This window comes from Cervus elaphus, chromosome 28 (genome assembly GCF_910594005.1).
Source record: "Cervus elaphus chromosome 28, mCerEla1.1, whole genome shotgun sequence".
In the NCBI taxonomy this organism is placed as follows: domain Eukaryota; kingdom Metazoa; phylum Chordata; class Mammalia; order Artiodactyla; family Cervidae; genus Cervus; species Cervus elaphus.
The window spans coordinates 64,175,415-64,247,503 of NC_057842.1; the positions used below are offsets into that span (position 1 = coordinate 64,175,415).

At 41.0% G+C, this 72,089-nt stretch overlaps 1 non-coding gene and 1 pseudogene across 1 annotated transcript; both read right to left on the reverse strand.

Annotated features, from left to right (window-relative positions):
• Nucleotides 1-7,675: 7,675 nt before the first annotated feature.
• Nucleotides 7,676-50,630, reverse strand: LOC122685392 (annotated as a pseudogene).
• Nucleotides 41,968-42,068, reverse strand: LOC122685668. The gene has a single exon (XR_006338517.1). It is a non-coding gene; the product is annotated as a U6 spliceosomal RNA (small nuclear RNA).
• Nucleotides 50,631-72,089: the final 21,459 nt, after the last annotated feature.

A 72,089-nucleotide genomic window follows, 5' to 3' on the forward strand; every position in this document is an offset into this window, starting at 1 on the left:
TGTGAAATTTCATGTGCATCCTTTTAAGAGTGGAGTTGCTGTTCCCTTCTGCTCTCTGGCTTTCCCGGCCTTCAGAGTCAAACGTTCTGGGAGCTCATCTTCCCTGTGTGGGACCCCGGATTGGGAAGCCTAGTTTGGGGCTTGAAGTCTTTGTTCCTTGGGGAGAACCTTTGCAGTTGTGATTTTCCTCCTTTTCTCAGGTTTCCTGTGTGTGTGGGTCTTGACTACACTGGATCTCTGTCCTTCCTACCTGTCTCATTCTTCCTTCTTTATATCTTTAGTTGTGGAAAAGCTTTTCTTCTAGTCTAGTCAACCAGTCATAAATCGTTAACTCTGGAAATAATCGTGATTTTGGTGTGCCTGTGGGGGAGGTGAGCTCAGTGTCTGCCAACCCCACCATCTTGGCCACCCAAAGATGGTTTTGGACTGGTGTTGGGGTGGGGGCAAGGCTATTCCACTGAGAATGTGCTGGGTTAGGTCAAATAAAAACCAGTTCTGTGAGTGGGGGTTTCTAGGGAGCTACCAGATAAGTTATAGAAATACAGTTCTTTGGGAATGGAGATTTCAGGGGAGTGTCAGATCTGTTCTGCCTCCCTCAGTGATTTCTAGGTTGCTGCTGATAGCAAGATTGTTACATTTCAAGATTACTGTGGGAATGGGAATAGGGCAAGTTAAAATTGCACATGATTTTCTTTTCCTACAGAGATTGAGTCATTTTTCTTGAGGAGACAAGAAAAATTGTATTGTTACAAGCCTTTGCTTAATGTCCAGAATAATGAAAAAGTTAATTTTGACTCTTTTTGCCAATACTTACTGTTTTTATAAAGAAATGAGTTTGAGAGGGTTTTTTTTTTTTTTTCCCTTTTGGGAGTGCTTTTCCTGATTTTTTTAAAATTTATTTTTTAAAAGCAATTATATTGAAACCTGTCCAGGAGAAAAACAGAAATTTTCCACTTCACTGTGCCTTTCCTCACCCTCAAGCCTATTGTTCAATTTTAATCATAATAGCTATCTGAAAAAAGTCACATGATTTTCTGATCCTTCATCCAATCCCCTAACTCAAAAAAGAAAGGGGTTTGAAGTGTTAATGTCCCCTTAGGTTTGATAGTTAAGGGTTTTAATTATCTTTCCATGACTTCAATTTGGATTTTAGGGAATTATTATGTATTATATGTCTTAAAAAATTTTAAATGTAACTGCCTCTCCTTGATTTTACTAATATGTAACCATTGCACAGAGCAAGTTAATACACTTATCACTTCCTTTGATGGATGGGTGTCTTATAGCCAAAGCTGAACAAGGAAAAAATCTTCTGAGTAATGAGTTCTTATTCACTTCTTTTTAACCATTTGAGTTATTTTTTAATGAAAAAAAAAAAAATTGAGTTGAAAGCTCATGGAAAAGGAGCAGTCAATGTTAGACCAAACACTGGAGTACTGTAAATTCTTTTATGGCTCTTACTTACTAAGTAAGCATTTTTCAGCTCTGAGTCTTCCTCTGAGTTTATTCCTCTTACTCTTTTTTCCAGCCTCCTAGACTATAGAGATTGCCCTCAATCACACATCCATAGTGAGGAGTTTTATAGGAATGGTTCAGAGAGGGTGTGATCAGCTCGTGGACATTCTTCTGATGGGTTGGAGGTGAGATAAGTAGAAGTCAGCATCATCAGCCTACAGTTTCCAGACAGTTTGGGGTCTACGTGCTTGTCGGCAGCTTACCATTGTTAGTCCTTAACTTCTCCCACCTGGAGGGTGTTTCAGTATCAGCAAAACAGCTCAGAAATATTGTTTTCTGTACTGATGGGAAACCAGGACCTTGCCTGAAGGCTGCACTATTATTTCTCTTGACTGTTTATCCTTGGTCTCCCATACTCTTCCTTCCCTACTTGAATCTCCTATAATCAAAGAATTGGGGAACTCAGAATAGTTTTGTGTCCAGGAGCTCCCCAGTATCTTGCTTGGTATCAAGTTACATTTTTGACTTAATGTACCCTGATCATTTTTCCATATGAATACACAGAGATTTTACCTTAAAAAAAAAAACAAAACACAAACAGCTGTTTAGTATTCCATACTATAAAAATATCCTTAAAAAAAACCCAAACAAACAAAAAAATCTTAATTTATTTACTTCTCTTAATAGATCCTTGGATGGTTTACAGTTTTTCAGTATTGCAGACAATGTTTCTATCAACCTTAACAACCTATACATTACTATCCATGCATCTGGGTGAGAAAAGATTTTGGTTTTTAGTTAATTCAAAGTGCCACCCCTCAACATGTTGTATCAATTTTCACTTTTACCAACAATGTGGCGAGAACCATATACTCCCCTGTCTTAATCAAAAGCTGAGTATTTCAGAAAATATTTTTCAGTTTTTTAATAAGAAAATAGTGTCTAATTATTATTGTGGTTTAGTTTATATTTCTTTTTTTTGGTCAGTTTTTTCCATTTGTGAATAATGTAGTGTTTCTTCTAATTGTTAGGGAGATTGGGCATCTAGAAATTCATTGATATTTTGTGTGTTGTCTGAATGGACTTTGTACTTTATCTAGTATTGTTTATTAAGTACCAGATTGAAAATATTTTTTTCACATATTGGTTCTTGTCCTTGACTTCTGTTTCTGGTGTTTTTAGGCATGTAAAATTTTTACATTTTAATACAGTCTATCTGTTTTTCCATTTGGTTCTGGGTTTCATGTTATAAGTCAAGTTTTCTTGTAGTTTCTTCCAGAGTCTTAATAGTTTCATTTTTAATAATTGCTCCAACTAGAATTTATTAGTCTAAGGAGTGAGGTAGGGATTCACTTTTGCTGTTTTCCCAAATGATTTTCCAGGTGACTCAATTCTATCATGAATAGTTTTACCTTTCCCCAATTTATAGATAATGCAACTTTTCTCAAAAGAAATTTCTATATGTGCTTTAGTCTTGATTATGTTTTATTGTTAAGTCTTGACAAAGTTATCAATTATTATTGCTACTAAAATGTAGTAGAACTACTAGTTCATTACCAAGTTGATACAGGTTTTGTGTGACCTGAAGTTTTAACAAAAAGGATACAAAGTTATGGAAATAAAATCAGTACAAAAAAGAAAAATTGAAAAAAAAATCACAAATTACAGAGTTTTAAATGATCATAAATGCTACAAACATCATAAAGTCTGGAAAAAGCAATATTTCTATTCATTGCCTCTGATCTTTCTATATTTCCCCTACTTTTTTTGGCAGTGTCCTCTGATTATCTCTTCATGTCAAATGATTTTATAATTTTCTATAGGAAAAAATCATTTTTTCCTATCATATTTAGATGAAATTTATTTTTTATGATTGAAACATTTTTATAATTGAAGTTTATAATTTTTTAACTTATTTAAAATTTATTTTATTGAGGTAACGCTGATTCATACTGTTACATTATTTAGGTTTCACATTTACAATGTTGTATTTCTAGTTCTATATACACTACAACATGCTCATCACCAAAAATTTACTTTCATCGACATACATTTTACCTCATTTTTACCTTCACCTCCCCACTTTGGTAACCACTATATGTTCTTTTTGTCTATCTGTTTTCTTTATTGTTTATTTATTAGTTTTTTATATTCCACATTTGAGTGAAATCATACAGTATTTGTCTTTTACCATCTGACTTATTTCAGTTAGCATAATAACCTCAAGGTCCATATATGTTGCAAATGGCAAGATTGCACCTTTTTATGGCTGAGTAGTATTCCACTGTATTTATTACCACATCTTCTTTACCCATTTATCCATTGATAGGTACTTATGTTGTTTCCATATCTTGGCTACTGTAAATAATGTTGCAATGAGCATAGGGCTGCATATATATTTTTTGGACTAGTGTTTCTGTATTCTCTGGATAAATGTCCAGAAGTGGGTTAGCTGGATCAAATGGGGGTAGTTCTATTCTTATCTTTCTGAGGCATCTGCATAGTTCTGAAGTTTATAAATTTTTATAATTGAAATAAAATTTCTTTCAGCTTCATAGCTTGTCGCTGGTAATGTCATGTAAATTGGAGGAAACTTCAAGTTTGACTCTCAATGTCCATCAACCTCTAGAAAGTTTCTAGACCTGCAAGAGCTCAGGGCATGTTAAGTTGTTTCATTTCAGTGACTAATCTTGTATCTTCTTCAAAATGGTGGCCCTAATCAATAAACTGATTGTTGATGTTGTCATAGTCACGTTGTACCTTTATGTCCTGAATCTGAGGGAGCTGGTGTAACAGACAGCAGAAATATTCTTAGCAGCCATACCTATACAAAGATGGCAACAATGAGTTTAACTATATACAAAATGACTGGATATCACATAAATATATCCATTAAACCTAAACTCAGTGAATCTTCAAGTCAACATTCCCTTATCTGGTTTCCATTATGGCCCCTCTGGTACCATCCATCATAAGAGAAAGTATTATATAGAGGAAGTTGGAGTGAAAAGAGATAGAGATCTTAACCAAAGTTGGTTAAAATACATTACATTCCAAGTTTTTATAAACACATATAACCATATGGGGGCTTCCCAGATATTTCTAGTGGTAAAGAATTCGCCTGCCAGTCCAAGAGATGTAAGAGACGTGGATTTGATCCCTGGGTTGGGAAGGTCCCCTGGAGGAGGGCACAGCAACCCACTCCAGTATTCTTGCCTGGAGAATCAAAGGGACAGAGGAGCCTGGGAACCTATTGGGAAGTCTATTGGGTTGCAAAGAGTCGGAAATGACTGAAGTCACTCAGCACGCATATCGATATGGATACATTGCTCGATTCTTCCCAGGGCCTTCAAAGTGGACCAGGCAGGTGTGGGACCCTGAAGTTTACCAGCTTCATTGCAAATCTATCTCTGCACGTTATTCTCATTTTCCATAAAGCTTCAAGCTATTCTCAGTTGTTTATTTCTTCATAAAAGCTTTAGAATAATTGTATCCAGTTCACAAGAATCTTATTTGGTATTTTGGTTAGTGTATCAGTCAAAGGAGAGAAACCACACAATAAGGTGAACAGGGAATTTTTCATATAAATACCTGTTAACTACAACAGAGGATTGGAGTAAGAAGGAATTGGCTAGTAAGAAGTGAACAGAACTCTTAGGAACATAGAAATAGCAGATATAAGGAGCAGCCCCTCCTCCTGCAGCTGAGAGAGCTGCCCAAGGAAAAGGCCCCAGGCTGAAATCCAGAATGTTAGTCTTATGCAGAATGTTGGGTTTTTGTTTTGATTCCTACTTTTTAAATTAAAAAACAGTTGATATTGGATTTTACAAATGTCTTTGCAACATATATTCAGGCAAAGAAATTGTATTTCTCCTTTGACCTTTAACCATGATGATTTGCTGATACTGAACTAATTTTGCATTGCTAATTGCATTGCATTGACCTGTCCTTGGTCATGGGGTTATGGTCTTTTAAAATATTGTTTGATTTTATTTTGTAATACTTTATTTAGGGTTTTTGTGTCAATATTTATAAGATAAAAATTGGGATATATATTTTTCAGTTATATTTTAGAATCAGTGTTACATGGTTTTGTACAAATAATTAGAGTTTTACACTTTTCCCCCTGGAAATGTTAACAAACATTTAAATATTTATTCCTTGAAGACTGGAAAGACTTCATCTGTAAAACTCTTTAGTCTCTGTGTCTTGGAGGATGTCTTCAGTTCAGTTCAGTTCAGTTCAGTCGCTCAGTCATGTCCTACTCTTTGCGACCCCATGAATCGCAGCATGCCAGGCCTCCCTGTCCATCACCAACTCCCAGAGTTTACTCAAACTCATGTCCATCGAGTCGGTGATGCCATCCAGCCATCTCATCTTCTGTTGTCCCCTTCTCCTCCTGCCCCCAATCCCTCCCAGCATCAGGGTCTTTTCCAGTGAGTCAACTCTTCGCATGAGGTGTCCAAAGTATTGGAGTTTCAGCTTCAGCATCAGTCAGTCCTTCCAATGAACACCCAGGACTGATCTCCTTTAGGATGGACTGGTTGGATCTCCTTGCAGTCCAAGGGACTCTCAAAAGTCTTCTCCAACACCACAGTTCAAAAGCATCAATTCTTCAGTGCTCACCTTTCTTCACAGTCCAACTCTCACATCCATACATGACCACTGGAAAAACGATAGCCTTGACTAGATGGACCTTTGTTGGCAAAGTAATGTCTCTGCTTTTTAATATGCTGTCTAGGTTGGTCATAACTTTCCTCCCAAGGAGTAAGCGTCTTTTAATTTCATGGCTGCAATCACCATCTGCAGTGATTTTGGAGCCCCCCAAAATAAAGTCAGCCACTGTTTCCACTGTTTCCCCATCTATTTGCCATGAAGTGATGGGACCTGATGCCATGATCTTAGATACCATGATCTTAGTCTTCTGAATGTTGAGCTTTAAGCCAACTTTTTCACTCTCCTCTTTCACTTTCATCAAGAGGCTACATTTTTTTCCATAGTCTTTTCCATTATAGTTTGTCACGGGATATTGAGTATAGCTCCTGGAGGGCTACAGTCCAAAGGGTTGCAGAGAGTTGGTCATGCCTGAGCGACTAAGCACAGACACACACACACAATCCGTGTGCTAGATAGTACTTTCTCATTCTTTTTCTTTTTTCTAGGATTTCTTTTTCTTTCTTTTATTTTTTGGCTGTGGTGGGTCATCATTGCTGCTCGTGGGCTTTCTCCAGTTGCAGTTAAGCAGGGGTTGCTCTTTGTTATAGTGTGAGCTTTTCACTGCGGTGGCTTCTTCTGTCCTGAGCACAGGCTCTGGGGCATGCAAAGCCCAGTAGTTGTAGCAGCTGGGCTCAGTAGTCCTGTCTCACAAGCTTAGTTACTCCGAGGCATGTCTTTCTCATTCTTAATTTTGTGTATTTGTACATTTATTTTTTTGAGAATTTATTTTATTACATAGTTATACCCAAAATTGTGCTTCATTTTTTCACTATATAATTTAACTTGAGAACATCTGTAAAATCAGTACATTGCAGAAATCCTGAAAGAAATTCCACTAGCTATAAGCTATTTAAGTATTACTTATATACAAAGTATTTAAAGGGCGGATAAAAGCTTATTTACAAAACAGAAGTAGTCACCAATATAGAAAACTTATAGTTACTAGGGGACTTGAGGGAGAGGGATATGTTGGGAGTCTGAGGCTGACATATATACACTGTGTGTGTGTGTGTGTGTGTATGTGTGTGTATATGTGTGTATGTGTGTGTGTATGTGTGTGTATGTATGTGTATGTGTGTGTGTGTATGTGTGTGTATGTGTGTGTGTGTGTGTGTGTGTGTGTGTGTGTGTGCACGCGCGCTGTGTGCTTACTTGCTCAGTCATGTCCTACTGTTTGTGACCCCATGGATTGTTCCCTGCCAGGCTCCTCTGTCCATGGGGATTCTCCAGGCAAGAATACTGGAGTGGGTTGCCATGCCCTCCTCTAGGGGATCTTCCCATCCCAGGCTGCTGCTGATGCTGCTAAGTTGTTTCAGTTGTGTCCGACTCTGTGTGACCCCATAGACGGCAGCCCACCAGGCTCCCCTGTCCCTGGGATTCTCCAGGCAAGAACACTGGAGTGGGTTGCCGTTTCCTTCTCCAGTGCATGAAAATGAAGAGTGAAAGTGAAGTCTCAGTCGTGCCCAGCTCTTTGCAACCCCATGTACTGCAGCCTACCAGGCTCCTCCATCCATGGGATTCTCCAGGCAAGAGTACTGGAGTGGGTTGCCATTGCCTTCTCCTCCCATCCCAGCGATTGAATGTATAACTCATTCACTTTGCTATACACCCGAAAGTAACACAACATAGTAAGTTAACTATACTCCAATAAAAATTTAAAAGGGAAAAGTGTTTAAGGAAAGCCAGCACCATATAAACAGCATACACTTAAATAAAAGAGATGAATGCTTAGCATACAGGGTAATGTTTTTTATTCCCTGATAAACTAAAGGTCCATTTCAAGATGTTTCTTTATTTTGTATGCTTCATTTGTTTTATTAGCAAGTGAAGCCCTATAAAGGATGGCTTCATCTAGTCCTCAGACTCAGATTCATCTCCATCTTGACTAATCTGGCAGTAACAAAGCTCATATTGTCAGATGCAACCACATGAAGCCAATCACAAAGATTGTTCTTTTTAAGCTGTTTCTTGGTAAGGTATTTCAAATACCTTTTAGAGAACTGTTTCTCAGAAACAACTGTGATTTTGTTCTTGAAGTGTTCAATGTGAATGACTTTCCCAAGATTTTCAGTCTTTCTATTCACTTTAATCTTCTCCAGTAGAAACTGTTCAAAATTTCCAGAATCAAAATTCCATCTTCTACTGGATGAGTAAGATCCAAAGTAAACTTCCAGGTTGACTTCTTAACTTTCTTATCTTTCTTTGGCGCTATCTTGAAGGCTTGCTCTATGATCAGAGAGCTGTATTTGTACTTTTAATTTATAATTTTATTGTATTGATATCAGAGAATGTTATCTGTACTGTTTCTACTTTTGGAATTTATATACTTTTTCTCTATGGTAGGATTGATTTTTTGTATTAATAAATATTTCAGGGGCAAATGATTTAAACTCTTTGCTATAGGATGTTCCTCTTTTGTCATTAAATCAGATCAAATCTGATTTGAAAATCAAGTGTAAGAATGATGTTTTTGTTTGTATGTTTTTCTGGGAAGTTCAGACTTGAGCTCAAGCCACCAGGCAGCACGGCCAGACCAAGTGCCAAGTGCTGAGCAGCAACAGAAACAAACAGGAAGCACATTTTTATCTTCCCTGCAGCCCAGCAACCCCAGGAAACCTTAGAAAGTAGGGGGCAAAGAATAGCCAGCAACTTGGGAGCCACAGAAGAGCTTAAAGGGTTGGGACTCGATCCAAGTCAAACCAGAAGTACCAGGCATCTCAGGAATTGGGGCCTGTCAGATACAATTCATCAGAATATTACATCTGCATCATGCCAGGCCTCAGGGACTTTCCTTAAGGGGACTGTCTAACGTCTAAAAACAGGGCAAGTGTTCTAGCCCTCCTAGGCTATGGCATTTAATTTTTGTCAACCAGTAACTCTAGGGATATCTCTGGCAGGGGAGAATTTCAAATGAAGCCAGGAGGGCATGGAGCACAGCAACCCAGTTTTACAGGGACTGTCCAGTTACCCAATCAGGTAGTGTCATTGTATACAGATCAGCAGCACTTCAGCAAAGGTGTAACTCTTGTTTATCTCCCTCCCCAAAAAATGTTGATTCTTGGTCTAATCAATAGCCTGGAGGAGGCTGAATTCTCATATGAAATTATCTTGGCATGAAAAGTCTACTCAACTGACGTGTTTGAGAAATCGTCAGTGTCTTGTTCCACAGACATCAGAAATGTTCTGAGAGCAGGTTTTGATTAATTTCACTCCTTTAAGTTCTTATCAACCAGACAGGTGCTTCTCAGGTTGTTTTATAGCCACACCTTTCTGGAATCAGGGGATTGCCTTGGACTGAGTTAGGCCTGCTGTGTCATTGAGGTCACTAAGAGGACTCCTGTAACAGTGTTCCAGATTCTAGATCAGGTCCTCCACATGTGGCTTTCTTCCTTCTCTGTCCCATTCCCCTTCCTCATTCCCCTTCTTGTCTTATACTCTTTTCTCTACTTCCCATTGTTCTCTGGACTCTATCTGGGGCCCCCAGTAGCACTAATCAATCGGTTACCCAATAGACATCTACCATGCACCAGGCATGGTGCTGGGTAGTGGAGGATACAGAGATGACCACAGCAGATGTTTGTCCTTGATGAATTTATAACCTTATACCTCTGTTATAGGATGTTCATTTTTAGCATTCAATCAGATCCATGCTTTTGGGATCAGCCCACATTCTTTCAATTTCTTAACCAATGTAGTCAAGAGTGCTTAAAAGTATGGTCCCAAGACCATCAGCACCAACTTGGCCAGGGAGCTTGTCAGAAATGCAGTATCTCAAACCCCATCCCAGACTTAATGAATCAGTGAGTGAATGAGTGAGTATTAGTTACTCAGTTGTGTCTGACTCTTTGCTGCCCCATGAACTGTAACCCTCCAGGCTCTTCTATCCATGGAATTCTCCAGGCAAGAATACTAGAGTGGGTTGCTATTTCCTTCTTCAGGGAATCTTCCTGATCCAGGGATCAAACCCAGGTCTCCCGCATTGCAGACAGATTCTTTACTGTCTGAGCCACCAGGGAAGCCCTTAATAAAGGAAGCACATGCTTAATAAGTGTGTGTGCATGCATGTTAAGTCGCTGCAGTGGTGTCTGGCTGTTTGTGACCCTATGGCCTGTAGCCCACCAGGCTCCTCTGTCCATGGGATTCTCCAGGCAAGAATACTGGAGTGAGTTGCCATGTCCTCCTCCAGGGGATTTGCCTGACCCAGGGATCAAACTCTTAATAAGCATATTCACACATAAGGGTGTGAAGAGTTTACACATTGGAGAAGACCCTGGTGCTGGGAAAGATTGAAGGAAAAAGGAGAAAGGGCAGCAGAAGATGAGATGGTTAGATAACATCACTGACTCAGTGGCCATGAATTTGAGCAAACTCCAGAGGATAGTAAAGGTCAGAAGAGCCTGGTGTGCTGAAGTCCATGGGGTCAAAAAGAATCAGACACGACTCAGCTACTGAACAACAGCAAGACAAAAACGTGACTTCACATAGTGCATACTGGGCTATGAGTATAAGAATCATAGGATAAATTCAGGACAGGGTGAGGTCTTCATTGTCTCAGGTGGTCAGAGGGGAAAAGATATTCCAGGGCAGTTGGAGCTTGTAGAATAATCAGGAATCAATAGCTGAGGTAGTCTTATTTGTTTCTTAAAAAAAAAAAAAAAACAAATATTGTTGAGACCTGGACTAGTTCTTTCTGGATCTATACCTTTTAAAAAGTATGTTTATTTATTTACTTGGCTGAGTTGGGTCTTAGTTGTGTCATGGAGGACTTTTGATGCCTCAGGTAGGACCTTCATTGCCATGCGCCCGTTCTCCACGTGTGGCTCCTGGGCTTAGTTGCCCCATGGATGTGGGATCTTAATTCCCTGACCAGGGATCAATCCCACATTCCCTGCAATGCAAGGTGGATTCTTAACCACTGGGCCACCAGGGAAGTCCCTAAACTTATACTTTTTAAAGTTCTTTATTGTCCAAAGTGAAATATTGAGTTTCTGGAACAGATTTTGATTATGTTTAGAATTTTACTCAATATGTAGTTAAAAAATACATCTTTCTGAAAGTACTATCTGCAGGTATAATAGTATAATACTATAATTGTACAATATTATACTATGTACTATACTAGTATATATTATAGTATATATTATATTATTAGTATATATTATACTATATACTAAGCTATAATACTCTGAGTAGTATTTTTCATGGCAAATTGAGTATCTAAGGTTGAAATTCCTAGCACATTTTAATGAACTTGACCTTCTTCATATTGACCCACCTAGGAAGCATCCTCCTTGAAGTCCAAGTTAGTTGATTGTAATATTTCCTCTTATCTAAACAGACTATGCTTCTCAGGTGGCTCAGCAGTAAAGAATCTGTGAGGCTGCCAGGGCTAACACTATGACAGCCGGCCCGGACCTAAGTTTTGGTTTTCCCTGAAATGGTAATATTCCCTACCCCTATCAGGCCGCCTGGAGCCAGCCAATCAACAGGCGCCCAAAAGGGAACATATCGAGGGAAAGCTGAAAAGCCCGTGAACGCCTAAGTTTGAACAAAAGCTTGCGAAAGTTTGGACCAATAAAATTGCTTTGCAAACATGTAACCAATCCGCTTAAGCCAGCTACCAACTGCTTATGTTCACCCTATAAATTGGTGTAACAGCTGGGGCTCGGGGCTCTCTGACCCTGCACCACTGCGTTGGATGCGGCAGGAGCCCTGGCTCGAGTCAGAAATAAACTTCCCTTTTTGCGAGTTGCCTTGTCTTGGAAGCCTTCTCTCTTCCCGCTCGGGGATTTGGACATTGGGCATAACATTTGGGGGGCTCGTCCGGGATCCCTTGACCGGGAGAAAAGAACGCTTGCAAGACAGAGGGGAAAGATAAATAATAGCACTGGTGCTCAGGCAGGACAGGAAAGTCCAGTGTAAATCCAAGGCCCTGCTGTGAAGCAGGAAGGTATCTGGCACAGAAGAAAGCTTTCTATAAAGGGGGGAACGGATTAAACATTCCAGCCAGCATAAGGCCAAGACCAGCCGACGCGCTGGAAGGCAGCCGGCTCTGCGGGAAGGAAAGTTCCTCTCCCGACCCCAAGTCTGGTGAACAGTGGACGCCATTCAGTAAGGTGAACCTGCTACTGGGAGGCAAGAGAATTCAGGGGGCCCAAAAACCCAGCGCTATGTTATCGGCTGACGTTTGTCTGTCCATGTGTTTGTCTTCAGCTCTCTGTGTTTGTGTGTGTGCCGGCATTGTCTCTGGTCCTCCTCCTTCTTTCAACCTGGCTTCCTTTCCTCCTTTTGAAATCTTTGAAAACATCTGAAGTTGTGTGTCTCTATAGAAGGTTTTCTGAGAGACTGTATTCTTGTATTTAAGAGAGTGTCTGATGAGGACTGCCAGGTTTATATGTGTTTTAACTCTCTTCTGTGTTGTGATTTGTGATGGCTATTTTGCTTTGTCTGGCCACCATTTAGACCTGCCGCCATTTTGTTAAAACTTGATTTTCTTTCCCTGTGCCTTGAGACCAGGGCTCTCAAGAACACTCATCTAGACCATCTTTAACTCCTGAGACTGAGAAGAAAAGGAAAACAAGAAGCCTTTAAAAATGTTATTTATTTAAATTTTATATTGTAATATCTAATTCATGACCAAACTTAGAAAATGAAGATAGATCTTACACTGTGTCTGTCTAAATATGTTTTGGTATGTCTTTATCTCTGGAAAATATTTTTAGGTTAATTTGTGAATGAGCTCTATTTAATTGGCTTAAAAAAGGGTAAGAGCTTACAAATCAAATAAGTCTAAATTAAACAATAAATTCCAGGTTTAGGTGAACTGGGAAATATTCAGTATTAAATACCTGATATTAATGTTTGTTTGTTGACCTATCTAATATAGACATGTCTTAGAGTAATTAACACCAAGTGAAATATTTTCATTGTACCTAGGTTTAATATAAGTTAAATATTATACCTGTTACAAGTTTGTTGACAAGGAAATTACCTTGAGTAAAAAAACTTCTAAAAATGTAAATGAGGTATGAGTTTGTATATAAACTCTATTAAGAATAATTATTCTTTAAGAATATCTGTTTAAAATAGTCTCTCCAGATTGGTGTAACTTGAATTTCTAAGGGTTGTGCTAAACTAAGTATTGGAAGTCTATTAAATAATTAGGTCATTTCCAAATGAAATAAGATTTTGAAACATTTACTACTAAACACTGATTTCCTTTTACAGAAAAACTAAAGAGATTTGGGACTATAAATGAATAATGTTTGATGCCATCCTAAAATGTTTTAAGAAAACAAAGGTTTTAAAAATTATCACTGGTATTTATGCTCACCAATCTATAAAATGCTAATATAAGAGTTAGAGTTGGGGTCACCCCCCCCCCCGCCCCCGGCCCTCTAGGAGGGCTATGGGAGAGTTCTACATAATTTTTGGAGGTCTTGTGAGATAAACAAGACCAAAAAGAAAAAAAAAAAAAAAAAAGGAAAAAAAAAAAAGTTAGCTCTTGGTTGCTAAAGAAAAGCAAGAAGTGTGCTTTCATTAAAAAAAAAAAAAGTGTAAAGAAAATACTAAAAAGAGTTATGCATGATCAGGATTTTCTAAAATTAGATTACAATTAGTTAAATAAATGGATTTTGTTAAGAATGACACGGTCATAAGAAAACTGGTTAGAGCCAATTAGGTCCAAGATGGCGGAGCTGACTTTCACTAGACCTTGAGCCTTGGTATTTGCGCCCATTGTGACATATCAACAAGCTAAATGATACACCCATCAACATTGACTAAATCTGACCAAATGTTCTAAAGCTTTTAATTGATCTTTTTGATAAAACTTTCTGAATCAAATTCTTTTGAAGTTCCTTTGACATCTAGCTAACTTTGGGGTGTTTCAGAGGGCCCCTGAAACATCCCAAAGAGAGATATTAAACTGTTTATTTGGTTGGTTAAATTACATGAAAAAGATTATCAAATGAGTAATAAATCCGCTCATGTTATAATGTATGAAAAATTACTAATACAGATATCCTAGAAATTATATGGAGTTCTTAACATTTTGATATGTCTTGGTATTCTGTGAAAAACCGGATGACTTCACAAAAGTTAACAAAGGACTGAATGAACCAGCCAATATGCTTATAACTTTTATGGTTTCTATTTAAGAAATTACAGGTTTAAATTGTGTGTTTTCCGGGAGTAGAGAAAACCTTCCTCTCAAACTAATTATAAAAATAATTTGGTAAAATTACACGTTATAAACAAAACAATTATATTTTCTCTCTATCTGACTCCTCCAGAAATTTGAAACTCTTAAGTTTCCAGTAAGTTTATCAAATGAGCTAAAAAGGTTATCTCACTAACAGGTACAAAAATCTCAAGGAATTTTTGAGACCTTAAAAGAGAAGAGTTCACCTAGATTTGTTAGGCAAAATCTGTGATAAGCCTTTGGTGTGAGTTTCCCAGCCCTGTTTTATATTAAAAGTTCAGTCTGAGATCCTATAAGTGTTTCAGCAAAATAAAAAGTCTATGATCAATTCTGTTATGTGATATTAATGTGAAAGTTTGTTTCTGAAGCTTATCTCAGTAATTTTTCTTTGGATGAAGATCAGATGCCTCATGACCTGCAACCAGGACTAGAAAAAGACATAATTTAAGATACTGTCTCCAACCTGGATGGAAGGACTTTTTATCAGGTACTCTTAACTAGCTCATGCACAATGAAACTGAAAGGAAATTAACTCTTAGATTAATTCCCACTTCCAAAGGCCCCTACACTGGATTGGTCTATAGAGAAGACAGCTGACCTGATCTCACCTTAAAATGATGCTCAAACAAGAGAAACTACAGTACACCAGGATGAGAAGACAACGACTTCAGAGGTAGACAGCTTGTCCAAGATGCTGGACCTGATTCATATGATCGTTTATAGTGTTCTGTTAACTTCTTGGACCTTTGTATATAAATCAAATGCTTTTCTATCATAGGCCTGATTCTATGCCAATTTTAGAAATCAATCCAATTGTTCGGTTTGTGGCCAATTACCTGTATCTAGTTCTGGGTTACCTTGGTAAATTTCTCTACTACAAGACTGTAACTGGTTGGCCCTGAGGAAATTTACTTAAAAAAATTTATAGTCATATTCAGGTCACTATGATACTACCAGACGGGATCCCCTCACTGGGCCAATTAATAATACCTACTCTGACTCTGGCTATAAATTTGAGCCTTTTTCTATTCCTCAAGCTCAATCAGAGCAACAAGAAAAGTTTTAGCAAAAAAAAAAAAAAGAAATCTCCCACAATTATGAGATAGATTTATATAGATAACACCAGGCTATGGTAATTTAGGTTTAAAGTCTCCTCTGTGTTAAAAACAATTAAATCATACTAAAGATAATCAGTCTAGTAACACTAGAAAACTGGGCTGTGTGCCTTATAAATGGTGGTGCCAATGTATAATTTCCCTGAAAGATAAAGATTCGTACAGAGTAGACTAAGTCAGACGACCTGGGATATACTGGGCTACATCTAATGGAAGCTCTTAAGTCTTACTTGTGACTTTACTAGTACTGCTGGCTATGTTCTTTGTATTTCACCTGTTTTACAAAATTACTATTTCTTACAGTGCCAAATGTGTGACTGAGGCCTCTGATAAAATAATATATAGTTCCCTATGAGATCAATGATGATGACAGTGTAACTCTAGATATGAGAAAAAGCAACAAGAGGGAGTGTTTTCCTGGACCAAGAGGCTAGTAAGACAGGTGGTCCAGAGAATTTTAGATACTGTTTTATGGCCTAGTCCAGTAACAGCACATTGAGTGGCCAGTCGACAAAATCTTTGCCAAACCTGAGAATGGACATTCTCAGCACCATGGGATAAAATGGTCCTGAAATGCCCCCCTCAAAGTAGTGGTCAAGTTTATAAACAAAAAGGGGCTCTGCCAACTGAAGATTGACACTTGCCATCTACATCTACAGCGATTATATCATGGCCACTGCAACTGCTGACTTTCAACGGCCCTGAAAGGAGTTCAGGGTGAAGATCAAGAAGGAGGCATTCCGTGCTCTGGGAAAAACTGGCAGAACAGGCCTTCAGATAGTTAGATCTTTTCAGGAGATTTTATGAGTCCCAATTCTTGCATCTTTTCATACCTAGAGAAACACTGACATCATTAATGGTGCCATCTGCTTTGGCTATTAAAGAAAAATTTTACAATTAAAAGTCAAAATAGAGTACTCAGCTATGGTTCAGACATCCTGGGAAATAACCAGGTGTTACTATGGGTGTAATTTCAGATTAGACGTTGTATTGCTAAACACTTGAGTTTTCTGAGTCGTATCAGGCTTAGATGCCACCATTCTCAAAACAATGTCTTTTGAGTTCTTCTACAGAACTGGAGCCCCCACCCAGGTGGAAGATGGTAACTTCAGACTAAACACAAGATTCCTAGAACACAGCTCTGCTGCTTGACCACCAGCCAATCATCCCAGCAGTGCCTCCTGTTTCTGGGGACCAGTGATGACCATCCTGTTAGGTCTCCTGTTTGGCCCCTGTCTATTTTACCTCTGAGAGGCGCCAACAGTTTCAAACTGAGTTGCTGTTATTACAAGAGTAAAAGCTGGTTTCAGATATAAAACACCCCAACTTAGGCCAGGTATAGAGAGACTTCTGCTCTGCTAGGCAGGCCTATGCCCAGGCACAGCAGGAAGAAGTTACAGAAGAAAGAGACCTCCCCCCCAATTCCCAAAAAGCATCTTGAGTATGAAATCTCTCAAGGGGGAGTTGTTAGGGAAAACACACTGCCTGTCTGTCCACCTAATGTTACTCAGATCTCAATATTCAACTGTCCCCACAGATGATATAGAAGACCCATGATTGGGCCTTCCATAGAAACAGAGACAGGGGGGAATGTGAGGCTGCCAGGGCTAACACTGTGACAGGCGGCCCGGACCTAAGTTTTGGTTTTCCCTGAAATGGTGAGATTCCCTACCCCCATCAGGCCGCCTGGAGCCAGCCAATCAACAGGCGCCCAAAAGGGAACATATCGAGGGAAAGCTGAAAAGCCCGTGAACGCCTAAGTTTGAACAAAAGCCTGTGAAAGTTTGGACCAATAAAATTGCTTTGCAAACATGTAACCAATCTGCTTAAGCCAGCTACCAACTGCTTATGTTCACCCTATAAATTGGTGTAACAGCTGGGGCTCGGGGCTCTCTGACCCTGCACCACTGCGTTGGATGTAGCAGGAGCCCTGGCTCGAGTCAGTAATAAACTTCCCTTTTTGCGAGTTGCCTTGTCTTGGAAGCCTTCTCTCTTCCCGCTCGGGGATTCGGACATCGGGCATAACAGAATCCACCTGCCAATGCAGGAGATGTGAGTTTGATCCTTGGGTTGGGAAGATCCCCTGGAGAAGGAAACAGCAACCCACTCCAGTATTCTTGCCTAGAGAATTCCATGGACAGAGGAGCCTGGTGGACTATAGTCCATCAGGTTGCAGAAGAGTTGGACACAACTGAGCAACTAAACAGCAAACAAACTATATTGAAAGTTGTGAGTTCTTGGTTATTTAAATTAAAATACTGAAAATGACTGTGTATTTACTGAGGATCTTCGCGTAGGACATAGTATCACGTCAGAACTTTTATGCTGTTTCACAAGAACCACCTGGAAACAAGGGTGAATATTGTGGTGGGCTCCATCCAGTGCAACTACCTCATTACCAGGAGGGACTGTGAAGAATTTCCCAAAAGTCAATGATCAGCTTTTGCCTTTCTGTGTAAGTCTCAGCACAGCTTCTTTATCTTAGAGGCGAGAGTCAAGTTTGAAAGTCTTGATTCTCCTTGCCCTTTCTTCTATTGACGCTGGTGTCAGTGAGTGGCTCCTTTTTTGTACAAACTCCACTTCACATTCCTGAAAGGAAGAGAAGACTAGAAGGTCAAGCACTCCCACATTTTTTCATAGGTTCATGGCTATTTTTCCTACATTTGTCTGCTCCAGGTTGTCTAATGCCTGACACAGAACCAGTGGCGCGGTTAAATTTGCTTAGGTTATCTATTAGTGCGATCACCCTAAATGCACATTTGACAGCTGCCCCTGGCATTATTCCTGTCTCTGAGGTCATCAAGAAAAAGCAAATGACCTGATGGTCATTTCATTTTTCTTGTTATAATAGCATCATTCTGAAATCAGGAAAATCCTTTCCTGTGACAGTTCTGTTGGAGATAAATCTTAGATCCATGTGAATGTTTGGTGTGATGGAGAGTCACAGAGAAAGAAGTGAACTATGTCACTCATGTGCAGTTTTTGAGCTCTCCTGGTGAGGGTTTACATTCTGTGTTGACTGGATGATTGGAAATCCTCACCTGGAATTTGCACAGGTTTTTACCTCCAGGCCAGATGGATCATTCTTTGTTTAGTTAATCTCTCATTGTGTGTAGATTTTACTTTTAAGGAATTTTTATTGGCGTGTGGGATTTACAGTGTTGTGTTAGTTTCAAGCGTACAGCAAAGTGAATCAGTTACACATATACATTGTTGCTATTCTGTCCGCTCAGTTGTGTCCGACTCTTTGTGACTCCATGGACTGCAGCATGCTTGTATATTCCCCTCTTTTTTAGATTCTTTTCCCATGTAGGTCATTACCGAGTTTTGAGCAGAGATCACAGTAGGTCTTCATTAGTCATCTATTTTATTATAGTAGTGGGTATATGTCAATCCCAATCTCCCAGTTATCCCTCCCTCCATTCCCCCTGGTAACTGTAAGTTTGTTTTTAAACAGTTTATGAGTGAGTGACAACGTGGAACACCTTGTATGCACTTCAGCTGAGAAGCACGATTGAATCCGTCTCTAAAGTCAGCGCTCCTTTTCCTTTCGCCGTCTTGCTCCTGCTTTGTCTACAGCAGCTGTTGACTGAGGAGTAAGACTTCAGTGTCAGTCCTCGTGGACTCTGCTGACCAGGGATGATTCTAGGGTTCAAGGACTGGGAGCATTTTCTAGATAGCCTGGCTGGGAAAACTCTGTTCTCTGGGCCGCTGTGTCCCTCCTGGCTTATCTTGCTCAGGGTAGATTTTTCCCCTTTAGTGTTCTCTTAGATAATATTATTATCTTTAGTGCTCTCCTCCCTGCTTTGACCAGTTTCCACCCTGTTTGATAAATAATGTTTCACATTTTGCAGAGGTCTAGGACTAGTTGGCTGGCCAGGAACCTCAGCAGTACAAAGAACCACAATAGCCTTTCTCTAGAAGGCCTTAAAACACAGCCTGAGGGAACTGAAGTTTTAAAGCTGAGGGCAAACAGATTGACCACAAATTCTTTCTAGTTGCCATGGATGTGGAACTTCACTTGTTTATCTAATTGTGTGTGCATGTGAAGAGAGAGAGGGAGAGAGACTGTAGATGTCTGTGTCTAGGGCTGTCTTTTATGTTTGCATTCATTCATTCTCACCTTCTCTTTTTCATGGTTTCAAAGTATTTGTGTTCTATTTCTCCTGCAGTTAAAACAACCAGAACTGATGTTTGCACACTGCACAGTGATATGGCTGTGGTGACTATCAAATATGGAAATGCTTCTGTACCTGATGACAAATAACTTTTGTCACAAACTCCATCTGAATTCTCCTCTGCTGCCAAGGGGCCTTCACACAGTCCAGCTACCTGCAGGTTCATACCTGCATAGCTTGGGAAGGATCCCCTGGAACCCTAGGGCAGTGTACCCCTCCTTGCATCTACTCTGCTTAGTTCGTACCCTCTGTACACGTTTTGGGCATCACCTCCTGAAAATAGAAGAACTTAACACAGAGAGTAGATGGTTATCAGGTCAGTCTTAGTCCTGGAATTCAGCCCAGATTTGTGAAGGAAGCACAAGAAATAGCTGAACAGTGAGGATAGATTCTTCAAAGTCTAAGCACTAATGACCACACCCTTTCCTCATAAGGAAGAACTTCATGATGACTTAGATGGTCACAATCCAGACTCAGCTGTCCTGCTGAAGTTTGAGCCTCCTGTCACTGAAAGTGGACTGGAATGACCTCCAAGCCCCCTTCCAAGGTTTCTATTTAAAAAAATCATAAACTTGGTAGATTCTTTCAGAAAGTGCATACCTAGCATGTTCCATGAGATTCATAAGCACTAAATAAATGAAGAACCAGGTGTCTTAAGGCCTCTGGTTGCCTGTCCTGGGTTTAGACATCTGGTGGCCTCGCTATTCACATGAACACAGTGTAAGTCTGTAATTATGGGGACTATCTGGGAGCCCTGCTCATCTGTGGCCACCCAGAGAATGTGGGATGAAACGAAAAGCCTGTGTGTGGGATACTAGGATGTGTGGGAAGGAAGTGGTTTGATTTTGGGAATATGCAGTTGAACTTCATAAGTGCAATGGCAACAATGAGACGAGGATTTATTTTCTGGGAAAAAAGCTGAAATGGAAGGAATTCCTAGTCTTCTGAAACTGATGAGGCAGTGGTAGGTCTGGGTCTTGGAGAGACATTGACTCCCTAGCTCTTTGGGCTCTGCGAGTTTGGAGTCTGGATGCAGAGGTTCTGGCAGACCCAGGTTAGTCCTGTGAAGAAGGTGGCAGGTGAGAGCTTTTGGGAGTGAAGGCACACAGAACTGGGCAGAGAGACTCCAGGGTATCCAGGCAGAATATCAACGTGCCTCCCTCAGAGACCTCTCGTGAGGTGGCTGACTTGGGTGTGCTTCGGTTTTCTCCTTGGTAGAGCGGGGTTTATAATGTTTTCCTCCATACCTTTTCTTAGCAATTGTAAGTTATGTATTTGGCTCCAACAGGGGTTAGTATGATTTTTAGTAGGAGTCCAGGAAACAAGCTTGCTCCTGGGAAAAATCTTGGGAGTCTGCAGCCATGAGACTTCCTGGAGCCCTACATGCTCTCTAAATCTGGTTGGGTTGTATACCTGTCTTCAATTAGAAAATCAAAATCTGAGTAAAATTGAAAGGACAAAGTTATTAACACTCTTGTACTGGTCTTCTGGGCTTTCCAGGTGGCTCAGTGGTAAAGAGTGCACCTGCCAATGTAAGAGAACCAGGTTTGATCCCTGGGTTGGGAAGATCCCTTGGAGAAGGAAGTGGCAACCCACTCCAGTATTCTTGCCTGGAAAAGTCCCATGGACAGAGGAGCCTGGCAGACTACAGTCCATGGGGTGCAAAGAGTCAGGCACAACTTAATGACTAAACAACTGGCCTTCTAGTTTCACTGTCTGTTAATGTCCTCACACATGTGCATACACACACTTCTTTTGTAAGCCATTCAAAAGTAGTATACAGGTATCATGACATTTCATTCCTATATGATTCTAAATAATACATTTCTTATAAACAAAGACATTTTCACTTTCCTGGTCAATAATCATAATATTATTTCTACATCTAAGAAAAGGGTAATTCAATAATATCAAATACATAGTCCATTATCAATTTTCCTAAATCATTTCCAGAATGTTAAGTCCAGGTTAATGCCTTGCATTTGCTGCTGTATTTCTTTAGTAGGCATCAGTCTAGAACAGCTGCTGTCTCCCTCTGCTCTTTCATGCTGAGTCTCGGCATTGTCCAGGCCAGGTGGCCTGCAGAGTGCTCCATGGGTCCCTGCCGCTGCTTCATGTTGGCTGTATTTCTGAGCCAGTCCTTCTAGCCCTGGTCTTATGAGTCATGAGGTTGTCTTTGATGTTTTAGCCCAATAACCTTACTGGATGTTTAGGGTAAGCACTTAAGGCAACTGAGTTTATTTTTCCTTATTTCTTTTTTTTTTTTTTGAGTTTATTTTTCTACACATTCGAAGACCCAGCTTTGTTAATATGCCCCCCAAAGGACTCCACGTTCACTCAGCACCTAATCATCACCACCTTAACCTGTGTTTCCACAAAATCGGTCATATTCAACATACTGCCACCACTGGAATCATTTCTAAAATGTGAAACAGAAAGTGAACACGGGTGTTTGATTCATTTTTCCTCTGCAGTGATGATGTGGGCTCTCAAGCCACCAGAAGTAAAGTAGAGGTTGAATACAGCGTTGGAAGAAGAGGATTGTTGTTTTTATCTTGGGTATTTGCCTGTAACAGACTGACATACTGCAGGTTATAAACTGGGCTCAGGCTTTGAGCTGTGAACTGTCAGGTGAGTGGAGTGGACAGAAGAATGGGTTATAACTGCCACCTGCCACTCCAGCATTTATGCAGATCCTCTTATTTCCCCAGAAATCTGTAATTATGGAGACCAAAGGGATTGTTTTGCAGATGAGGAAATGAAGGCCCAGAGAGGAAAGTGATGTGACTGATGACACCCAACTCGCTGGTGGGTGGACCCTGGATTAAAGCCTTTCTCCCAAGTCCAGCCCTGTGCTTTCTCTGTTATCCATAATGATAGAGTCATTAGATTTTGTATTTAGATGCTTGAGGAAACAGTTTTGAAATGACAAGTGCTAAGGAAGAAGAGAAGGCTTCCCCCCATTGCTCAGTGGTTAAGAATCCTCTTGCAGTGCAGGAGATGTGGGTTTGATCCTTGGGTTGGGAATATCCCCTGGAGGAGAAAGTGGCAAACCACTCCAGTATTCTTGCCTGGAGAATCCCATGGACTGAGGAGCCTGGTGGGCTACAGTCTATGGGGTCGCAAAGAGTCAGACACGAGTGAAGCTACTTAGCAGGCACACATGCACACAGGGAAGAAGAGAACACGATTAATTAAGCAGACACAAGAGACTCTCACAGTTGTTAAAATCAGAGCACTAGGGTTCCACTGTCATATCCTTGAATCTCGAAACAGGACAAGTGTGGCAGAGCCCTTTGCTTCTTTAAAACTCTCCTCTCTCATCTTCCAAAATCATAGCCCTTTGACCTTCAGAGTTTGAGTGAAGATACTATGTGTTTGGGGATAAGTAACTTTTTCTTGGGTTGTCGTAATGGATTGTTTGTCTTTAAAATTGCAAACTGAATCACTTTTGGAATTATATCTTTTTTTGTATAGGCTTTTTCCTTCTGAAGTCATTTTGCAAAATCTCTCTCTGCCTCCTCCACAGGTGTATAAATACTCTTTGCAATTACCAGGTGTTTGTCTTCATCTATTACAGAGAGTTTTCAGAAGTTCCAATTATATTCCAAATTGCAGGTTATGGTTTAGATGTACTTTGATCTTAAAAACAGAATTTAAGGTAATTTTTCTCAACCAAATTGCAAGTATTGATTTTTTTTTTTTACATGAAGTATATTTGTTCAATTAGGTCTCCTTTTTTCATTCTTTAAAGAATGTATTTTCAGTTACCTATAGAAAGAAAGGAAAGGAAGGAGGGAGTAAAAGGAAGAAAGAAGAATGGAAGGAGGGAGGAAGGGAGGAAAAGAAAATCATCATCAGCCACTTGCACTTAGTCACAGTTCAGTTTTTTGGTCCATTGTCTTGGTTATGGATTTTTCAAGCTCTTTTTGATGAATATGAAAACCTCCTGCAGAAGCTGTTAAGAAAGAGACAGTCAGTAAAATGCACATCTTGATCAATGAGATGCTTTGGAAGCAAGTGGGCAGTGGTAAAGAATCCACCAGCTGATGCAGGAGATGCAAGAGACCCAGGTTCCATCCCTGGGTCGGGAAGATCCCCTGGAGTAGGAAATGGCAACCCACTCCAGTATTCTTGCCTGGAAAATTCCATGAACAGAGGAGCCTGGAGGGCTACAGACCATAGAGTTGCAAAGAGTTGGACATGACTGAATGACTGAACACCCATCCACCAGCAGAAACAAGCAGACCCCCCCCCCCCCAAAAAAAAAACACCTGTCTTCCATGATAAAATGTATGGCTTATATGATGAGAAATCTAAAAAGGGGTCCATTGGCTTTGTGACTCAGTGATGTCATTGGGCCTCAGCCTCTTTCCATCTCACCATCTGTCAATCATGGTATGAACTTTGGTCTAGGACTGGATGACCTGGGGATCAAAATACACTTGTCAGTAGCAATTGGAGGTTGCCTATTCAGGTTTAGTTTGGAAGGGCAATGATCTTTTCCTATGGTTCTCTCCAGTGGTAAGAAAATTACCCAGAATATCCCAGAACCAAATCCCTTCAGTTCCTATTAACTTGATTTGAGTCATGTGCCCATTTCTGAACCAGTTCTTGTCGCAGGGGACTATCATGCTCAGCCATGGTATTAATACATGTCTTAGGGTAGATTCCTTGGGAAGCGAACTCTGAGACAGTTTGTGTGCAGGAGGCTTACTGGAGGGTGTCCTCCAATCAGTGCTTGTTGGGGAGTGAAGGAAGTCGGATTGGGGAAAGGAAAGGGTTAAATAAAAGATTCAGCTAATTCCCCAGGGAACTCTCATGAGCAGAGAGGGCTCTGCAGAGTTGTCCTTCCTTGTATCAAGACTGCTGGGCTTTTCACTTTGTTCTCTTCATCTTGACCATCCCTGGATGTGAGCTAACTCCAGGGATAGTGTGTGGCCTTGAGGAATGTGAGTTTTTTGGCTTGCCTTTCCAGGGCAATGCTCGGACTGACTCGCTGAGCAGCATCAGGTCCCAGCAGGCCTAGTGGCGGAAGGAATGGGTGTTTTAGAGTCAATGCAGGGATTTGGGCAGCACACCACAGCATTGGTTATACTTCAGCTCCTGAGCCATTTGGATGTACCTTTTTTGGTATAGTATACTCTGGGAATATCTCCTTCAGGATACTGAATAGTTTATGTTCCTAGGGAAGTTATAAAAGGAAGGTTACTAGTCAGCATGCATTGCTGCCCCTTGGAGGGTTGAAAGGGTTGAATTAAGTCAGCTTGCCTGTAAGTGGCTGGTTAGTCTCTTCAAAGGATGGCCCTATTGCTCCTTCCTTCCTTCTGCAGTAGTAGGCAGATCGGGAAATAATATCAGACTTTGAAGTACCACCAAACTAGCAGAGAGTTTACCCTCTCTTCTCTCTCTCTCTGTCTATATCTATCTATCTATATTTATATATTGTTGTTGTTGTTCAGTTGCCCAGTCGTGTCCGACTCTTTGTGACCCCATGGACTGCAGCATGCCAGGCCTCCCTGGACCTTACCAGCTTCCGGAGTTTGCCAAAGTTCATGTTCATTGCATCAGTGATGCCGTCCAGCCATCCCGTCCTCTGAAGCCCTCTTCTCCTTCTGCCCTCAATCTTTCCTAGCATCAGCTACTTTACCAATGAGTTGTCCATTCGCATCAGATGACCAAAATCCTGGAGCTTCAGCTTCAGCATCAATCCTTCCAGTGAATATTCAAGGTTGATCTCTCTTAGGATTGACTGGTTTGATCTCCTTGCTGTCCATGGCACTTTCAGGAGTCTTCCCCAGCACCACAATTTGAAGGCATCAATTCTTTGGTGTTCTGCCTTCTTTATGGTCCAATTCTCACAATCATACATGACCACTGGGAAGACCATAGCCTTGACTGTACGGACCTTTGTCAGCAGAGTAATGTCTCTGCTTTTCAACACACTGTCTAGGTTTTTCATAGCTTTCCTGCCAAGAAGCAATAGTCTTCTGATTTCATGGCTGCAGTCACCATCTGCAGTGATTTTGGTGCCCAAGAAGAGGACATCTGTCACTACTTCCACCTCTTCCTTAAAAAAATAATTAATATTTTAAAATTAATTAATTAATTAGTTTATTTTTGAATGCACTGTGTTTTCCGTTGCTGTGCACAGGCTTTCTCTAGTTGCACCAAGTGCAGGCTACTCTTCTAGTTGCAGTAGGCAGGCTTCTCATTGCCGTGGCTTCTTCTGTTGCAAGGCACAGGCTCTAGGTGCATGGGCTTTAGTAGTTGTGCCCTACTGGTTTAGTTGCCCAGTGGCATGTGGGATCTTCCTGGACCAGGGATTGAACCTGTTTCCACTGTACCACCAGGGCAGTCTGTTTACTCTCTTTCTCTCCTCAGGTATCTCTAGCCTGATCTCATAACATCAAAATTCAGAAGTAAGCTTTATGGAACAGACAGAGAGGGACCCAGGAAACCTCTTTTAGTTCTGGCTTGAGGAGCCGAAAAGAACTCTTAAAACTCAGAGACTGAGGGAATCACCCTCTTTCTTTTCCTTCTCCTTTTTCTGCATTTACTTTCAGCCCAGATCCCAGGCAATTTTGTGGTGGGGGCAATGACAACAAAGCAGCCTGTGTGGAAAACCGCAGGAGTCAAAATTCTGAGGAAGAGGGACCCTCATTTTTCATCTGATGGAACTGCAGTTCCAAACCTCCTCTCCCTACCTCTGTCTGGCCTCTTGTCATTTGAACATCTGATGTGACTCAGTCACAGAAGCGAGAGGCTTTTGGCTGATGGACTGAAAACAGGAGGTTTAAGAAACCAGACAGTACTAGGGAGACAGCGGAGAAGGAAGAGATCAGGAAATGGATCCCATGAAATTGTTTGTCTTTCTGGGCTGGTCTCCAACCTGTGCATAGTGGGTCTGCCCCTAATTAGTCTTCCAAAGGCTATGAGAACTGAGCTGACAGACTTCTTGCCTTGTTCCAGAATAATCTCTGGGTGACACAAGTACAGGACATATCTGAATAGCACATAAAGCCTTTGAAGTCTGAGTTGATGTTGTGACTACAACACCCAGAAAGTGAGCTGAAACTTATGACTTGAACTTAACCAGGTCAAATGCCTGCTAAAACAGAACCATTAACATTCTCTGATGGGATTTAAATAAGACCCAGAGTCATATAAAGTAATATTAAAGATGTCCAGGATACAATCCAAAATTACCTGAAGTATGAAGAACTATGAAAGTCTCAAATTGTTTTGGAAAGGACAATCAACAGATGCCAATGATGAGATAATACAGATGTTGGAATTATTTGACAGTCTTTAAAACAGATTTTATAAATATGCTCAAAGGAGCAATTATGAGCACTTTTGGAAACAAAGTTAAAAACAGATATAGAAGATGGAAAAGAGAACCAAATGAAAAATTTTAGAACTGAAAAACACAATAACCAAAATTATAAATTCACTGGAGAGACTCAGTAACAGAATGAAGATGATAGGGGAAAGAAATAGTGAACCTGATATCATATTATTGAAAATTACCCAATCTGAACAACAGAGAAAAAAAAGATGGAAAATAATAAAGAACAGAACCTCAGGGTCTGATGGAACAATAGCAAAAGGTCTAGTATTTGTGTCATCAGACTCTCAGTAGGAGACAAGAAAATGTGATGCTTAAAAAATGTTTGAAAACTTAAATTTGGAGAAAGACACATACCTACAAAGTTATGAAGTGGAGTAAACTCCAGGTAGGACAAAAATCAGAGGACTCTATGGCCAAACACATCATACCTAAATTTCTGGAACATCAAAGACAAAGAAAAATTCTTGAAACAGCTAGAGAGAAACAGTGATTTTTTAAAAAATTTAAGTTTATTGGAGTCTAACTGATTTATAATGTTGTGTTAGTTTGAGGTGTACAGCAAAGTGATTTGGTTATACATATATTCAGTCTCTTTTACATTCTTTTGTCATTAGGTTATCAGAATATTGAGTAGAGCTCCCTGTGCTATACAGTAGTTCCTTGTTGGTTATCTGTTATATATATATATATATATATATATATATATATATATATATATATTAATAGTAGTGTGTATATGTTCATCCCAAGTACCTGATTTATCCCTCCTTGAGAAACAGTGATTTGATGACTATGATTCTTTCATCAGAAATCATAGATATCAAAAGGAAGTAGTACATTTTTCTGTACTGAAGGAAAAGTCAGTCTGGAATTTGTGTATAGCAAAAATAACTTTCAGGGATGAAAGTAAAATAAAGGAATTGCTAAATTCTACAGATGGAAGGGAAATGATACCACAAGGAAGCAGGGAACATCAAGAATGAAAAAGAGGAATAGAATTGGTGAATATTTGGATAGATAGCATAGACTATTCTTCTCTTGGGCTTTTTATAATACATTTTATGGTTGAAAGCAAAAGTATAACATGGTCTGATGAAGTTTTCAGTATATGTGATATTTATGATAATACCTATAGCAAAAAGAAGGCAGGGGAAGGGGGACTTTATGGTGTTAAAGTTTCCAATAAAAGTGACAAAGTATTGAGTCTAAGTAGATTGTAAAAAAGTATATATTTTGTAATCCTTAGAGCAACTACTCACTAAAGAACTATATAGAGAGATACTGTTAAAAATCATAATAGAGTAGAATAGTAATAAAATAGATAAAATAGAGTAATATTTATTGCTATAAATTGCAATACAGCAATAAAATATAATAATAAAAGTGCTCAAATAATGTCCCCCCCCCCAAAAAAAATAAAACGGCAAGAAAGGGAAACAGAAAAATGAGAAATAAGAGAACAAAAAGAACACTGTAATACAATGGTAAACAAATCCAAGCATATCTTTAGTTTCACTCAATGTAAATACTTTCAATATACCAATTAATAAACAGATTGCTAGATTATATTAAAAAAGCATGTTTAAACTATATGCTGTATGTAAACAAAATACTTCAAATGCAATACTATTTCAATTCAGTTCAGTCACTCAGTCGTGTCCGACTCTTTGAGACCCCATGAACTGCAGCACGCCAGACCTTCCTGTCCATCACCAACTCCTGGAGTCCACCCAAACCCATGTCCATCAAGTCGGTGATGCCATCCAACCATCTCATCCTCTGTCATCCCCTTCTCCTCCTACTGTCTATCTTTCCCAGCATCAGGGTCTTTTCAAATGAGTCAGCTCTCTGCATCAGGTGGCCAAAGTATTGGAGTTTCAGCTTCAAGATCAGTCCCTCCAATGAATACCCAGGACTGGTCTCTAGGATGAACTGGTTGGATCTCTTTGCAGTCCAAGGGGCTGTCAAGAGTCTTCTCCAATACCACAGTTCAAAAGCATCAATTTTTTGGCAGTCAGCTTTCTTTATAGTCCAACTTTCACATCCATACTATAGGTGGCCTAAAAGTTAAAGGATGGGAAAAGATATACCATGCAAAAACTAAATAAAAAGGAGGCTGGAATGAACATATTAACACCAAACCACACTTTGGAGGAAAGAAAATTCAGGGATGAAAAGGAACCTTGCTGTTATTGTTTAGTCACCAAGTTGTGTCTGGTGCTTTGCAGCCCCCTGGACTGTAGCCCACCAGGTTCCTCTGTTTGTGGTATTTTCCAGGCAAGAATACTGAAGTGGGTTCCTATTTCCTTCTCTAGGGGATCTTCCTGATCCAGGGATTGAATTCTGTGTTGGCAGGCTAATTCTTTACCACTGAGCCACTGGGAAGCCCTGGAATATTGCATAAGGATAAAAAGGCTAATTTACCAAGAAAATAAAATTTTCTGATGTGTATTACCTAACAGCAAGCTTCAAAATACATGAAAATTATAGTTGGAGAGATAAACGTTTTTCTCTCAGTAATTAAAAAAAATAGACAAAATGTCAATAAGATTAAAAAGCTGAACGACACCATTAACCAACTAAATCTAGCTGACTTTTATAGAAAACTCCATCTAGCAGCAGAACACACATTCTTTTCAAATGCACATAGAATATTTTCCAAGAGAGACCATATCCTGGGTCATAAATCAAACCTTAACAAATTTAAATACTTAGAATTCTACTAAGTATTTCCACTTTGCTTAGTTCTTTTGTTTGGAACATATTCCTCTGTCTCCTAATTTTGCCTAATTCTCTGAACTTATTTCTGCATATTAGGCAGGTAGGTTATGTTTCCCACCCTAAGATATGTATTATATATCTCTCAGCTTAGTGCATATAGAACCTAGGTATTTTTAAATAGAATATTTTTTAGAGCAACTTTGAGTTCACATCAAAACCGAACAGAAAGTATAGAGAGTTCCATATATCCCTTGTCCTCACATGTGCATAAGTCTCCCCTACCAGAGTGGTACATTTTTTACAATTGATGAATCTGTATTGACTCATTGTACTCACCCGAGGTCCACAGTTTACACTGGGCTTCACTCTTGTATATTCGACAAATGTATAATGACATGAATCCATCATTATAGTATCATACAGAGTAGTTTTAATGTCCTAAAAATACTCTGTGCTCTGCCTTTTCATCCTTTCTATCTTCTTCCCACTGCTGGTAACCACTGACCTTTTTACCGTCTCCTTAGTTTTGCCTTTTCCAGAATGTCATATAGTTAGAACCAAATAGTATGTCAGCTTTTCAGATTGACTTCTTTACTTAGTGATATGCATTTAAGTTTCCTTCATGTCTTTTCATGACTCTTTAGCTTGTTTCTTTCTTTCTTTCTTACATTTAGTTTTATTTATTTGGCTGTGCCAGGTCTTAGTTGCAGCGTGTGAGACCTTCTGTCTTTGCTGTGACATGCAGGATTTTTTGTTGTAGCATGTGAGCTCTTTATTTGTGGCATGTGGGATCTAGTTCCCTGACCAGGGATCAAACTCAGGCCCCGTACATTGGGAGTTCAGAGTCTTGACCCCTGGACCACCAAGGAAGTCTCCCCCACCCCTGCTTTTTAAAGTTTTTGCTTATGTATATTTACTTTGGGTTTAAGTTTTGCATCTTTTTCTAGTTTCTTAAGGTGTAAGCTTAGATAATTTATTTTGAATCTTTCTTCTTTTCTAATAAATACATTCAATGCTATAAATTTCCCTCTAAGAACTGCTCTCACAAACTCCCATAAATTCTGATAACTTGTGTTTTCATTTTTATTTTCTTCAAAATATTTTAAAATTGTCTTGAGATTTCTTTTTTGGCCTATGATTTATTTAGAAATATATCATTTAATCTTCAAGTATTTGGTGATTATCCAGCTACCTTTCTATTATTAATTTCTGGTTTAATTCCATTGTGGCTTGAGAACAGGTATTATATAATTTTTATTCTTTTATATTGTTAAGGTATGTTTTATGGCTCAGAATATGTTCTCTCAGAGTGAATGTCATTACATGCAGACTTTGTCTTGAGCAGAGTCAATCTGATCAGGTACAAGAGAGATTATCTGTAAATCAGAAAGTCACTTTTATCTATTTACAAGAGTGTGAATTTTTTTTACATGAATATTTATATTTGTGATCCAGGCCTCCCACTAGTTCTGGTGCCTTTTGGTATTAACATTAATTAAAAAGTTGCTTAATGAGTTTGGATCTCAGAGCAAATAAATATTCAGCTTTAAGGGATAAAGAGAAGTTCATCTCTTGGCTGACCTGATGAATCTAGGTGCTGTCATGTCCAAATTATGACCAGCTTAATGTCTGTAAATCATTGTGCAGGAAGCTATGCAGCCTTGGCTAGGTGCTTAGACTTGGAGCCAGGCAGTGCTTTCACCACCTACTTGCTGAGGGACCTTGGAGAGGTTATGAAACCAGGTATTGAAAAACTTCTCTATGGCTCAACTTCCTCATCTATAAAACAAGAACAATAGTAGTCCCTACTTTATAGCCTCTTTGTAAGGATTAAGTTAATTGAAATATGTAAAACATTTTGCAAAGAGTGTGTCATGTAAGTGCTCAATAAATATTAACCATGAAAATGAAACCAACCCTGCTGCTGGAATCTCTTTGACCCCTTGCCCTGGGGCTCCACCTCTTTTCAGTGATTAAGGCTACCTGATTTCTCATAGCTGAATTCCTGCCCTTACAACTGGCCCAGTTATTCAAGTTCCCCTAGACCTAGTTCCAAAGACCTGGAGCACTTTCCCAAACTGATGAGGCCTGGGGTGAGAGGGAGAATTGATAGGTGTAAGAGCTGAGTAAATTCTCAAAGGATAAGTAGATCTGAGACAGATGAAAAGAATAGGGACAGGTGTGGAGGGGAGCATGTGAGCAGAGGCATGGAGGTGAGCACATCATGATACGGGGGAGCAGCAAACTCCTACATGGTTCTGAGGGTAAAATATGACCCCAGGATGGTACAGGATGAGAGCAGCTTGCAGTCAGGGGCCAGGTCACTGACATTTCCCCCTACCATGTTAAGACGTTGAATTTTACAGCATTTATACCACTGACAGTTAGAAGCACAGAAACATTAGAAATTTCAGAGAAGCAAAGTGATGGTGCATGAGCGAGGCGGCTGCAATGGTGCGCGGCAGAGAGGAGCTACCCCACGTCTGAGGTCAGGGGCGGCGGCCGAGAGGAGCTACCCCAATGTCAGGGGCGGTGGCTGAGAGGAGCTACCCCACGCCCGAGGTCAGGGGCGGCGGCCGAGAGGCGCTACCCCACATCCAAGGTCAGGAGCAGTGGCTGCGCTTTGCTGGAGCAGGCGTGAAGAGATACCCCACGCCCAAGGTAAGAGGAACCCAAGTAAGACGGTAGGTGTGGAGAGAGAGCACCAGAGGGCAGATAGACTGAAACCACAATCACAGACAACCAGCAATCTGATCACACGGACCACAGCCCTGTCTAACTCAATGAAACTAAGCCATGCTGTGTGGGGCCACCCAAGATGGACGGGTCATGGTGGAGAGGTCTGACAGAATGTGGTCCACTGGAGAAGGGAATGGCAAACCACTTCAGTATTCTTGCCTGGAGAACCCCATGAACAGTATGAAAAGGCAAAAAGATAGGACACTGAAAGATGATCTCCCCAGGTTGGTAGGTGCCCAATATGCTACAGGAGATCAGTGGAGAAATAACTTCAGAAAGAATGAAGGGATGGAGCCAAAGCAAAAACAACACCCAGTTATGGATGAGACTGGTGATAGAAGCAAGGTTTGATGCTGTAAAGAGCAATATTGCATAGGAACCTGGAATGTTAGGTCCATGAATCAAGGCAAATTGGAAGTGGTCAAACAGGAGATGGCAAGAGTGAACATCAACATTCTAGGAATCGGCGAACTAAGATGGACTGGGATGGGTGAATTTAACTCAGGTGACCATTATATCTACTACTGTGGGCAGGAATCCCTTAGAAGAAATGGAGTAGACATCGTAGTCAACAAAAGAGTCTGAAATGCAGTACTTGGATGCAATCTCAAAAATGACAAAATGATCTCTGTTCGTGATCAAGATCATTCCCAAGACAAAGAAATGGAAAAAGGAAAATGGTTGTCTGAGGAGGCCTTAGAAATAGCTGAGAAAAGAAGAGAAGCTAAAGGCAAAGGAGAAAGGGAAAGATATATCCATTTGAATGCAAAGTTCCAAAGAATAGCAACAAAAGGTAAGAAAGTCTTCCTAAGTGATCAGTGCAAAAAAATAGAGGAAAACAACAGAATGGGAAAGACTAGAGATCTCTTCAAGAAGATTAGAGCTACCAAGGGAACATTTCATGCAAAGATAGGCACAATAAAGGACAGAAACAGTATGGACCTAGTAGAAGCATAAGATATTAAGAAGAGGTGGCAAGAATACACAGAAGAACTATACAAAAGAGATCTTAATGACCCAGATAAAGACAATGGTGTGATCACTCACCTAGAGCCAGACATCCTGGAGTGTGAAGTCAAGTGGGCCTTAGGAAGCATCAGTATGAACAAAGCTAGTGGAAGTGATGGAATTCCTCCATCAACTCACCTATTCCTCAAATAGTTGAGTTATTTCAAGTGCTAAAAGATGATGTTGTGAAAGTGCTGCACTCAACATGCCGGGAAATTTGGAAAATTCAGCAGTGACCATAGGACTGGAAAAGGTCAATTTTCATTCCAGTCCCAAAGAAAGGCAATGCCAAAGAATATTCAAACTACCGCACAACTGTACTCATTTTACATACTAGCAAAGTAATGCTCAAAATTCTCCAAGCAAGGATTCAAAAGGCAGAGGAGCCAGAGATAAAATTGCCAACATCTGTTGAATCACAAAAAAAGCAAAAGAATTCCAGAAAGACTTCTACTTCTGCTTTATTGACCATGCCAAAGTCTTTCACTGTGGGTTGCAACAAACTGTGGAAAATTCTTAAAGAGATGGGAATACCAGGCCACCTAACTTGCCTCCTGAGAAATCTGTCTGCAGGTCAAGAAGTAATAGTTAGAACTGGACATGGAACAATGAACTGTTTCCGAATTGGGAAAGGATTATGTCAAGCCTGCATATTGTCACCTGCTTATTTAACTTATATGCAGAGTACATCATGTGAAATGCCAGGCTGGATGAAACACAAGCTGGAATCAAGATTGCCGGGAGAAATATCAATAACCTCAGATATCCAGATGACACCACCCTTATGGCAGAAAGTGAAGAGGAACAGAAGAGCCTCTTGATGAAGGTGAAAGAGGAGAGTGAAAAAGCTGGCTTAAAACTCAACATTCAAAAAATGAAGATCATGGCATCTGGTCCCATCACTTCATGGCAAATAGATGGGTTAACAATGGAAACAGTCACAGACTTTATTTTCTTGGGCTCCAGAATCACGGCAGATGGTGACTGCAGCCATGAAATCAAAAGATGCTTGCTTCTCGAAAGAAAAGCTATGACCAACTTAGGGTATTAAAAGCCAGAGACATTACTTTGCCAACAAAGGTCCATCTAGTCAAAGCTCTGGTTTTTCCAGTAGTCATGTGTGGATGTGATAGTTGTACTATAAAGAAAGCTGAGCCCCGAAGAATTGATGCTTTTGAACTGTGGTGTTGGAGAAGACTCTTGAGAGTCCCTTGGGCTGCAAGGAGATCCAACCAGTCCATCCTAAAGGAAATCAGTCCTGAATATTCATTGGAAGGACTGATGTTGAAGCTGAAACTCCAAAACTCTGACTACCTGATGTGAAAAACTGACTCATTGGAAAAGACCCTGATGCTAGGAAAGATTGAAAGCAGGAGGAGAAGGGGACAACAGAAGATGAGATGGTTGGATGGTATCACCGACTTGATGGACATGGGTTTGAGCAAGCTCCGGGAGTTGGCGATGGACAGGGAAGCCTGGTGTGCTACAGTCCATGGGGTCGAAAAATGTCAGACATGGCTGAGCAACTGAACTGAACTGATCAGTCATTAACTTATTAAGACCAACCTACCTGCTCTTCCCTGATGGCTCAGACAGTAAAGAATCCACCTGCAATGTGGGAGACTTGGGTTTGATCCCTGGGTTGGGAAGATTCCCTGGAAGGGAATGGCTATCCACTCCATAATTTGACCTGGAGAATTCCATGGACAGAGGAGCCTGGCAGGCTACAGTCCATGGGGTCACAAAGAGTCGGACATAACTGAGCAACTTTCACTTTGACTGCCCTTATAAAGAGGAAGTTTTCCATTTTGTACCACTTGACTTTCAGCCCCATCTTTCCCCTGAAAGTGTTACTAGCTCAGTCATAACCAACTCTATGTGATCCCATGGGCTGTAACCTGCCAGGCTCCTCTGTCCATGAGATTTTCCAGGTGAGAATACTGGAGTGGGTTGCCATTCCCTTCTCCAGAGGATCTTCCTGAACCAGGGATCCAACCCAGGCCTCCCACATTGCAGGCATATTCTTTACCTTCTGAACCAAAGATGTATGTAGTTTTTCCCCTGACAATAACAACTGACTTTATTCTTGTGTGCAAAGTTTTGTGGCTCTCAAAATCAGCACTATTTATTTTGAATTCCTAGCCACAGCTTGAACTGGACTGAAAGGATATTGACTGGAATGAAATTTGAGGGATTGTGGTTTGGAGGGATGTATTGTTCTAGCTAAGAAAAGAAAAGAAATTTTCTCTTGTGATTTGGTGTGTTTTTTGTGCCCAGTGAGTACTGACACTTGTAATTCCCTTCCATCAATTAGGGGGCGCCGGGGAGCACTCACCTGTGTTCTGGTACTTGCGACCCCCTTTACTCAGCCAGGTGTCTTTTGGCTGTGACACACAGACGGGAAGAGTAACTTGGTTTACGCCATCTCTCTCAGATGGCACTGTGACCCCACTGCCTCTCATTCTTAGATCCAGGAGTGCATTCTAGTGTTAGAAGGGAATGAAAGTCTTGCCCATGTCTGGGAGTATTATTTATTTGCATAGGGCAGATGGGCCTCACCCAGTTTCCTGAACTGTCCCCAGTTTTACTCACCTTCCCAGTAATGCCCAATTAGTCCATCAGTTTGAAACACAGGGGCAAACTGTGTGACCATAAAATAATTATATCGATCTATCTATCTATATATCTATATATCTTTGGATGCAGAGTTCTAAATCTCTTTAATTTTTCCACCACATTGATGAAGGATGTTCTGAACTACATACAACCTCTCCTTGGTAGCTCCCTACTATTGTTCTTTTAAAAGGAATTTCAGCCATGCTGCTCCTAAGGCTGAATTCCCAGATTACTTTGACTCTCTTCAATTTTTCAGGTAAATGAGTCACTGATTAAGGGCTCTATATTAAGTTGACTTGCCCTTTCACTTGGACAAATACCTGAGCTTCAGTGTAAAACTCACCTTGAATCAGTATCAGAAGATGCCTGTTCCAGGGTTTCAAGTCTTTGGCTAAAGCTGCCTCCATCCAATGATTCAACCAAACAACCAAACTAGCTTTATTTCTTAAGATATTTCATTGTGCTGATTTACTCAACGGGTTGTATTTCCAGAGGATGTGATTCATTCATACCCAGCAGAGGGAGAAAAACAACATTTGAAAGGCCACTTAAGGAGGGGTGGATAAAACTATTCTTTTTGGCAAACTGTCCTTTACAGTATGATGTGGATGTTTCTGGCATTTCTCTTTGGGGAAAGAGTTTGAGATGAGGTTTTTTGAGGCTGCAAATGGGGATATGAGGACAACTTGTGGGGCCAGCCTGAGTCTCTGAGAAAGGAGGGATTTTCTGTTCAGTGAAGAGAGGCAAGCAGGCTCTTTTTGGAGCTGGAGACATGTATTCCTGACCATGAGGAATCACAGCTAAAGCCACATTTCTGTGCCTTGATCCAAGGCTGCACATGGAGGTCTGATAAATCAGGGAAGGGGGCCAGCTCTGGGTATGGATACTCTGCTAAGGCAGGTCTTTTATGAGGACCTTCAGGTGGTCACCCTGAGGACTGTGACTCTTCAGCTTCTTGTGAAGACCTAGGATTTCCTTGTGTGGAAGGCACTGCCAAGACCTTTCTCACCAAGACACAAGTGTTCCCTCAGGAGCTGCTTCCTGCCCCCTCCCTGGCTGCCTCTTGTAACACCTTCCTGGCCCCCCAGCCCCTCTGGGATCCTACCCTTCTCCTCTGAACTGCAGAGTTCTTGCTCATTATACCAAAGTGGCTCCTAGTTTCAGTGCTAATTAAAAGAAACTGCCTTCTCATGGCAGAGGAATGAAATTTTTCTGTTGGGGTTTCCACAGAAGTTTATTGTTCATTATTATTACCACATTTCAATGAAGTTGATTCACATATTTAAAACACTAAATATTTAAAAGGTATTATCACTTTAAATGACTGACACTTTACTAGCAAACTTATGAGCATCTACGTCACTGAAATTCTTTCCTCTTACTTTTTTTTTTTCTTTTCTTTTTTTTTCCTCTTACTTTTAAAAAAATAATATTCATTACTGAACTGAACTTGGATCTGCTTACCCGATGCCCAGCAAAGCCAATCTACTGACTTGGGTTATGGTGAAGGAATGTACTGTGTTAATTTGTAGGGTACCAAACAGAATGCACAGCTTGTGCGCCAAAGATCTGAACTCCCTGATGACTTTCAGGATAGGGTTTTTAAAGGCAACATTTGGGGTGAGGGCTGCAGAGGGCATGACCTTCTTCTGGTTGGTTGGTGTTGAGATAGCAGGGTGCAGTTTTGGGGAACTTTAAGCATCATCGTGCTTCTGATTCCACCCAGTCTGGAGTCTACATTCTTGTGGTCAGCATGTAGTCACCATCTTCTTCCTGGCTGAGGGTCTTAGTTCCTGCAAAATAACTCAAAGATATGTATCAGATTGTTATATATCCTTTGAGGAGGAACTCAGACTCTGTTTTGTCACTGAGCTATTGTTTCTTGACTTTGCATTTCCTTTGTTTTTGCATTCCCTCACTTCCCTAATTATTAACTGCTTGAGCCTGCCCTTTGGAACTCAGGGAAGGTCTGGGAGACTAAAGCCTTTTTCTGTAAACAAGAAAGAAGGGACACAGAGGAGCTTTGGTACTCAGGAGGGCTCCTCAGGGTCCTGCTCAGTTTCAGCCCCTCCTTTTCTTTGATATTCCTCCATCGTGGGGGTAGCATGGGTGGGGCAAAAAAGAGAATAACGTTTTGGATAGAGAGGTTAGTTGTGAATTCAACAGGGGAACTCAGTTTAATGGGGACTCAATTTCATACTGATGACCTAGTAGAAGCAATTTCCCTTCTTGGTAAAGCCTATGGGATGTTGCCTTCTCTGGGTGGAAGAATTAGAGAAAATTTCCTCCTGCAAGCAGCATAGCTCCATGGGCAATGGGCTTTCCACCCAAAGGCTTCTGCAGGCAATGAAAAATCAGGCTGTGTTGCAATCATCGAGCTTGGGGCCTATCTTGGGAGCTGTATGGGGCCTCTGCAATTCAATCCCTCCCTCCTTGGGTGACTTTGATCTGAGCACATTGCTTTTGTCACCAATCTGCTTCCTATCATCCACTAGTGGACACCAATTATAAACACATGGCTCCACGTATCTGCTTGTGCATCTGCCAACCTTGTGTAGTGTTGACTTTGTTGGGAACTTGGTTTCAGCATCTCAAAGGACATTATCTGTGGTGACTGTAGCCTGAAAACAAGTAATAAAAAACAAACAAACAAACAAAAAACAAGATCTCTCAGTCATGTCCGACTCTTTGCGGACTCTTTATTGTATAGTCTATGGAATTCTCCAGGCCAGAATACTGGAGTGGGTAGCCTTTCCCTTCTCCAGGGGATCTTCCCAATCCAGGGATCAAACCCAGGTCTCCCACATTGCAGGCAGATTCTTTACCAGCTGAGCCCCAAGGGAAGCCCAAGAATACTGGAGTGGGTAGCCTATCCCTTCTCCAGTGGATCTTCCCGACCCAGGAACCAGGGTCTCTTGCACTGCAGGTAGATTCTTTACCAAGTGAGCCATCAGGGAAGCCCAACAAGGAATAAACAACTGTTTAATTCATGAAGTAGTCAGTTTTCTTAAATACTACTGATAACAGCAGGCAAGTGCATTTCTGTTCCAGGGTGGGACTCGCAAGACACTGTCCTACCTTTTGGGAAATTCTTCTTTTAGGAGATATTACTTTAGGAGATATTACTTAATAATTATATTGATGCTGCTGCTACTGCTAATAATGATAAAAGTAGGTTCTTACTCAGTTCTTGCTCTGGGCTATCAACTTTATAAACTCTCATGACACCCTAGGTTTCTCATTGTACAGAGATGGAAGCTCAGAGAAGGGAAATGGTAAATAAGGAGCAGCCAGTATTATCCCAGGTTGGAAGAAGTCTCTGTGAGCTACTGACTCCTCCCTTCCATTCCAGGCTGTCTTCAGCTTGGAATCCAGCAGCCTGGGATTGCTTGGAGGTGCTCATTTGTTCTTGATGGTGGCAGTTTAGTCACTAAGTTGTGTCACACTCTTGGACTCGCTAGGTTCATCTGTCCATAGGATTCTCCAGGCAAGAATACTGGAGTGGGTTGCCATTTCCTTCTCCAGGGGATCTTCCGGACCCAGTGGTCAAACCCATATCTTCTGCAACAGCAAGCAGATTCTTTACTGCTGAGTCACCAGGGAAGCCGAATTTTTTCTTTCTGAATGTTATCAACCCAATCACCAGTTGTAATCACTTTGAAAACAAGGACAGAACCTTCTACTTCTTTGCCTCCCAAAATACCTATTGTGGTCTCTTATAGACTTATGGGTGGTTGAACAACTGCTTGCTAAATGGGCAATCCTGGGTTTGGTACAGTCAGGAGGAAACAGGGAAAGTTCCCATAATGTAGAAATCTGCCTTTTAAAGTGTCTGAGTCTATCCAGTGGAATATTTGCTGTTTTTTCCCCCATAGCAACTGTGAACACATTTCTTGTTCATGGCCACAACTTCTATTTTTAAGCACTTCCCAAGGTCCTCATGGTTGCTAAGGATCATTCCACACTTTTGCTTTTTAAAAATATTTTAATTTTATTTTTATTGACATATAGTTGATTTATTGATACAGTGTTGTATTAGTTTCAGGTGTACAGCACAGTGATTCACTTATACATACAGTGTGTGTGAGTATATGTGTGTGTGTATGTGTGTGTGTATATGTGTGTGTGTGTATATATGTGTGAGTATATGTGTGTGTGTATATTTCAGAGTCTTTACCTTATAGATTATTACACTGTACTGATTATAGTTCAGAGTAATTCACTTATACATACAATGTGTGTGAGTATATGTGTGTGTGTATATGTGTGTGTGTGTATATGTGTGTGTATATGTGTGTGTATGTATGTGTGTGTATATGTATGTATGTATGTGTGTGTGTATGTGTGTGTGTATATGTGTGTGAGTATATGTGTGTGTGTGTGTATTTCAGAGTCTTTACCTTATAGATTATTATACTGTACTGATTATAGTTCACAGTAATTCACTTATACATACAATGTGTGTGAGTATATGTGTGTGTGTGTGTGTGTATTTCAGAGTCTTTACCTTATAGATTATTACACTGTATTGATTATAGTTCACAGTGATTCACTTATACATACAATGTGTGTGAGTATATATGTGTGTGTGTGTATTTCAGAGTCTTTACCTTATAGATTATTACACTGTACTGATTATAGTTCACAGTGATTCATTTATACATACAATGTGTGTGAGTATATATGTGTGTGTGTGTGTGTGTGTATTTCAGTCTTTACCTTATAGATTGTTACACTGTATTGATTATAGTTCACAGTGATTCACTTATACATACAATGTGTGTGAGTATATATGTGTGTGTGTGTGTGTATGTATTTCAGAGTCTTTACCTTATAGATTATTACACTGTATTGATTATAGTTCACAGTGATTCATTTATACATACAATGTGTGTGAATATATATGTGTGTGTGTGTGTGTGTGTATTTCGGAGTCTTTACCTTATAGATTATTACACTGTACTGATTATAGTTCACAGTGATTCATTTATACATACAATGTGTGTGAATATATATGTGTGTGTGTGTGTGTGTATTTCAGAGTCTTTACCTTATAGGTTATTATACTATATTGATCATAGTTCACAGTGATTCATTTATACATACAATGTGTGTGAATATATGTGTGTGTGTGTGTGTGTATTTCAGAGTCTTTACCTTATAGATTATTACACTGTATTGATTATAGTTCACAGTGATTCATTTATACATACAATGTGTGTGAATATATATGTGTGTGTGTGTGTGTGTGTGTGTATTTCAGAGTCTTTACCTTATAGATTATTACACTATATTGATCATAGTTCACAGTGATTCATTTATACATACAATGTGTGTGAATATATGTGTGTGTGTGTGTATTTCAGAGTCTTTACCTTATAGATTATTACACTGTATTGATTATAGTTCACAGTGATTCACTTATACATACAATGTGTGTGAGTATATATATGTGTGTGTGTGTGTGTATTTCGGAGTCTTTACCTTATAGATTGTTACACTGTATTGATTATAGTTCACAGTGATTCATTTATACATACAATGTGTGTGAATATATGTGTGTGTGTGCATATGTATTTCAGAGTCTTTACCTTATAGATTATTACACTGTATTGATTATAGTTCACAGTGATTCACTTATACATACAATGTGTGTGAATATATACGTGTGTGTGTGTATGTATTTCAGATTCTTTACCTTATAGATTATTACACTATATTGATCATAGTTCTCTGTGCTATACAGTAGGTCCTTGTTGGTTATCTACTTTATATATAGTAGCATGTATATGTTAATCCCAGCCTCATACTTTATTCTTTCTCCTCCCCCACCTTTGTCCTTGGTAACCATAAGTTTGTTTTAAAAATATGGGACGCTTCATGAATTTGTATGTCATCCTTGGGCAGGGGCCATGCTGATCTTCTCTGTTCAGTTCAGTTTAGTTCAGTCGCTCAGTCGTGTCCACCTCTTTGTGACCCCATGGACTGCATCACTCCAGGCCTCCCTGTCCATCACCAGTTCCTGGAGTTTACTCAAACTCATGTTGTAGCCATGCATTCCAGGAAACAAACTCACTCAGAAGGACAATGCAGATAGTGGAGTGCAGTTTATTACACCGGTGGGCCCAAGGCAGAGTCTCCTCTTAGCCAAGGACCCCGACCAGTTTGTGTGAAAACCTTATATACCCTAAGTGTGCTTGCTCAAACACACCTCCCCAAATTCCTTGAAACTAGTCTGGACAAGATAAAAGAGAGATATGATCAAAGTTAACCCATGATTCATGTGTCACAAGACTAGATAAACAGTGGATGTTTATCAATAGGCCTGTGGTCATATCCCGATAAACATAATGGAATTTATCACTTTGTTCTGTTACAGAGATAATTAGCATATTCTTTTGGGCAACGGAGAGTCCAAGTACAAGTCCTTAGGCTCTTTTATCAGGCGGTCTGGTTTCCCATTGGTATGCCACTTCTATAGACACCGGGCACAAAGTTCAGAGTCCGTTGGGAGGGTGACCATGTGTGTAGCCTAATGTTCACAGCCTGGCCTAAGATGGAGTCCAGCTCTGTCTGTTTCCTCCTTCATTCCCCCCTCTTGATGCTCTTAACTTGTATTATGAGCATCATTCATAGGGATATATTGCACCCTGGCTCTCTGACTGCCAATTTGGGAGAATGACATCAACCTTCGGGTTACAAAGTTCATAATACATTGTAAAATTCAGGGTCCACAAAGCAGAACTATCAAGGCAGCTATAATGATGGTAAATATAGTTTTCCACCAATCGCCCTTCACCCAAGATAGGACCGAAGTCCAGAAAGGAATGTTTTCATTTGACATTGCTTTTACCTGGTTATTTCATGTCATCTAAAGCAGTTGATACACTGCCAGATAAGACAGGAATGCATACACAACATTCAACCTTAATTATAGCACAGGTCCCTTCTTGAGCAGCTGTGAGTATGTCCAAAGTCACTCTATTTTGAATTGCTGCTTTCCTCATTTGGATTTGCTCTTCATTTAAGGCTTGGATGGCTTTTGTTCTATCTAGGGGGGCCTGTTTTGTGAAATTAGTCAAAGCCTGTACTTTAATCATAATATCTGTTGTCCCTATAGAGGGTACGAATAAGGCAGCAATATACTCATACCATTGAAACACAGATCATGTCCACCTAGCATGTAAATAAGGTAGATTTACCGGGGCTTGTTGTAGATTAGGCTTTTGTTTCATTGGCATTTATATCAAATGTAACCCTATGACCCGAGTCTATTGACTGCAGGTCTGGCTTACACCCAGAGAGCAGGGAGAGATTATGATTGTGTCCCAGAAAAGAGCAGAGTGGTTTAAAATCTCCTTGGCGGAGCAGTGACAGCCACCAGGGAAGTCCATCCATCACAGACAGAGGCACAGCCCCACATACCCAACAGTTGGAGGTATTGTGGAAGTTGGCATAGGAATGTGCACATTGATGAGACCAAGCAGCAGGAGTTGATTATGCAGCTTCATCCTCAAGGGGCTGGTCCAGGATCTTCTTTTCCTTCTTCTTAAGGATGATCTTAGTCTCTTGAGGGTCAGCAGGGTCCCTCTGTGCAGTCCACTCCACATTTTCTGGGTCTGCATGGTATGCTCTCTTCACCCTCGTATGATGGATCCAAGGGGCAATACCTGCAACTTTAACTGCAGTAGGGGTAGTTAGAATAACAGTATAAGGGCCCTTCCACTGAGGGGCTAGTGAATCAAGTTTCCAATCTTTGACCCATACTTGGTCACCAAGCATAAACTCATGAATCTGTTCCCCAAGGGGGAACAGCACCCTTTCTTGTACAAACTTAGTTACCCGATTTATTACCTTACCCAGTTCCACCTGCTGCGAAATCCTATCTCCCCTTACTTGAGACAAATTTATTGACACATGTTTTATTATGGGAGGGGGCCTCCCATACACAATTTCGTATGGAGAATAGCCTTGGGACTGTGGGGTCATCCTGAGTCTGAGCAGAGCCGTCGGAAGCAAGTCCACCCAGGAGCAGTCAGTCTCTGATCCACTTGGAGAGTCTCTTTAAGTGTCTAGTTGGTTCATTCCACCATCTCAGAACTCTGGGCCTATATGCAGTGTGCAGTTTCCATTTGATGTTTAAAGTTTTGCTTACTTGTTATACTAAATCAGCTACAAAAGCCAGACCATTGTCTGATCCAATGCTGGTAGGAAATCCAAATCTGGGAACTATTTCCCTAAGCAGGCACCGGGCTACTTCTGATGCTGTTTTAGTCCAGGTAGGAAAAGCTTTTACCATCTCGAGAACGTACATACCATGACCGGTAACAGGTAACGGTAGTGTTGGTGAGGTTTCATTTCAGTGAAGTCCACTCCCAGGTGTTCAAGGGGCAGCATGCCTTTCAGCTGAATACCTGGAGGTTTTTGTCTGAATACCCGAGAGGCAGCATTAACCTATGAGCAGGCAGCATGGCCTAGGTGGGTCGCTTGGTGTGTTTGGCTTACCAGAGTGTGTGCCAGGTCCTCTAGTACCAATAATTTGCCACTTGGCAATTCCCACCATCCCTTTTCAGTCTTGATGGCCCCTTCTGCTTTGGCTAACCTGACAGCCGTTGTCCCTGATTTATCAGGCTAGTGCCATCAGTATATAGGAGCCAATTAGGGTCTGGAACCTTGAGTCCTTCTTTAAAACAAACCCCAGATACCTTACCTCCTCTTTGTAGATCTGTGCCTTCTTCTTCGACACCCGGTAACCTGCTTCCATCAACAGCTGGAGCAGTGCATTTGTCCCTTTCCAGCATTTTTCCTTGGTCTCGGCAGCCAGTAGCAGGTCATCCCTGTATTGTAGGAGCCAACATCCATACTCTTCCGGATGGAATGAGTCCAGGTCAGAAGCCAAGGCTTCCCCAAAGATGGCTGGGGCGTTCTTAAACCTTGTGGGGGAAGCCAAGTGAGCTGTTGTTTGATGCTCCCGACTGGATCTTCCCATTCAAAGGCAAAGATGGGCTGTGACGCTGGGGCGAGGCGTATGCAGAAGAAGGCATCCTTGAGATCTAGGCAAGTGTAAACTTTAGTCCTTGGTGGCAGGAGGCTAAAGGTATAGGGGTTTGGAACAGTGAGGTGTAAAGTCACAGTAGCCTGGTTGACTAGCCTGAGATCTTGTACAGGCCTATAGTCCTGTCCTCCTTCCTTTCTGACTGACAGGATTGGCGTATTCCAAGCCGACTGGCACTCTGCTAGAATGCCCACTTGTTTCAATCTATTGATGTGGGGCAGTATGCCAGCCCAGGCCTCTGTCGGTAGCGGGTACTGGCGCTTTCTAACTGGGATGGTGTCTGGTTTGAGCTCTATTATCACTGGGGCTTGATGTTTAGCCAGCCTGGGGGGAGGGGGTGTTGTCTTCTGCCCAGACCTCAGGGAATAATTGAGTTAGCTCTCTTGCATGCTCTTCTGGCCCACTCGGTTCTTCCTTCGGAGGCTCATGCAACCTCCACTCATCTTGGGGGGGGGGGGGGCGGGAGGGTATTGAGAGAGAGAGTAAATAAGTCATAGTGCTCATCCAGAAGGTGAGCCTCTCCTCAGGGGAGAAAGTCACTTGTACTCCTAGTTTGGAGAGCAAGTCTCTTCCCAACAGGGGTACTGGGCGCTCAGGAATGTAGAGGAATTCATGAATCACTTGGTGCCCCCCCCCCCATATGACATTTTCAGGGCTGGCAAAACGATTTAATCATCTCTTCTCCTGTTATCACAGTTATAGCAGTGGTCTTTTTGGACAGTGGTGCCACAGGATTTTGTTACTACTGACAGTTCTGCTCCTGTATCCAGCATGAAATCAATGTTTTGGTCCCTCACTTTTAAGGTTATCATGGGCTCTTGGGGACGTGATATCTCTGAGCCCTGGCAGTTCAGTTCAGTTCAGTTCAGTCGCTCCTGTCCGACTCTTTGCAACCCCATGAATCGCAGCACGCCAGGCCTCCCTGTCCATCACAAACTCACAGAGTTTACCCAAACCCATGTCCATCGAGTCGGTGATGCCATCCAGCCATCTCATCCTCTGTCATCCCTTTCTCCTCCTGCCCCCAATCCTTCTCAGCATCAGGGTCTTTTCCAATGAGTCAACTCTTCACATCAGGTGGCCAAAGTATTGGAGTTTCAGTTTCAACATCAGTTCTTCCAATGAACACCCAGGACTGATCTCCTTTAGGATGGACTGGTTGGATCTTCTTTCAGTCCAAGCGACTCTCAAGAGTCTTCTCTGGCACCACAGTTTATTTTCTTATTTTTTATTTATTTAAAAAAATTTTTTATTTTATTCAATTTATTTAAAATAAAACAAAACAAAAATAGTTCACCCATTAACCATCTCTTAATCTTAACAGCCATTTAAAGAGATAGTTTCTATCCTCTTTTTTTTTTTTTTTCATTTATTTTTATTAGTTGGAGGCTAATTACTTTACAATACTGTAGTGGTTTTTGTCATACATTGACATGAATCAGCCATGGATTTACATGTATTCCCCATCCTGATCCCCCCCGCCCCACCTCCCTCTCCACCCGATTCCTCTGGGTCTTCCCAGTGCACCAGGCCTGAGCATTTGTCTCATGCATCCAGCCTGGGCTGGTGATCTGTTTCACCCTAGATAATATACATGTTTTGATGCTGTTCTCTCGAAACATCCCACCCTAGCCTTCTCCCACAGAGTCCAAAAGTCTGTTCTGTACATCTGTGTCTCTTTTGCTGTTTTGCATATAGGGTTATCATTACCATCTTTCTAAATTCCATATATATGCATTAGTATACTGTATTGGTCTTTATCTTTCTGGCTTACTTCACTCTGTATAATGGGCTCCAGTTTCATCCATCTCATTAGAACTGATTCAAATGAATTCTTTTTAATGGCTGAGTAATATTCCATGGTGTATATGTACCACAGTTTCCTTATTCATTCGTCTGCTGATGGGCATCTAGGTTGCTTCCATGTCCTGGCTATTATAAATAGTGCAGCGATGAACACCACAGTTTAAAAGGTTTAAAAAAAGACTAGACAGACATATGTTGGCAAAGTAATGTCTCTGCTTTTTAATGTGCTATCTAGGTTGGTCATAACTTTCCTTCCAAGGAATAAGCGTCTTTTAATTTCATGGCTGCAATCACCATCTGCAGTGATTTTGGAGCCCCCAAAAATAAAGTCAGCCACTCTTTCCACTGTTTCCCCATCTATTTCCCATGAAGTGATAGGACCAGATGCCATGATCTTAGTCTTCTGAATGTTGAGCTTTAAGCCAACTTTTTCACTCTCCTCTTTCACTTTCATCAAGAGGCTTTTTAGTTCCTCTTCACTTTCTGTCATAAGGGTGGTGTCATCTGCATATCTGAGGTTATTGATATTTCTCCCGGCAATCTTGATTCCAGCTTGTGCTTCTTCCAGTCCAGCATTTCTCATGATGTACTCTGCATATAAGTTAAATAAGCAGGGTGACAATATACAGCCTTGACGTACTCCTTTTCCTATTTGGAACCAGTCTGTTGTTCCATGTCCAGTTCTAACTGTTGCTTCCTGACCTGCATGCAGGTTTCTCAATAGGTAGGTCAGATGGTCTGGTATTCCCATCTCTTTAAGAATTTTCCACAATTTATTGTGATACACACAGTCACAGGCTTTGGCATAGTCAATAAAACAGAAATAGATGTTTTTCTGGAACTCTCTTGCTTTTTCAACAATCCAGCAGATGTTGGCAATTTGATCTCTGGTTCCTCTGCCTTTTCTAAAACCAGCTTGAACATCTGGAAGTCCACGGTTCATGTATTGCTGAAACCTGGCTTGGAGAATTTTGAGCATTACTTTACTAGCGTGTGAGATGGGTGCAATAGTGTGGTAGTTCGAGCATTCTTTGGCATTGCCTTTCTTTGGGATTGGAATGAAAACTGACCTTTTCCAGTCCTGTGGCCACTGCTGAGTTTTCCAAATTTGCTGGCACATTGAGTACAGCACGTTCACAGCATCATCTTTCAGGATTTGAAATAGCTCAACTGGAATTCCCTCACCTCCACTAGCTTTGTTCATAGTCATGCTTCCTAAGGCTCACCTGACTTCACATTCCAGGATGTCTGGCTCTAGGTGAGTGATCATACCATGGTGATTATCTGGGTTGTGAAGATCTTTTTTGTACAGTTCTTCTGTGTATTCTTGCCATCTCTTCTTAATATCCTCTGCTTCTGTTAGGTCCATACCATTTCTGTCCTTTATTGAGCCCATCTTTGCATGAAATGTTCCCTTAGTATCTCTAATTTCCTTGATGAGATCTCTAGTCTTTCCCATTCTGTTGTTTTCATCTATTTCTTTGCATTGATCGCTGAGGAAGGCTTTTTATTTCTCTTGCTATTCTTTGGAACTCTGCATTCAAATGGGAATATCTTTCCTCTTCTCCTTTGCTTTTCACTTCTTTCTTTTCACAACTATTTGTAAGGCTCCTCAGACAGCCATTTTGCTTTTTAGCATTTCTTTTCCATGGGGATGATCTTAATCCCTATCTCTGTACAATGTCATGAACCTCCATCCATAGTTCATCAGGCACTCTGTCTATTCAATGTAGTCCCTTAAATCTATTTCTCACTTCCACTGTATAATCAGAAGGGATTTGACTTAGGTCATACCTGAATGGTCTAGTGGTTTTCCCTACTTTCTTCAATTTAAGTCTGAATTTGGCAATAAGGAGTTCATGATCTGAGCCACAACCAGCTTCCGGTCTTGTTTTTGCTGACTGTATAGAGCTTCTCCATCTTTGGCTGCAAAGAATATAATCAATCTGATTTCGGTGTTGACCATCTGGTGATGTCCATGTGTAGAGTCTTCTCTTGTGTTGTTGGAAGAGGGTATTTGCTATGACCAGTGAGTCCTCTTGGCAAAACTGTATTAGCCTTTGCCCTGCTTCATTCTGTATTCCAAGGCTAAATTTGCCTGTTACTCCAGGTGTTTCCTGACTATCTACTTTTGCTTTCCAGTCCCCTATAATGAAAAGGACATCTTTTTGGGGTGTTAGTTCTAAAAGGTCTTGTAGGTCTTCATAGAACTGTTCAACTTCAGCTTCTTCAGCATTACTGGTTGGGGCATAGGCTTGGATTACCGTGATATTGAATGGTTTGCCTTGGAAATGAACAGAGATCATTCTGTCAATTTTGAGATTGCATCCAAGTACTGCATTTCAGACTCTTTTGTTGACCATGATGGCTACTCCATTTCTTCTAAGGGATTCCTGCCCACAGTAGTAGATATAATGGTCACCTGAGTTAAATTCACCCATCCCAGTCCATCTTGGTTCGCCGATTCCTAGAATGTTGATGTTCACTCTTGCCATCTCCTGTTTGACCACTTCCAATTTGCCTTGATTCATGGACCTAACATTCCAGGTTCCTATGCAATATTGCTCTTTACAGCATCAAATCTTGCTTCTATCACCAGTCCCATCCACAGCTGGGTATTGTTTTTGCTTTGGCTCCATCCCTTCATTCTTTCTGGAGTTATTTCTCCACTGATCTCCAATAGCATATTGGGCACTTACCGACCTGGGGAGATCATCTTTCAGAGTCCTATCTTTTTGCCTTTTCATACTGTTCATGGGGTTCTAAAGGCAAGAACACTGAAGTGGTTTGCCATTCCCTTCTCTGCCATGCTCCTGCATCCAAAGTAAGGAGCAGCGGTTGCGCTTTGCTGGAGCAGCCGTGAAGAGATACCCCACGTCCAAGGTAAGAGAAACCCAAGTAAGATGGTAGGTGTTGTGAGAGGGCATCAGAGGGCAGACACACTGAAACCATAACCACAGAAAACTAGCCAATCTGACCACATGGACCGCATTCTTGTCTAACTCAATGAAACTAAGCCATGCCCTGTGGGGCCACCCAAGAAGGACGGGTCATGGTGGAGAGGTCTGACAGAATGTGGTCCACTGGAGAAGAGCCCCGGCAGCCCTATTTAATTTCCAAGTCAGCAAGCCCCACAACTGCGGGAGCTTCCTCTTCCTTCCTTGCCTTAGGGCATTCATTCTTCCAGTGGCCAAAACCTTGGCACCGGGCACACTGCTTTGGCTGTACCGGGGCCCGGGGCCTCTGTTGGGACCGGTTGAAGGACTGTCCTGTCCCTGGGGCAGAGGAGGTTTTCTGAAGGGCCCGAGATAGACTTTCCCAGAGCAGCAGCTAGCATTGCAAATCTCTTGTCTGTTCTGTTTTGTTCCCTCCAGCTCTCTGGCAGAGTGCAGTCTCTGCTTAATTCCAGCATCTCCCTCCCCTTCCTGTCAGTACTCACTGGGAGAGGCGGGTATAGCTTGGGCGGTTCAGCTGGAGCTGGATCGTGCAAGTGTTGGCCAGAGACTTCTGTCACCGGGATTGGAGCCTGACGAGGTGGCGGCTCTACGACCTGTGGGAGAGCTGGTGGAGGAGCAGCGGCTGCTGCAGGAAATTCACCTGGCCGTGGATCAGGCATTAAGGCAGCCTCCGGTCCTGGTGGAGCACTGGGGGGCGGGCACGTCATCATCCAGTATGGGGGAGGGGTAGGTCATCCTTGTCCAAATCCTGCCAGATCCCAGAGGGAGAAGGGGGATCGGCGTGTCTTCACCTGCCAGTCAGCAAAGCCAAACCAGAACACCACATGGCCCAAGACTGTTTCTCCTTTAAAGTTCGTTCTGCCTTGGTGGGCTTGATCAGGTGCAGATGAAAACATAGATGGGTTAAATATCCCATGTCCCAGGCCATCTCCAGAAAAGCCAATTCATACTCACTTATGTATCCCCCTCCTTCTAGCCTGACAATCCAGAGGGGGTCAAGAATTTCACAGCAGATGGGATACCTCCTGGGGGATGGCAGAATATGAGCATACAGGGACCAGTTTCCTACCCTAAAAGTCCCCTGGCGATCGCTGGTAATAATTTTCCCTGAGACAGCGTGGACACACCTCCTAAATAACCTTCGCAAATTCCCTTCCTAAACCTTAGCACGCTCGTTGACCTGTGTACCAAGCAATCGCTGCTGCCTGCCTATTCCAGGCTCCTGTGGGCCCATGCCCCTTCTAGTCCCTCCTGGGGGGTGATCAGGCCCCCTCTTCCACCGTGCCGGTTGGGTTCCTTTTCACCTGAGCGTTCAGTTTCCCTGCTGTCGTCCACTATCTGCTAACGTGAAAGGTCCGGGCCTTGAGAAGCAGAATCCTTCCAGAAGGACGAGGTGCCTACCCCCTCTAGAAGATTCAAGTCACAAGGCCTTGGAGTAGTCCCAAATGGGACTTGTCTCCTCAAAGTGAGGAGTTTCCTGGCCAATGCACCAAATGTAGCCATGTGTTCCAGGAAACAAACTCACTCAGAAGGACAATGCAGATAGGGGAGTGCAGTTTATTATACTGGCAGGCCCAAGGCAGAGTCTCCTCTTAGCCAAGGACCCCGATCAGTTTGTGTGAAAACCTTATATACCCTAAGTGTGCTTGCTCAAACACACCTCCCCAAATTCCTTGAAACTAGTCTGGACAAGATAAAAGAGAGATATGAACAAAGTTAACCCATGATTCATGTGTCAGAAGACTACATAAACAGTGGATATTTATCAATAGGCCTGTGGTCATATCCCGATAAACATAATGGAATTAACCACTTTGTTCTGTTACAGAGATAATTAGCATATTCTTTTCGGCAACGGAGAGTCCAAGTACAAGTCCTGAGGCTCTTTTTTTGGGGGGTCTGGTTTCCCATTGGTATGCCACTTCTATAGACACCGGGCACAAAGTTCAGAGTCCATTGGGAGGACTAATGCGTGTAGCCTAATGTTCACAGCCTGGCCTTAGATGGAGTCCAGCTCTATCTGTTTCCTTGTTCAATGTCCATTGAGTCGGCGATGCCATCCAACCAACTCATCCTCTGTCGTTACCTTCTCCTCCCGCCTTCAATCTTTCCCAGCATTATGGTTTTTTCAAATGAGTCAGATCATCTCTGTATTGTTCCAATTTTCGTAATATGCTGCCAAAGCAGGCACCACGCTTCTGTTTTAACTACACTCAAACCTTCCTCAGTCTGCACCTGGCATGTTCACAGGTCTTTTGCTTTTGCTTTTCCCTTTTGTGTTCTTTGGTTCTCCTTCCTCTTCTTCTTTTTTTTCCTTATGTAGCCAAGGAAGAGGTACAGTTAGTAAACCCTTTGCTCAAGGTTTCCTGGCTTTCACATGATTCTGAAAATTCTGTTCCTTGAAAGTAGTCATAAAACGTGGATCCTGAGAATGTTTGGCATTCATTTTTCAGCAGTTTTATATTTTTGATTAAGACTGGTAGGAGATCCCAGTTTACCATAATAAAGTTAAAAAACAATAAAAAAGAAACTGTTCAAACAGGGATAATTTGAAAGTTGAATCCTTAGGACACATTTGACATTTTTATTTTGCCCCAGAATAGTAGTTCATAAACAGGGTCATCTTTGGTTTGGTTTGGAGGTTATTTTGAGAGTGTACTTGACTTCCCAGAGTTCCTCATGTTTATTTAAGGTCTCATTCTGAGCAGGGGTTTGTGCTAAGCTTTGGTCAAATTTTAATTTATCTTTGAAGACTCTGAGCCTGACCCGAGAATCTTTGTTTTAATATAAGGTGTCAAATTAGAACTGTTACAAAACAAGAGAGCTGGAGTTGATAATAATTGATAAGAAACTGTTTTATTACTCCTTTTGTATTTATTTGTTAGTTGATTTTAGGCTAATCTTCCCACTATTAATGTGGAAAATGTAAGATGTAAAGGTTGACATTCTCCCAAGAAATTCCTGTGTGACTTGTTAAGCCTGATTAAAAATATTACATGTTGGCACCACTAAAAGTTGGCCTCTACTTTTCCAGCCCACTGTGCTTGGGAGAAGCTGTGAGGGATAAAGAGAAGCTATTTAGAATTCTGGAGTTGTTTGTACAGTCCTGTGATCCTCCTGGAGCAGCAGCTCTGTGGAAACATAAAGTCATGGTGTTTGTAGGAGGAAAAAAATATGGAAGCATGAATGGAATGGTGAGCAAGGTGGAGTGTCAAGGATGTGGGTTGTGTGAATGGTTAATTACTTGTTTCTCTTGATTGGGCTTTTGGAAAACTTGAGAAGTTCAGAGTTGTTTTTGCAGCCTGAGAACGGGCTTCCTGTTTGGATCTGGAAAGTCAGTGTACATTCGTAAAGAACATTTGAAAGGTGATTGAGAAAGATTCTTGGTAGCCACTAGCTGCCACATTCCTGTTTGTCTTCTTCAAAACCAGGAACTTTGACAATCTCCTAAACAGAATTGCAAAGTAAAATATCCATGATCTCTATTCTAGAACATTCCAGAATTGGGTCTTAGAATATTATATGTTAAGTAAGTTAAATAGAATAGTGGGGGAAAAAGATTGATGTAACTTTTCTAGATGGGTGACTTTACATTAAGATATACACAGTGTTTATGAAATATTTATTTTTCCATTCATTCAGTGCCAGCTAGATTTTTACTGAACCCCAGCCCTGAGTTCACCTGGAGCCACAACAGACAGCTCTTGTGCACACTGGCAGCCTCCCACCTTAAGTGTTCATGTCTCTTTGCTTCAAGAGAAGCAAAGCAAGGAGGACCTGCAGCCAAAAGTGTTTGTACAGTGCATGTGCAAGGCTGCCAGAAATGAATGCCTGGAAATGAATGTGCTGGAAATCTGCTGACCTGTAGGTCGGTCCTTAACCAATGAAGGATGAGGATCAGTGGATAAATACTCCAGCTTTGTCATCCCTCAATGGGATAGTTCTGAAGGCTACTTCTCAGGGGGTCCTCAGCAAGACTGAACTCTAGCTACTCTCAGGAGTCATCAGTCATCAAACACATGTCCTTTTTTAAAAAAAAATTATTTATTTTAATTGGAGGCTAATTACTTTACAATATTGTAGTGGTTTTTGCCATACATTGACATGAATCAGCCATGGGTGTACATGTGTTCCCCATCCTGAACCTCCCTCCCACCTCCCTCCCCATTCCATCCCTCAGGGTCATCCCAGTGCATCAGCCCTGAGCATCCTGTCTCATGCATCAAATCTGGACTGGCGATCTATCTCACATATGATAATATATGTGTTTCAATGCTATTTCTCTCAAATGACCCCATCCTCGCCTTCTCCCAGAGTCCAAAAGTCTGTTCTTTACATCTGTGTCTCTTTTGCTGTCTCGGATATAGGATCATTGTTACCATCTTTCTAAATTTCATATATATGTGTTAATATACTGTATTGGTGTTTTTCTTTCTGACTTACTTCACTCTGTATAATGGGCTCCAGTTTCATCCATCTCATTAGAACTGATTCAAATGTATTCTTTTTAATGGCTGAGTAATATTCCATTGTGTATATGTACCACAGCTTTCTTATCCATTCATCTGCTTATGGACATCTAGGTTGCTTCCATGTCCTGGTTATTATAAACAGTGCTGTGATGACATTGGGGTACATGTGTCTCTTTCAGATCTGGTTTCCTCGGTGTGTATGCCCAAGAGTGGGATTGCTGGGTCAAATGGCAGTTTTATTTCCAGTTTTTTAAGGAATCTCCACACTGTTCTCCATAGTGGCTGTACTAGTTTGCATTCCCACCAACAGTGTAAGACGGTTCCTTTTTCTCCGAACCCTCTCCATCACTTATTGTTTGTAGACTTTTTGATAGCAGCCATTCTGACCAGCGTGAGATGGTACCTCATTGTGGTTTTGATTTGCATTTCTCTGATAATGAGTGATGTTGAGCATCTTTTCATGTGTTTTTTTAGTAATCTGTATGTCTTCTTTGGAGAAATGTCTGTTTAGTTCTTTGGGAAATTTTTTGATTGGGTCATTTATTTTTCTGGTATTGAGCTGCAGGAGCTGCTTGTATACTTTTGAGATTAATTCTTTGTCAGTTGCTTAATTTGCTATTATTTTCTTCCATTCCGAAGGCTGTCTTTTCACCTTGCTTATAGTTTCCTTCATTGTGCAAAAGCTTTTAAGTTTAGTTAGGTCCCATTTGTTTATTTTTGCTTTTATTTCCATTTCTCTGGGAAATGGGTCATAGAAGATCCTGCTGTGATTTATGTCAGAGAGTGTTTTGCCTGTGTTTTCCCCTAGGAGTTTTATAGTTTCTGGTCTTACATTTAGATCTTTAATCCATTTTGAATTTCTTTTTGTGTATGGTGTTAGAAAGTGTTCTAGTTTCATTCTTTTACAAGTGGTTGACCAGTTTTTCCAACACCAGTTGTTAAAGAGATTGTCTTTTTTCCATTGTGTATTTTTGCCTCCTTTGTCAAAGATAAGGGGTCCATAGATGCGTGGATTTATCTCTGGGCTTTCTATTTTGTTCCATTGATCTATATTTCTGTCTTTGTGCCAGTACCATACTATCTTGATGACTGTAGCTTTGTAGTATAGTCTGAAGTCAAGCAGGTTGATTCCTCCAGTTCCATTCTTCTTTCTCAAGATTGCTTTGGCTATTCTAGGTTTTTTTGTATTTCCATACAAATTGTGAAATTATTTGTTCTAGTTTTCTGAAAAATACTGTTGGTAGCCTGATAGGGATTGCATTGAATCTATAGATTGCTTTGGGTAGTATACTCATCTTTACTATATTGATTCTTCCAGTCCATGAACATGGTATATTTCTCCATCTATTCGTGTCATCTTTGATTTCTTTCATCAGTGTTTTATAAAACACTGTTTTCTATATATAGGTCTTTTGTTTCTTTAGGTAGATTTATTCCTAAGTACTTTATTCTTTTTGTTGCAATGGTGAATGAAATTGTCTCCTTAATTTCTCTTTCTGTCTTCTCATTGTTAGTGTGTAGGAATGGAAGGGATTTCTCTGTGTTAATTTTATATCCTGCAACCTTACTATATTCATTGATTAGCTCTAGTAATTTTCTGGTGGAGTCTTTAGGGTTTTCTATGTAGAGGATCATGTCATCTGCAAACAGTGAGAGTTTTACTTATACTTTTCCAGTCTGGATTCCTTTTATTTCTTTTTCTTCTTTGATTGCCATGGCTAAAGCTTCCAAAACTATGAGTGGGCACCCTTATCTTGTTCCTGACTTTAGGGGAAATGCTTTCAATTTTTCGCCATTGAGGATAATGTTTGCTGTGGGTTTATCGAACATGGCTTTTATTATATTGAGGTATGTTCCTTCTATTCCTGCTTTCTGGAGGGTTTCTATCATAAATGGGCATTGAATTTTGTCAAAGGCTTTTTCTGCATCTGCTGAGATAATCATGTGGTTTATATCTTTCAATTTGTTAATGTGGAAATACACATCCTTGTCATTCCTCCCAGGCCTGCCTTGCTTTCCCCACTTGTGTTTCTTGGGATCATCTTTCCAATAAACTACCTAAATCAGGATTGCCTCTTGGTTTCTTCTTCTTTTTTTGTTTTAGCACTAAAGAAATACTTTTATTGATTTATTTGGCTTCACCAGGTCTTAGTTGCAGCACATGGGATCTTTGATCTTCATTATGGCATGCGGGATTTTTAGTTGCCGCCTGTGATTTAATTGCAGCATGTGGGACCTACTTCCTTGACCAGGGATCGAACCTAGGCCCCTGCATTGAGAACACGGAGTCATGGCTATTGGATCACCAGGGAAGTCCTTGCCTCAGGGTTTCTTGCAGAAGAACCCAGAAGACCAGGTGTGGGGGCAACGTTCAGCTAAACAATAGCCCTAATCAGGTCCACTAACAAACTAGAGTATTAGATAAACAATATTTTTAAACATCTCTATTAGTTGACCAGATGCAAGTCATTTATTCTAGTTGAAACCAAATATAAATCAAAGCCCCAATATCTTTCATAGTGTCTGTGGAGATGGGAATTAACTGTCTCTCCATCTAAAAAATTATGCTGTGTCCTGGAACCAATAGTGTTAACTCCCAGATCTTAGGCCTTCATTTGTTGAGTAATCATGATTAAACTTGTCTATTAGATTTGACTTGGCCATATAAGAAGCCAGAACTTTAGAGTGGGGATAAATAATGAACATCATCTTTGTTGGCAGTCAGTCACCTTGAATGATTGCTGTTATATATTTGAAAAACAATTAGTGATCATTTGCTGTCTGGGAATATAGTTGGCTCTGTTAAAAGTGCTGTCAACTGGTAATCAGTGTGAAATAGCCGTGAAAAGCTAAGCTTTTCTCTTTTGGTTCAGAAACTGCCAAGAAAAGAAAAGGTGAAATTTTGAAATTTTGTGCTTCTTTAGGTTTTCAAATTATGTCCATTTGCTTTGAGGTGACTTTAATCTGGATAATTATCTGTCTAGAGATACTGCAAGTCATGGGGTTTCTACCTAATTAAAAATGAAAGAAACAACTTGAAAGCATGGTGGGATATAATTGTAACACTCTTTCTCCATCCCCATGGGCAAAAGGGAGGTGAAGCTGAGGAGAGAAATAGAAGGAAAAGAGGAAAGAGTGAGATGGAAGGTTTACTTCAGTGTCTTGGAAGCACTAATGAGAATAAAAAAATAATGGCTAACATTGATTACATTCTTACATGGGCTCTCTTTACTTATGAAGCAACTGAGGAATATAATCAGTGATTTTTGATAAAGTTAGTCTGGAATGAAAGCCAGGCAGGTTCAGAGTGTGTGCTTTAAGCCTCTATACTCTCTTGCTTCAATAATAGTAATAATAGGGGCCTTCCCTGGTGGTCCAATGGTTAAGAATCTGCCTTGCAATGATAGGGACACCTGTTTGATCCCTGGTTGGAAACTAAGATCTCACATTTCATGGAGCAACTAAACCCGAGCTGCAATTACTAAAGCCCATGCACCACTACTAGAGAGTCTGTGCACTTCAGTGAAAGATCTCATGTGCCACAATTAGGACATGGTACAGTCAAATAAATAGATAAGTATTAAAAATATAGTGACAAAAGTACTTAATAGCTCTTATGTGCTCTCTGTGGAAGGGATCAGCTCCATTTTATAGATAAGGACTTTGAGTTTTGGAAAAACTGACTCATCAGTTGGCCTCAAAATCAGACAAAATAAATGATGGCTTTTAGTGCAATTCAGATTAAAAAATTTGTGCTTTATGGGCTATCAAGTAGCTTTTCAGAAAGAGGTTTCAGCTTTCTGTCCTTAGAGTTGGCCTTAGCGTCCAGGGCCATGACTAGAAAACCTGGTTAACAGAACACTTGTGGTCCTGGGGGCTGCTCCGGGGTGCTTGTATATAGGTAGGTAGGCCAGTCCTGAGGCTTCCAGGAGAACTGAGCTGCCTTGCTACTAAGTTCAAATGCTAAATGAACCTCTTGCCAGCTTGCAGCTCAGGTGTGTTCCCTTATGGACCTGAGCGCACATCTCTTTGAAATATAACCATCAAAGAAGGTAAGGCCCTACATCCAGCTTCCTGGGAGAAGATGGGCCTAATTTCAGCTGTCCCTTTGACTCCAAATGGCAAATCTGACCTCCAGCTATAAAGATATGATTAAGTTACCAATTTTATCCTGAACACATAAATGCAGGGGATTGTATCCACTGAGATATATAAAAAAGACTCCTCTGTCTTTGCAATCCCTTTAGAGAATTGCCTGTGGTATCACCTCCTGGTTTTATTCAGTAATAAGATTGTTTTCTTTGTCTTTTACCTTGGTGTAGAGGTTTTCTAGGTTGGAAGGAAATTTTATTTTTTAACTATACTTCCTCTATATGTGACCTCTTTTTAGGGAGTCTGATAAAGCAAATTGCTTCTGGAAAGGATCTGGGGTGCAAGGGATGGGGAATGTGTTCTAGACTCACTAGAAGGGCTTCTTTTATTGATAGATTTGATTGTCTGAGCCATTAATTAATTTATTCAATGTTTATTGAGCACCTACTTTGTGCCTACCACTGTACCTACTTTGTACTCTACCACTCTGTGCTAGAGTCAGGATGTCAGAGACATATAGTTCTTGATCACAACCCACTGGGGCCACAGTGATTGAAAATACATGTGCTTCTTGGGTTGCTAGGACAGGAATTACCTGTGGGTTCCCAGCCTGGAAACCTGGGAGCTCTACAGAGAGATCAATGGCTGTAGAATTTAAAATCCCCTAAAGAAAGTATCAGCTTGTCTTCCTCTGACTGGGCCTTGAAGAAGGCCTAGAACTCTTTCCTTATAGACTGGCATTCTTAGATGGCATGGCTCCTGTGTGAATCATCTTCACATAGCCAGACTACACCTGGGTTTCTAACATGTAGTAGGTAGACTAAATGGTCTTTGACTAAATGAATAAAAGAAATTAACTTTCCTTCTGATCAGGAAAGACTCAGAGGCAAAAATCATATGACCTTTTATCGACTGAAAAAATATCACAACATCAAGAGTTGAGGGTTTAAATTTATTCAAGGACCTTATTGAGAACTATGGTCTGGGAGGCAGCTGCTCTGTAACTCTGAGGAGCTATTCCAAAGAGGGAGAGGGAGAAGCCAGTATATATGTGATTTTTGGCTGGGGAATATGTACAGTCACACACACACACACACACACACACAGAGTCAAGCTTTCATCTTGGTAAAAAAATCACTTCTAGTCACACAGAATGCACCTCTCAAGGTAATGATTTTAGGGCTTTGGGGAAGACTCTTCCCATGCATAGAATAATTATAATTAAATAATTTTAAAATAATTAAAATTATTCCTGAGATATTCATCTAACTATCAAAGGAGCCTGATTGTCCAAAATACATAACATCCTGTTAACATTTTAATTTCCTCTCAGGGTTCCCTGTTGGTCAGTGACTGTAGCAGGTTATGACTTAGTTCTTAATAGTACTGAGTGGTGAGCAAGAAAAGCTCTTTGTTCTTTATGTACTTTGAAGGTGTTTGTGGGCACGTGTTTCATTGTTTCCCTCCTGGGGTGGCTGTTTCCTAATAATGTCATTGTAATAGAGTGCATTCCTCAGGGTTATGGTTTTCATATTCTGGAATGTCCCTCCTTTCTCCCATTTACCAGCTCTTCTTTATTTCTTTTCTATTTGAACTCATTTCTCTCCTGTACTCTTCCCCTCCTCCCACAGCAACTTCTCTATGTACTGAAGTCTGAAACAATACTGAAGCTTAACAATTAGTCACTATTTGAGAGGGACTATTGTTTCCTTAATTTTTTTTTTTTTTTTTACTTTTTAATTTTTACAGTGTTGTATTGGTTTTTATTGAACAACAATGCAAATCAGCCATAATTACCCGTATGCCCCCTCCCTCCTGAGCCTTCCTCTCGTCCCCCATCCCACCCTTCTAGGTCATCACAGAGCTCCAGACTGGGCTGCCTGCGTTGTGTAGCAGCCTCTCACCAGCCATCCACTCTACACATGATAGAGTGTATATGTCAATGCTATTTTCCTCCATTTGTCCCACTCTCTCCCTCCCTCAATGTGTCCACAAGTCCATTCTCTACATCTACGTCTCCATTCCCTCCCTGCAAATAGGTTCATCAATACCATTTTTAAAGATTCCATATATATGCGTTAATATACGACATCTGGGCTTCCCTGGTGGCTCAGTGGTAAAGAACCCGCCTGCAATGTAGGAGCAGCAGAAGATGCGGGTTCCATCCCTGTGTTGGGAATATCCCCTGCAGGCAGGTGTGGCAACCCACTCCAATATTCTTGGAGAATCCCATGGACAGAGGAGCCTGCTGGGCTACAGTCCATGGGGTGGCAAAGAGTCGGACATGGTTGAAACGACTTAGCATGCATGCAATATTAGTTTTTCTCTTTCTGACTTACTTCACACTGTATAACAGGCTGTAGGTTCATCCACCTCAAATATAATCTCTCTTTTTCACACTAGATACCCTTTACAGTATCTTCTTGCTGTTCAGATTTGCCAGTTGGCAAATTAGCAGTGGAAGGTACATGTATTAGTTGCCAGGGCTGCCATAACAAAGTACCATAGACTAGGTGGCTTAACCAACAGAAGTTTATTTTTTCACAGTTCCAGAAGGTGCAAGTCTGTGACTGAGATGCCAGCAAGGCTATCCCTTTGGAGGCCTTTTTCTTTGGCTCGGAGGTGGCTCTCCTCTCCCTGTTTTCAGGGGGTCTTCCCTCTATGCCTCTCTGTGTCCTGATTCTCTCTTCTTATAAGGACACCAGTTGTATTGTATTAGGATCCAATCTAATGACCTCATTTTAACTTAATTGCCTCCTTAAAGACCTTACCTTCAAATACAGTCACATTGTAAAGTACTGGTGTTAAGACTTCAACATATGAATTTGGGAGAATACAATTGAGCCCATCATAGTACACCTTCAAGTTTGTCTTTTTTTTTTTTTTTTTTAAATCACTGGTCTAAAGCAATGTTGCTATGAGTGGTTTATAAAAGAATTACCTGGGGAGACTGAACTATACAGATGCCTGCATGGTCTCCAAGAGATCAGTCAGTGGGTCTGAAACAGGAATGGAAATCTATACATTAAAAAAAAAAAAAAAACCCAGGTAACTAGGGCTTCCAAATGGCTCTAGTGGTAGAGTCCACACGCGAATGCAGGAGACACAAGATGAGGGTGCAATCCCTGGGCCAAGAAGATCCCCGGGAGGAGGAAATGGCAACTGCTCCAGTATTCTTGCTTGGAAAATTCCGTGGACAGAGAAGCCTGGCGGGCTACAGTCCAGGGGGTCTCAAAGAGTCAGATGCGACTGAGCACACAATTCAGACAATTGGTCAGGTTTGAGAACCACTACACTATTATAGTTCCTGGGATGTTTATTTATTGTGCTAGAAAGATCAAGTCTGGTGAGGACTCCTCTCAAAGTGTGCTGTTTTCTATCATTTGGTTTCACGGTTGTTTTTTGTTTTTTTTTTCCTGTCTTCTTCACTGCTTTTCATTTTTGTGTGAATTCTTTGATGACCAACCTAGACAGCATATTAAAAAGCAGAGAGGTTACTTGCCAGCAAAGATCCATCTAGTCAAAGCTATGGTTTTTCTAGTAGTCATGTATGGATGTGAGTTGGACTATAAAGAAAGTTGAGTGCTGAAGAATTGATGCTTTTGAACTGTGGTGTTGAAGAAGACTCTTGAGAGTCCCTTGGACAGCAAGGAGATCCAACCAGTCCATCTTAAAGGAGATCAGTCCTGGGTGTTCATTGGAAAGACTGATGCTGAAGCTGAAACTCCAATACTCTGGCCACCTGATGCGAAGAACTGATATATTAGAAAAGACCCTGATGCTGGGAAGGATTGAAGGCAGGAGGAGAAGGGGACAACAGAGGTTGAGATGGTTGGATGGCATCACCAACTCAATGGACATGAGTTTGAGCAAGCTCCAGAAGTTGGTGATGGACAGGGAGGCCTGGTGTGCTGCAGTCCATGGGGTTGCAAAGAGTTGGACACAACTGAGCGACTGAACTGAACTAAGCTGAACTGAAGCTCTTAAGGCACCCAACAAATTCCAGTCCAAGTTTTATGATTTAATTAGCTTCATCTATTGTATTTATGTTCCAAATAATTTCTGACTCATATACTCCTATCTCAACTACAAGTATCAACTAGGTATCTAATTTATGCTGTGTCTGCCAGTCATGGTAGATGATGATGACATAAAGAAGGGTGGAGTAAGGTCTGTCCTCAAGAAATTTAGAAACTTTCTTTGTTAAATTAACAAAGACATGATCTCCTAACGCTTCCATTTTATTAAACAAAATCATATCACTGGAGACTTACTGTGTTTTGGGTTGTTTTGACTGGGGTCTTTTATTACCCAGCTATGCTGACATATTCACTAGTAAGTCTATGACTAAACTAGGGATCGGCCACCTAGGTTCTGTGCCTTGAAGCTGCCACCTTGAGAGACTGATTTGAGTTCCCCAGTTCCTTTGTCCCTAGCACAGCTGTAGCCATGGTGGTAGAACCATGAATTAGCAAATTTCAAAGGTTTACTAAGCACAGTCCTCTGTCCATAGGGTTGCAAAGAGTCAGACATGATTGAAGCAACTTAGCATGCATGCACACAAACACAATCCTCCCTAGATGTGATTTTGTATCTGATTAAAACCAGTGTCTGGCGGCTTCCCCAATAGCTCAGTGGTAAAGAATATGCCTACAATGCAGGAGACACAGGAAATTTGAGTTCGATCCCTGGGTCAGGAAGGTCCCCTGGAGCAAGAAATGATAACTCATTCCAGTATTCTTGCCTGGAAAATCCCATGGACTGAGGAGCCTGCTGGGCTACAGTCCAGAGGGTTGCAAAGACTTGGACATGACTGAGCAACACACAAAACCAGTCTCTCCAGAATGCTTTCTGGATTCCAGTGAAATTATGCCCCATTTCTGGCAAAGTAAACCCAACAGCTGTTGTCAACATAGGAGACAATTTAGGTGTTTAAAGGTGAAATGTAATCACTTGGTTAAAAAAAAAAAATCAAAGTCAAGAACAGGGATTTTTCTTTTCATAGCAAGTCATCTGTGTTGTCTTGAGGGTAACATAAAAAATTTTTATAGATTAAAAAATTTGCTTCAGGTGTGTTAGAGGAAGAAAATATGAAGGAAGCAGAAACAAAAAGGAATGGGTTCTGTGGATCTGAGATGAGAAGTAGAGGTCAGCTCATGCTGGGGGCTTCAGAAGTTTAGTGAATATTACCTGTTGCTCTTAACTTATCTGCTCATTTCTTCTTTCAATCATTTCCTAAATCATTGATCAAACATTTATTATCTGCCTTGAGTTGTACTGATAAATAAAAATATCTTTCTCAGGAAGCTCAAAGTCCTGGGAGAGATTACCACGTAGACTTGATAGTATGGTAAGTGTGATGGGTGTGTAATGCAGCCATGCAGAGGGCAATGAAAAGCCTGGAAGATGGATGGCCAGCTACTTGGTGGGTTAGGGTGTGGGTTCAGAGAAGGAAAACTGAGCTGAGCAGAGGAAAGGGGAAAGGCATTTCATTCAAAAGGAATAGTTTAACAACAACCCACAACCTTTGGACCATTAGCATATACATACTACTGTTTATAAAATAGATAATCAACAAAGACCTACTGTATAGCACAGGGAACTCTATTCAGTACTCTGTAATAACCTATATGGGAAAATAATCTGAAAAGGAATAGATATATGTATAACTGAATCACTTTGTTGTACACCTGAAACTAACACAACATTGTAAGTCAACTATATGCCAATATAAAATGAAACTTCTAAAAGAAACTTCCAAAAGAAGAATAGTATTTCTGAATTCAGATTACCCTCCCACCCCTCCCCTACTGCCCAACCAAAGCAAGTGGTTGTTTAAGTCTTATTAGTAACTTTATATCAGAAAGAAAAGGTAGCTAGAGCAAATTATCCTGGCAGATGTACTTCTTGAGCCAGCAACAGTTTGAACAGTAAGAAACATTCATTTTTACATACATAAAAACATTGTTAGTATCTCCAGAGCTAACAAAACCTAGTCTAGGCATGGGCTAGGAGGCACACACATTTTTTTCATGTCACCTTTTTTCCAGGTGCTATGTTCCTGCTCTAAAGAGGCATTCATTACCCCCTTTTTTTTTTTGGCCAAATCATGTGGCATGTGGGATCTTAAATTCCTAACCAGGGATTGAATCTGTGCCTCCTGCATTGGAAGCTTGGAATTTAACCATTGGACCACCAGGGAAGTTCTTACCTATTTGGTGAATTTGATTGATTTTGATAATTTTTTTTCCTCACGAAGATAAAAGAGTAGTACAGCAAATAGAGAACAATCAGTTCAGTTCAGTTCAGTCCGACTTATTGTGACCCCATGAACCGCAGCACACCAGGCCTTCCTGTCCATCACCAGCTCCTGGAGTCCACCCAAACCCAAATCCATCAAGTCGGTGATGCCATCCAGCCATCTCATCCTCTGTCATCCCCTTCTCCTCTTGCCCTCAATCTTTCCCAGCATCAGGGTCTTTTCCAATGAGTCAGCTCTTCGTATCAGGTGGCCAAAGGATTGGAGTTTCAACATTAGTCCTACCAATTAACACCCAGGACGGATCTCCTTTAGGATGGACTGGTTGGATCTCCTTGCAGTCCAAGGGACTCTCAAGAGTCTTCTCCAACACCACAGTTCAAAAGCATCAATTCTTTGGCTCTTAGCTTTCTTTATAGTCCAACTCTCACATCCATACATGACCACTGGAAAAACCATAGCCTTGACTAGATGGACCTTTGTTGACAAATTAATGTCTCTGCTTTTTAATATGCTGTCTAGGTTGGTCATAGCTTTTCTTTCAAGAGTAAGCGTCTTTTCATTTCATGGCTGCAATCACCATCTGCAGTGATTTTGGAGCCCCCCAAAATAAAGTCAGCCACTGTTTCCACTGTTTCCCCATCTATTTCCCATGAAGTGATGGGACTGGATGCTATGATCTTAGTTTTCTGAATGTTGAGCTTTAAGCCAACTTTTTCACTCTCCTCTTTCACTTTCATCAAGAGGCTCTTTAGTTCTTCACTTTTATTATTATTATTTGCCATAAGTGAATCTATGGTAATCAAATCTCACCTGTGGTATCTCTCTTAGAGAAACATAACTATCATTATTAAGGTATTATTATGGTATCAATGTTCCATGTCAGTATGGTTTGTATCCACAGAGCAGAGGGAAATGACAATTCCACTGCAAACCAAAGGAAAAGAAAACCCACTCCTCTAATGATGTGCGCCAGAATTTGTACTCAGTGGTGGCCCCACTGATTCTTCACTGGCAAGATCTTTAATCTACATCACTGTTACTGTCTCCCAGGAGGGGCAAGGACCCATAAGTTTTTGCAGCTGAAGACATACATCCTTTAGCCGGGTGTTTGTGAGTGCCTGCATTGTGCTAGGCTAGAGATGCTGCTTGTAATCAATGAGGTTACTTATTTACAAAGGATTTGCAGAATACCTCTCAATCCCTCCCTCACTCCCCCCTGCAATGTGCCTCTGCCTCTTCTGTCCATTTTGGTGGAGTCTACGTCTCTTCCCCCTTGAATCTGGTTGGCTTTGAGTCTTGCTTGAGGCATAGAAGGCAGGGGAATAATGTGCGACATTCAAAAATCAAGACTATACCTCAAGAGGTCCTGACCAGGAGCTGTCACCCTCTAGGAATGTTGCTGTCAAATGAGGAAGCTCTAGGAACTTCCTTTTTTCCCCCTTTCTTTATTTTTGACAGCACTGGGACTTGGTTGCTGTGCGAGGGCTTTCTCTAGTTGTGGTGAGAAGGGCTACTCTTTGCTGCAGTGTGTGAGCTTCTCCTTGTGGTGGCTTCTGTTGTGGAGCACAGGCTCTAGGCACAAGTGGACTTTGGTAGTTACTGCACTCAGGTTCAGTGGTTATGGCTCGTGGACTCTACAGTGTGGGTTCATTCGTTGTGGCGCATGGGCTTAGTTGTACCATGGCATGTGGAATATTCCTGGACCAGGGATCAAATCCCCATTCCCTGCATTGGCAGGTGAATTCCTAACCACTGCACCCCCAGGGAAATCCTCTAGGGACTTGGTGGTCCAGTGGCTAAGACTGAGCTCCCAATGCAGGGGTCTCGAGTTCAGTCCCTGGTCAGGACTCTAGCTCCCACATGCCACAACTAAGTTCCTGGGCTGCAACTAAAGATCCTACATGCCTCAGCAAAGATCGGAGGTCCTGTGTGCCCCAACTAACACCCGTCTCAGCCAAATAATAGATTTTTTTTTTTTTTAAATGAAGAAGCTCTGCTCAACCTGCTGGGGACACGCAGACCCCCTGGCCAATAATACCAACTTTCAGATATTAGACTCATGCTATCTAGACCAGTCCAGCTCAGGTGAGCTCTCGGATGACTGTAGCTGTGTGAGCGACTTCAGCCAAGACCGGCAGATGAAACTTCTAGCTGAATCTAGGCCAAATGTAGACTCACAGAATTGCGGGCAAATAAAGTGATTGTTGTTTTAAGACACTAACTTTTAGGGTTTGGTGCACTAATGATTTTTTTCCTATGTGAACATCAAAGTCTTATTCTGGAATCAAACCAGAGTCTATGATTTTGCCTTCTCAATGCTTTGCCACTACCCACGGGCCGAGTAGATGGCAGCTGCTCATTGAGTCTCACTCTCATGTGTATTATTTGCATTTGGACTGAAAGGAGCTCTGTTCTCCAGGATGGAACTACTTTAAAGCTCTTCAGGAACAGGAATAAGAGTCCATCACACATAGCTGATTTGAACTGTATCCTAAACAGAGGCATACAGACTGAGAGCTGAGGGACCGGGAATTATTCAGCCTCACACCCTCATTTTGCATTCAGGCCAGAGAGATGAAATGACTTGCTCGAGTTCTCACAGCTCACTTAATGGCACAGTCAGGACAAAGAAGATAATCTCCTGACTACTAATCTAAAACGCTTTGAACGTCTGAGTTGAACATACAAATTTGAACATTTAAGCTTGAATTGCTTTTTGAGCAAGAGGAGAAGCTAATCATTTCAAGATATGATTTTGGAGTCATGAAAAGGCCTTCAAAGATAAAAATGCCTCTGGAACACAGCTGCTAATAACCCGGGAGAAAACGCACCTAACTTCAGTCGTCCTCTGGCTCCAAATGGCAAACCCCCTTTCTAATCATGAGGCAAAGTAAGCTTAACAATTTCATCTTGAAAAATGAATATAATGGGTTGTATCTACTCAGGTAAACAAAAAAGTGAGATTTTCTTCTGTCTTTGTGACCTCTAGCAATTTTCCTGTGATGAGTATTATACTCTTGTTTACTGGTTATTTGATAATTAAAAAAACTTTTTTTCTTTCTTTCCTATCCCTGTGGAGAGATTTTCTGGGTTGGAAGAAGATTTTGTTTTAAATGATATTTCCCAACAACTTATAACTCCCTTCTTTTCCTCCCTGCCCCTCTCTCTCCCTTCCTACCCTCCTTCCTTCCTTCCATCTTGGCTTTGTGTAACCTACTCATATCCATTTTTTGGGAGTGTATCCTTTGGTAGTCTTTTCCAGTGAGGTCTCAGGAAAGTTATCTCCTTGTCTTTGTATGTTTGAAAAATGCTTTTGTTTCCTCTAAATTCCTAGAGTATAACTAAGCCAGATATAGAATTATAGACTGACAATTATTTTCCTTCATCTTTAAAAAATTAATTATTTATTTGGCTGCATCAGGTCTTAATTGTGGCACATGGGATCTTGGTAGTGGTGTATGGGCTTCTCTAGCTTCGTGAGGGCTTAGTAGTTACGGCACATGGGTTTAGTTGCCCCTCAGTGTGTGGGATCTTAGTTCCTCCACCAAGGATTGAACCTGTGTCCCCTGCATTGGAAGACAGATTCTTAACCACTGGACCACCAGTAAAATCCCTTCCTTTATCATTCTTAAGATATTCAGTCATTGTCTCAAGCATATATAATGGCTGGTGAGAAGAATTCTATCTTATTGTTGCTCCTTTTCAGGCAACCTAACTTTTTACTTTGGGAGCTTCCAAGATTTTCTGTTTAATCTTGGTGGTTTGGCAGTAAATAAACCTTCCCCCCCCCCCCAATTATTTTTATTAGCTGGAGGCTAATTACTTTACAATATCGTAGTGGTTTTTGCCATACATTGACATGAAACAGCCATGGATTTACATGTGTTCCCCATCCTGAACCCCCCTCCCACCTCCCTCCCCATCCCATCCCCCTGGGTCATCCCAGTGCACCAGCCCTGAGCACTTGTCTCATGCATCCAACCTGGACTGGCGATCTCTTTCACACATGATAACATACATGTTTCGATGCTGTTCTATCAGATCATCCCACCCTCACCTTCTCCCATAGAGTCCAAAAGTCTGTTCCATACATCTGTGTCTCTTTTTCTGTCTTGCATATAGGGTTATCATTACCATCTTTCTAAATCCCATATATATGCTTTAGTATACTGTATTGGTGTTTATCCTTCTGGCTTACTTCACTCTGTATAATGGGCTCCAGTTTTATCCATCTCATTATAACTGATTCAAATGTATTCTTTTTAATGGCTGAGTAATATTCCATTGTGTATATGTACCACAGCTTTCTTATCCATTTGTCTGCTGATGGGCATCTAGGTTGCTTCCATGCCCTGGCTATTATAAACAGTGCTGTGATGAACATTGGGGTACATGTGTCTCTTTCAGATCTGGTTTCCTCGGTGTGTATGCCCAGGAGTGGGATTGCTGGGTCATATGGCAGTTCAATTTCCAGTTTTTTAAGGAATCTCCACACTGTTCTCCATAGTGGCTGTACTAGTTTGCATTCCCACCAACAGTGTAACAGGGTTCCCTTTTGGATTAAAGATCTAAATGTAAGACCAGAAACTATAAAACTCCTAGAGGAGAACATAGGCAAAACACTCTCCGACATAAATCACAGCAAGATCCTCTGTGACCCACCTCCAAGAATATTGGAAATAAAAGCAAAAATAAACAAATGGGACCTAATTAAACTTAAAAGCTTTTGCACAACAAAGGAAACTATAAGCAAGGTGAAAAGTCAGTCTTCACCTTGCTCTTACATTTCCTAGAGGGACTTTAGCTGCAACCAACAATAGGTGGGGCTTCCCAGGTGGCGCTAGTGGTAAATAAGCTGCCTGCCAATGCAGGACACATAGTAGACGCAGGTTTAATCCCTGGGAAGGGAAGATCCCCTGGAGGAAGGCATGGCAACACTCCAGTATTCTTGCCTAGAGAATTCCACAGACAGAGGAGGCTGGTGGGCTACAGTCCGTGGGGTTACAAAGAGCTGAACACAACCGAAGCAACTTAGCATGCATGCAACAATAAGTTAGCCAGTGTGCAATTTCGGGGTGGGGGTGGGGCGCTGAAGACTGTTAGATTTGAATCATGTGTGATTTTCTCAAGCACTACAATTAAACCTACTTATAAAAATATGTTGATAATTCGATGTCATTAACACTGACATGTCACAACATACATACAAAAACACATAATGTTGCAACATCTTCCATAGTCATCAAAGATTTAACTGTAATTCCACATGTGGACTTGGATTTACTGACACTGAGTTTTCTTTATTTATCTTAGCCTTTGACTTTTGTAATAATTCTTTTCCTAGGAATTATAAGTGGAGGCAGGTAGGATTGTGATAAACTAGAACAGATTGTTTCATGTTCCTGATCTCATGGAGCTTGGCAATGTTTGAACTGAAATCAAAAGGGGAAGAGGAAATAACTGGGGGATGGGGTGGATTGGAAGAGACAAGAACAGCATTTCAGGGACTATGAACAATGTAAATTATGGTCCCGAGGCACTCACTTCAAGATGTCAATTGATTAGATGCAGGAATCTCCAGAGTCATTCAAAATACAAAGGAAATAAAACATATATTACAATATCCAAGACATGGAAGCAACCTAAATGTCCATTAGCAGATGACTGGATAAAGAAGCTATACATACATATATATATATTCACACACACACATAATGGAATATACTACTCAGCCATAAAAAGGAAAACATTTGAGTCAGTTCTAATGAAGTGGATGAACCTAGAGCCTATTATACAGAGTGAAGTAAATCAAAAAGAGAAAAACAAATATCATATATTAATGCACATATGTGGAATCTAGAAAGATGGTACTGATAAGTGGAGAGCAGAGCAGCAGTGGAGAAGCAAACATAGAGAACGACTTATGAACATGGGTTGGGGGGAGGAAGGAGAGGGTAAGACGAATGGAGAAAGAGGCATGGAATCATATACACCACCATGTGTAAAACAGTCAATGGAAATTTGCTGTACGGCTCAGGGAACCCAAATTGGGTCTCTGTAACAACCTAAAGGGGTGGGAAAGAGTGGGAGGTGGGGGGGATGTTGAAGAAGGAGGAGACATATGTACACTTATGGCTAATTCATGTTGAAGTGAAAGTTAAAGTCACTCGGTCGTGTCCAACTCTATGCAACCCTGTGGATTATACAATCCATGAAATTCTCCAGGCCAGAATACTGGAGTAGGTAGCCTATCCCTTCTCCAGCGGATCTTCCCTACCCAGGAATTGACCTGGCGTCTCCTGCATTGCAGGTGGATTTTTTATTCACTGAGCTACCAGGGAAGCCCAATTCATGTTGATATATGGCAGAAATGAAACCAGTATTGTAAAGCAATTATCCTTCAATTTAAAATAAATTAGAAAATAAAAAAAGAAAGAAATGATATTGGGTCATTTGTAGAGACATGGATGGACCTAGAGTCTGTTATACAAAGTGAAGTACGTCAGAAAGAGAAAAACAGATATGATATATTAACAATATGTGGAATCTAGAAAAATGGTACACATGAACCTATTTGCAGGTGAGGAATAGAAACACAGACATAGAGAATGGATGGGAGGATGGGAGGTGGGGGAGGGGGGAGACTGACGTATGCACACTGCCATATGTAAAACAGATAACTAGTGGTAACCTGCTGCATCATGCAGGGAGCTCAGCTTGGAGCTCTGTGGTGACCTAGATGGTGGGATAGGTGGGGAGAAGGAGGTCCAACAAGGAGGGGATGTATATACACATAGAGCTGATTCATTTTGTTGCACAGCAGAAATTAACACAACATTGTAAAACAACTTTAGCCCAATTAAAAATATATATAATATTACATAACGTATATATATTATTGTTTCATGTTAAAGTCACAGCTGAGCTCAACAGAAAAGGACATCTTCTGCCAGAAATGAAGAGGGAACACATAATTATTAAAGTATGCAGTTTTTAAAACCACACAGTCCTTGGAAGAAACTCAGTCAGTTCAGTTCAGTTCAGTCACTCACTCATGTCTGACTCTTTCTGACCCCATGAATCGCAGCACACCAGGCATCCCTGTCCATCCCTGAGTTTACTCAAACACATGTCCATCGAGTCGGTGATGCCATCCAGCCGTCTCATCCTCTGTCGTCCCCTTCTCCTCCTGCCCCCAATCCCTCCCAGCATCAGGGTCTTTTCCAACGAGTCAACTCTTCACATCAGGTGGCCAAAGTATTGGAGTTTCAGCTTCAGCATCAGTCCTTCCAATGAACACCCAGGACGGATCTCCTTTAGGATGGACTGGTTGGATCTCC